The sequence below is a fragment of the Oryzias latipes genome, chromosome 18 (assembly GCF_053564925.1).
Source record: "Oryzias latipes strain Hd-rR chromosome 18, Olatipes_Hd-rR_3.1".
NCBI lineage: Eukaryota > Metazoa > Chordata > Actinopteri > Beloniformes > Adrianichthyidae > Oryzias > Oryzias latipes.
This window is the reverse complement of record NC_136254.1, coordinates 6114282-6186370: the sequence shown is the minus strand read 5'-3', so window position 1 is coordinate 6186370 and position 72089 is coordinate 6114282. Positions and strand designations below refer to the sequence as shown.

Sequence of the window (72089 nt, the reverse complement as noted above, 5' to 3'; positions counted from 1 at the left end):
AGCCCCCAAGGCAACGCCTCCTTCCGTCGCCGCCTTGCCTCCATGGCAACCGCAGTCACACAAAAGTCCGAAAGAGGTCCGTGGAATGCGGAAATGCTGCTATGTAGTCCTCAGAACGTCTACGTTTGATAGTTTCAGCATTGTATAGTGCAGGGGTCGGCAACCCATGGCTCCGGAGCCACATGTGGCTCTTTCATCCTTATATTGTGGCTCCCTGTGACTTTGTAAAATAATGAGTATTTTATAAAAATTCAATTTTATTTTAGTTTGTTCATTTTTCATGGCATTTCAAAGGTGCTGCTGGCTCCATACGAAGCGCGTGCGACGTAAAAAACAGCTTCCTTAATGAATGAGCTCGTATTTATCGCCGAGAACCGCAGAGCTGATAGCAGGAGGACACACGCGGGGCGACTTCAATAAACACTCCGGGTCCGGAGTGGTTTTCTGCCGGGAACTTGACGTGCTGCGGGGCAGAGAACAACTCTCTGATGACAGAGAGTTTGCGCTTAGTGTTTTTAACACACATGTGCATTGATGTACGTTTCAGAGCAGGGGTGCTCATTACGTCGATCGCGATCGACGGTCGAACTTCAAGGACATGAGGGTAGATCGAGGAAGAGGAAGAGCGCAAACTCTCTGTCATCAAAGTCTTTTTCTGCCCCGCGGCTCATCATGTCCCCGGTAGAAGACCAGCAACCGGAGTGTTTATTGAAGCCTCCCCGCGTTTCTCCTCCTGCTATCAGCTCTGCAGTTCTCGCCCGATAAATACGAGCTCATCAAGGAAGCTGTGAGGCACGCGCTTCGTACGGAGCCAGCAGCGCCAAATGCCTCATAATATGCCACGCTCCCCGCATTGCACCGTTTACAGCAGAGCCTGAAATACGATGGTCGCTGCTTTCTGACTTTGTAATAAAAGGCTTCATCTGTTAATACAAAAGTATCTTTGTGTAATCTCACTGTGTAGTTTTTAATCATCAGTACATAAAAAATAATGTTCAAATAAACATGTAACTAATAAACATGACAATGGAAAGAAAGAAGTACTTTTTTTTAAAATCTTTTCTGGACTGCTATCTACACTCATGTCCTTGAAGATCAACCGGTCGATCGCGATCGACGTAATGAGCAGCCTTGATATAATATAAACATGCATAATGTATATACTGTAATGATGTCAAAACGGGTTGTGGCTCCGGGTGCTTTTTTTTCATTAGGGGCGGTCCCAAATGGCTCTTTGAGTAAAAAAGGTTGCCGACCCCTGGTATAGTGTAAATGAAAAAATCAGATACGGGTCACTTTTAAAAGATGATGTAAGCGGGTCGTCAGAATATAAATTGAATATAAATAGTCAGAAAATCGGATATGAGCATCTAGACCTGCAGTGTATAGGCGGCCTAAGTTAATTATTGAGCTATCAGTAATGTGACTTGGTGTATCAGGAGAACGACTGGGGGAGCTCTTTGGGGTAAAATATAGGCTGTTGAAAACTTGAGCCATATTTTTTTTTTTTTGTAATATTTGATGAAAAAATGAAGAGTTTTACACAGGAAATGCTAGGGTCCACATATGTCTATCAAGCGCACATTCACATTCAAGTCTGTGCAGTGAAATCAAAATCAACATATGTCCTAGAATGCATCCTTGGGGAACTCCAAAATTCAGTACATTTCTTTCAGAGTAAAATCCATTTGGTGACACAAATTGAGTCCTACTAATTATGTAATTGCACGTCCATTTCAACAGTATACATACATAATAATATGCAGTTTAACACAGTTTTTTAATTTTTGGATTGAATTCATGTGCATTTTGAATAATTGTCTGTTTTCATTTCACCAATAAAGAAGCGTGTGGTTAAGCTGACACTCAAGGCAGATCCTGGAATACTGAACATCTCTGGTGTGAAAGAAAAGCTTCTGAAAGAGGTACTTTGAGATAGAGTTAAGATCTTAAGCCCGAGCCCGAGTCAGAACCCGACCCGGCCCTGAAATTCGGGGCGGGTCGAGAATAAAATGACAATCAAATACGGTCGGGTCGGGCTGGGCTTCTCTCTCGCTGACTTTTTTTAAATAAATATATGTTTATAAAAATGTATACCAAAATGATGTGTGGATACATTTGCATGTTATTTTAAGTTACTCAGAGGAACCACCAGAGAAATGCAAATCTAGACTGTGTTTTTCTAACATTTGTTTCCCGAAAGTTCTTTACTGAACATTTGAATGTCAAACATGTTTACAGCACAAACACAAATGTTTGACACAAACTTTTTATAGTAGCAAGGAAACCAAACCGCTGCTGACTTAAGGGAGCTCTGACCTTGTTTAGTGAACTCATTGGTTAACCTTCTATACAGACAATACATTTATTCATCTTTGGTGAATTTCAATCTGATGCTTAAATCTATGAAAGTAAAAGATCTGTCATGTCGCCTCTGTCAGACTCCTCCCCCTCCAGCTCTGCTCTGCTCCTGATTTCCACCAGCTGTCGTCACTCAGCTCATGACTCTCTCCTGCTCAAAAGGAGACCCAGCTCCAGTATTCAACGTCAGTTCATTGCTCCTTATGGTGACTATGCCTAGTCTAGTTATGCTCTGGTTTACGCTGGTGCCATTGCTCTCGAACTAATCATATCCTCCTGCCTCAGGAAACCACTTCACAAGTGACGCCAGTGTGGACTCTCTTCCAAGCTGTTTCAGTGAGCCTGAAGACTTCCCGGCCTACTCTAACCACGTTAGCACCTCCAGCCACGCCACGCCACAAGCCACTTTCAAGCCCGGACTACGTCAAACCAAAGCCACAGCCTTCCACGGAGAAACAAATAAATTCTTTCTTACCTGCCACTTACCTGTCTTTACTCTGCGTTCCAGCATCTGGGTTCGCCTCGCCTAGAAAATCATGACAAGATCCACAAATAAAAAATTAGCCCACAGTTGTGTCAGATTACCCAGCTTCTAGAATATTTGCTGCATTTTTATTACCCTAATAAAACCAAACATGGATGTTAAATATAAATGCGGAATGGATCTGTAAATAAAAATAAATGTGGAATCTAAATCTATTTTTTAATCTTTTTCATTTGTAACATGTTTTTATGTGCTTTTTATGAATGTCAGCAGATGGCCATTTTTAAATTTCCTCAGGGATTATTAAAGACTATTCTATTCTAATGTATTCTATTTCATTTTCAAATATCAACCTAAATGTTAAAAATGATAAATCTTGAAAATGTTGGCTCAGACAATCAAAAAGGTTTAACATGTCAGCTACACTCACACTGCTGTTCCATGACACTCAACAGTAGATCCTGGCTGGTTCTGTTCAGAACGATAAAAGATCCATAATGCTGCACTGCAAGGTGTCCATCCATCCATTCTCTGGGGTATGCTCTTTCTCTCTGGGCCACAGGGCTGCTGGGGTCTATCCAGGCCAAAGCAGTTGTCCTGTTCTATACCTGCTGATTAGACTTTTTCTTTTTCCTGCTCCCTGTAACCAAACCTCATCAGCCTCACTTGTTAACCACCTCATACTGCTGCTTTTTTTCCTCCAGCTCCAGTTCCTTTGCTCTGCTTCAGAGGTTGCTGCAGTGTGGAGGTTGCCACCATGTTGGATTACAGTGAGGTGATATTCTCCTTCTGAGTTTTTCCACGATCTGGATCATTGGATGATTTTGAGCGTTTTGAGTTGTTTTTGAGGAGTTTTGGAATGATCAAACTGCTCACATCAGGGCGGAGGGAACAGGATCCTGTCATGTGGATTATGTTGGATTTCTGTTTGATTTCATGTTAGATGGAGACCCAGGAGGAGGAAGGATTTAAAAAAACCTGCAGAATGATATGATTTAATAAACAAAACCAGAAGATAGAACAGAAGACGAGGAGAACAATGGAGACCATGCTTGAAATACTAAATGAAATGATTGCTGACAGTTATGACCATCATCAGGTGAACCCAGGTGGCATCCAGGAGAGGACACAGCAAACCTGCACAGATGTAGTCTCTAGTTTTACCTGGGTCTCTACCAGGGTTTCTCCAGGGGGGAGCTTTCCCGAAACACCTCCCCAGGAAGGCGCCCCTAAGTCCCTGTAGTTCACATCATGTCTGAGAGTAATTTTACTTATTTATTAAAGGTTTTTTTTAATGTACATGTTAAACATTTTCATTTTAAATACATTAGCATAATAGTTTCAGTTTCTATGTTGCTTGTAGGAACAAAAATACATCCGTATTTTCTAGAGCGAGCTATTTTGTCGGCCAGACGACGATGACAAGACGCATTTTACAAGCTGCCATTAGTCTAGTATCACCATTACATTCAACTCTCATAAACTTATTTATTACATCAGTGTGTGACTGTAGCACACTTTAGGACTTTGAGGAAGCAACTTATTGACTTATTACACGTATTACCGGTGCCTAAAACCGCCACCACTGCCCGGCCCCCCTGACATCACAGGGTATTTAATTCATGAACTCGCAGAGGCTATGGTGGTTTCAAAAGGTGCAGGTGATGAAATGTTATTTTTAAAGATACTTCTGGAAAATATGCAAATCAGCGCCATGTTTTTGCAATTCTATTTCCTTAAAGTTGTTTGGTTCCACTCAGGCATTGCTGTAGATGGTAAAATGCTGCTGATGTTACTGACCTGATATGGCTGTTAAAGTTCAGGTCAGAGTTCATGATTACCCATAGGTTTCTGACTTGATTTGAGGCTTTTAGAGACAGAGAGTGAAGGTAACTGCTGACACGTTCTCTCTGTTTCTGTGGACCAAAGATGACAACTTCAGTCTTGTCTGAATTTAGCTGGAGAAAGTTGTTTTGCATCCAAGCACTGATCTGTTGGATGCAACAACTGAGTGAATCCACTGGCCCATATTCACCTGCTGTCAGTGACACATAGATCTGAGTATCGTCTGCATAGTTGTGATAGGATATGTTATTACTGCGTATTAACTGACCTAGTGGCAGCATGTAGAGGTTGAACCAAAGGGGTCCCAGGATTTATCCCTGGGGCACACCACAGTTCAAGGCCATGTAGTCTGAGACACAACCCCCAATTTCAATAACATATTTCCTGTCTTCTAGTTAGGACTTCAACCAACCAACTAAGAGCAGAGCCAGAAAAACCAACACAGTCTTGGAGTCTGTGTAAAAGGATCCCATGATCAACTGTGTCAAAAGCAGTCCTCAGGTCTAGCAGGATTAAGACTGGCAGCGTCAGTGCTTAGGCGGATGTCGTTAGTTACCTCGATAAGAGCAGTTTCTGTCCAATGATGGGGTCTAAAGCCGGACTGGAAAACATCTAATTAATTATTTAGGATGATAAAGTCAGTGAGCTGTTGGTAAACAACTTTTTCAAGGACTTTTCCTAAAAATGGCAAGCTTGAGATGGGTCTGTAATTGTTCGATACTGTGACATCAAGATTGTTCTTCTTCAGGAGAGGTTTAATGACTGCAGTTTTTAAGGCTTCAGGAAATGTTCCAGTTTGAAACGATATGTTAACTATTTGAGTAATTGGTGCAGACAAAATGTTCAGTATAGACTTTAGAAATCCAGTGGGTAACACATCAAGGCGGCATGTAGACGAACTAAGACAGGTGATGATCTTTTGGACAATTTTGTCAGTTACAGGTACAAAGTGAGTCAGCTTAGAGTGACTAGGTGGCTGTTGGGTAGTTATTTGGTAGTTTATGGCGTTTTTAATGCCCTGAAACTAGTCATTGAAAATACAGCAAACTTATTACATTTAGATGTCCAAACCAGTTCCAATGGCAGCTGAGCTGGATGGTTTTTTTAATTTGTTTACTATTGCAAACAAGACACGGGAGTTGCTGCTGCAACTTCCAATGATGTCAGAAAAGTATCTTCCCTTGTTCTGCATAAGGTTTGGTTGTAGGTGTACAACTACCCCTTATACATTTCATGATGAACCTGGAATTTTGACTTGCGCCACTCCCGCTCAGCTCTGCGATACAGCCTTTTCTGTGCCCTCCCCAAATCATCGTTTATCCAGGGAGCTTTCTGTCTACTTTTTCTGATTTTCATCTCCATAGGGGCAATGGCATCCAGAACATTCAAAATGCCAGAAGTAACAGAGTTCACTAATTCATCAACATTAGCACCAGAGGCATTTTTAAAGTTGATCATTTCTGCAAACTGTGCCCTAGTGTTGTCATTTATGTTTCTCTTTCAGACAACTGCAGGACCAGGAGGTGGTCTGTGAGCAACAGACACGTTAAAGAACACACAGAAATGATCAGACATGGCGACATTAACCACACTGACATTGGAAATGATAACCCCCCCTTGTAATGAGCAGGTCCAGGGTGTGTGTCCTCTGCTATGGGTGGTACTACTCACATGTATAATAAGACCAAAGGTTTCAAGGACAGCCTTGAGCCTTTTTTACATTTCTGTCATTGACACTATCCATATCAACATTAAAATCACCTGTAATCATTAAACCCTCAAAGTCTGAGCTACGGTGGCCGACAGGGCTCACACTACATACAAATGGAAAAACGCAACGGCATTACCCGAAGCGCGACGAAATTACCCGAAGCACAACGGCATTAAGAGACAGCGCAACGGCATTACCCGAAGCGTGACGAAATTACCCGCAGCACGACGACATAACCGCAGCATTAGCATTAAGCTCAGCACAACGGAAATGAGGACTTTTTTTCCTACCAAAAAAAAAAAAAATCAGTTTCAAATTATTCAGCGCTCTTGGGAGCTACGTGATATTTGGACAAGATTAGGGTGTTTTCTTACTAGATTTCTTACAAATATACGTTTGTCTAAAAAATAAATTTACTCAGCTCTCCACAGTGACATCTGTATCTAACGCTCTTTGTCTTTTTTTTTAATTAAGACTTTTAAGTCGTAAATTTACTAGGAAAAAACTCGTAAATTTGCAACTTTTTATCTCGTGAATTTACGATTTAAAATCTCGTACAGTTACAAGAAAAAAGTAATCGATTATGTGGAGCCTTTTCTGAGGTTTTTTTTTCCAGATAGGTTTAAAAAAAACAATGAGATTCTGAACCTTTTGGCGACTCAGAATCAGATAATTTTCAGTGTAAACCGGTTTTCCGGGGTTCGGTGTCAGTAAAGCGGAGTTTCATATATAAAATAAGGAGCTCAGAGACACATTTGGGTGTAGAGGACTGCTGCAGCCTTTATTCTCCTTTTCATTCACATATCCTGAAGTTCATCTGTCACCTTACGACATGAACCTGTCATCCGAACACCAATGCAGAAGTAAACAGTGTTACATACGCCCCCTCCTCCAGATGAAACGTCCCGTTATAACATATAACAATAAAGATGAATGAAAATAGTCTGTTATATTAGCATTAGAACGTTGAAAATGCCAGAAAGTGCTCCTCCTCAGACAGAAGTGTCAGACAGACGTAGAGATCTGATCTTTAATGGAGGAAGAAAGGATTCAGGTGGACAGCTGCAGGGATACTCTTGAACCTTTGCTGCGCGATGACTTCTCTTTTTTTCTTTCTGACCGTGGTCGGAAACGCAGGGGAGATTTTCTCCAGGGCCGAAGGCGGATCCTCGTTTGGGGTTCACTTTCCCGTTCGGATCCTCAGCCTCCAGAGCGAGTTAATAAGACAAAATACTTCTTCTGGGGAGGGACACCATCTTTTTATTAAGGTTCTCAGTCCTCGATCACACAATATAGACGCAAACTCTCCCGCTCCGCGCTCTCACCCCCTCTCTTTCGCCCGTGCTCTCACACATGCACGCGGGGTCTCCAACACGCACACACACACATACACACACACAGCGCGCGCACACTCCATAACTGTCGCTGTCGGCTTCATCGCCTGCAGAGATCCTGCAAACCACCAATCAAAAAATAAACATTAATAAATCATAAATCAAGCAAATAAACTTCCAGACATTTGGAACGTTATCAATAAACATTCAGCTCACCTGTTCAACTAAGTTTAGTCGGTCTGCTCTGCTGCTTTGCAGCGTTCACTTGTTGCTGCTGCTGCCCTGTATGCTCACTTCCACTTTAATCTCGTAAAAATACATTTTTTTTCCTAGTAAATTTACGGTTTAAAATTTCATAATTTTACTTTTTTTGGTGGCCCTGAAATTCTGTCGTACCGAATAGTTTGAATCTAACAGGCTTTTATTTTTTTCCCGGAAAAAAAAAGTCCTCATTTCCGTTGTGCTGAGCTTAATGCTAATGCTGCGGTTATGTCGTCGTGCTGCGGGTAATTTCGTCACGCTTCGGGTAATGCCGTTGCGCTGTCTCTTAATGCCGTTGTGCTTCGGGTAATTTCGTCGCGCTTCGGGTAATGCCGTTGCGTTTTTCCATTTGTATGTAGTGTGAGCCCTGTCGGCCACCGTACTGAGCACACAACTGAGAGAATTTCAGTGAAATCATCAATGAAACTTTGGCTGTGCTGAGGAGGCTTGTACATAACTATGCAGAGTAAGAAAGGAGTTTGTTTTAACTCTACTTTAAGGGGAAACATACTAGATGAAAACGCACTCAATGATAATCTGTGGGTTTCATTATTATCTTTAAACAGCGCAGAAACGCCTCCACCCTTTTTACTTTCTCGTATTTCAGATTCAGATTTGTAGTTGGGGGGAGTTGATTCAAATAGAATAATGCTTCCTGTGTTTTTGTCAAGCCATGTTTCAGTTAACAACATAAAATCAAGATTAAAAGAAAAGATGAAATTACTGATTAAAAAGGATTTGTTACATAAAGATCTGGGGAGGGGATGAACACGATTTCTTTGATTGGACGGTCTAACTGCCCTTTTGCTTGGCTTTCTACGTGGTGTAACTGCAGGTATAGCATCAGAAGAAAGATGTCCATCACAGGTCCCCAGTTTAATGTAACCTTCACCATAACTGTAAGTCCTGGGAGACTGGGGGCCCGTTTCAGTCTAGCTCAGGGAGATAGCACCTCTAGAGGCATGCGTGGGTGGTCGAGTAGAGGGTAATTTGGGCGATGGGCCAGGAGGGCAGGAGCTGGATGGGATTTGGGTGAACGATCGGGGGGACGCGGCGGGGAGGGTTTGGATGAATGGCGGGAAAGACATGTTGGAGGGACTTTGGGAGAAGGACAAGGAGCGGGCGCAGAAGGGGTAGGAGAGCTCCTGTGTGGTGTGAGGCCCACAGGTGTTATTTGATGAGGCTATCAAGATGGCTGGGTAGAGCCATGGGTGAAAGTGGGGGCGGGGGGGGAAAGGAGATTGAGTCTTCACTGGGAGTAGATGTAGCAGGGGGCACCTACAGCTGGTCAGGTGAAGTATTTCCTGGTCCAAGCTCTCTGTTGGAGCGACAGATGGATCTAAAACCTGTAACGACAGCCCCAGAGAAAGGGGTGCTAGAAGAAGAAGCGAGAAGGTTCTTCACTAACTCTCTAGCTCTACCTCTGTTCAGGTGTGAGCCCTTACCTATGAACAGGTCCTTTTGCTTCCAGAATATATTAAATATATTAAACTCTCTGGACAGCCATGTTTTCAGCTGAAACAACCGGCTAAAATTGAGTGACATCCCATCAATGTAAGGAAGAGGTCCACTGATGAATGCCTCAATCTCTACTTTGTCAATCTCTTCAAATAGGGGGCGGCCGTGGTGCAGCGGTGGGGCGGTCGACCCATGATCATAAGATTGCAGGTTCGATTCCCGCCTTGCACGCCCATGAGTCGAAGTGTCCTTGGGCAAGACACTGAACCCCACCTTGCCTCTGGTGGGAGGCTGGCGCCAGTGTTTGGCAGCGGAGCCGCCATCAGTGTGTGAATGTGTGTGTGCATGGGTGAATGGGACTGTGACTGTAAAGCGCTTTGGGCCTTCGTAAGAAGGTAGAAAGCGCTATATAAGTATACGCCATTTTACCATTTTTACCAAATAACTTTCTGAAGCTTTTTTTTTAACTGTTCCGATTGTTCTTTTCTGATATCAACAGCACCAACATGAATAATTAATTGTTTAACTCTGTGGTGGGGTCCCGCCAGGATGCAGAGGAGCCAAGGTGAGGAGGTCCGTTCTTTATTCAGACAAAGGTGCTTCACGCACCAGCACGCGTCACCTCCGTCACTCCTCCTCACCTTGTCTCCTCTGCATCCTTTCTCGGCAGGACCCCGCCACATATGGTGTCAGAAGTGGGATTGCAGAGGGACCACAAAAAGGTGAGGACGCAGAGGCGGTGAGGAAGATCAGCAAACACAGCTCAGTTCCAGGGACTCCACCCTCTGAGGAAGAGGGGGTGGATCCAGGTGGCCTTGGCGGTGCTTCAGGCCAGGCCAGGGGCCCGGAGAGAACTGCGGCGTCCAGCTCAGCGCCCATGACGAGCGGCGGACCTCGCTGACAGCAAGGGCGGACACCGTGTTTTATTGTTTGTGCATTTGTGTATTTTATGTTTTAAAATTACTACCTGTGGTGCCACTTGGACAATAATTGAGTGGAACGCCCAACAGGCGTGGCTTAGCGTTCAAAAGGGAGCACCACAGGTTGTGAAAGGAGGAGGAGTGAGACTGAGGTGTCAGGTGCTGTGTGGCCCTGCGTAGAGCTATTGTTTCCTGAAATAAAGACCGAACTGCCTCACCTTGGCTCTTCTGCATCCTTTCTCGGCGGGACCCCGCCACAAACTCCTTGGTACAAGACTTGAGATAAGAGTCCTGTAATCACTGGAACAGTAGAACTCAGGCAGCAAAAATTTTGCATTCTTCTCTGGCTTACTCCACTGATAGCGCCATCTGCAAGCAGCAGCGTATCTCTGACCTTGACGTTTGGCACAGATTTTTTTTCTGCCTGTGCTTTGTTGTTGACATTATGGTGCCTATTCTGCGAAATTGATCCAATTTCTCTTTGTTCTTTAAAGTCACACTGTGATAGAGGTAAAAATCTGTTTGTTTGCTTTATTTCAGATGTTATGTCATCTTTCCGCTTTGCCTTAACACATAGTTCCTCCACACAAAGTTTTGGAAAGGACACAACATCACTCAAAGTCTATGTTATCGTTAGTTGTCCCATTTGTATTAATAGCAGGCTTCTTACCACCGGATGCTACTGGAAGGGTCTTGTGAAGTCCATTTTCAAATTATAAAGCAAATATTCGTGCTTGTAGTTCATTTATTTCTTGTTGATAGATCCGACAGTGTTCACAGTAGGAGTTTGTTTTTCTTTCTCTTCCAAACATGTTGCTGGCACGTCAAAAGAAACCTTTATCCTCCTGGGTGAATAAGTTTACCCCTTGGAATGCGTCTCGTTTTCCAGCAGAAATTCATTGTTTAAATCCAAACTCCACTTTTCGATATTGTTTCGTTCATGTTTTAATATTCTGCTTATCTGTGAGGAAAAGCCACAAGCTCTGCTCTCAAAGCAAAACTTACTTCTTCTTTTGTGGCACCATAAGTGTGGAGAGGGGAGAGGATGAAGAGATGGGTGCGATGTTCAGTGTCAGATGTACTAACATAAAAGCTCAAAGTACTATCTACTGCAGGTGTGTCAAAGTTAGAATTCAAAGAGCACCCTCTATCGCTGTGCGTCGCCTTGGGTGAAACACTACACTACAGGCATGCTATTGGAAGTGTGCTCCCTGGAAAATGCTACCTCCTGGAATGTGCTGTCCTGGGCAACCGCCCACCTTGCCCATATCAAAAACCGCTACTGCGCGTTTGAGATGTTTATGGTCTGTCTGGGTCTGTTTTAGATTGGTTTGTCTCATATCTCAGTGGAAGAACTTTTTATATTGCCATATAAGTTCCTTAACCTCTAAAATGAGAAAAATATCTTGTGCCGTTCGGAAGGGTTAAATTCTAGGCCCTCCTTTTTTATTTCAAATATGATTCCTCTTGGGAAACTAGTGAATTTAGCCAGATTTCTAATTATTTATATGCAGACGACATTCAGCTTTACTTTTACTACTAGTTTTTAGACGCTTGCATGGACAAACTCCTGCATACATTGCTAACCTTTTAACCCCCTACTCTTCGGCATGGTCCATGAGGTCTTGAAAACCAAAAACGTTTACAAATCCCAAAAGCCTGCATAAAACCTGCTTATAAACCTGGAGACCTGTCTTTCAATCGGTCACTCCTCGTCTTTCGAATGCTCTTCATTTGTCATTATGACAGACCGACTCTGTTCAGTATTTTAAAGGTCAGGTAAAGGCGTTTTTATTCAGAACTTCTTTTAGTTAATCTAATTTAGCTTTTTACTGTGACATCATCTTTGTTTAAGTCTGTGATATGTGTGTGCTGATTTGGTGTAATGTTGGATGTTTTTTATGATTGTGAAGCACTTTGGGATTATTATCTGAGAAAGTTGCCATAGAAATAAACATTTACCTGCTAACCTACTCACTAGATTAAGTTGTAATGGATTGGATTTATCTGAGCTTTTCCAGACGCTCAAAGCGCTTACATTGTGGCCATTATTCATTCACTCCTCATTCATACTTGGTGATGGTAAGCTACCAATATAGCCACAGCTGTCCTGGGGCAGACTGACAGAGGCGTGGCTGCCAGTTCGCGCCTACTGCCCCTCTGACCATCACCGGGACATTCATGCACATTCACACACCAGTGGAGCCACACTGGAGGCAAGGAGGGTGAAGTGTCTTGCCCAGGGACACAACTGCATTTTGGCTGGTGGGAGCGAGGATCGAACCGCCAACCTTTCGATCATTGGACGACCTGCTCAACCATCTGAGCCACTGTCGCCCCTTTAATTAAGTTACATGGTTCAATGTAAATCAAAGGATGAGTGGACACATGTGGAAAATGTCAAGATCAATTTCATATTTATTTATGGATGAAAAAAACATCAATGTAGGATAAAAAGGGAATTGTCTTAAATCTGCTTTTGTTGTTGTTTTATAGACAATTCAATTGGTTGCTTCATGAAATTTCAGAATGGAGTTTTTACAAGAAAATAACTTTAATGGAAGAACCCTACTAAAAACCATTTCTTAACCAGCCATGGTAGAGCCGTGAAAAAAAGAATTCTAACATCTGCAGTCAAAGAGTCAGGAAATGTAAACAGAAAAAAGCGTGTTATGTAAATCAGCTGTATTTGCAAACTAAGAGTCTCTTTGTATTCGGATATTTGAAACTTTCTTTGAAAACATTCATGGAACTATGTAAATCTCTACAGTATGTTCCTGCTATGTATGTTTTGATATAAAAATCCTCCCAGACCTTCACTGTGTTCAGACACAAACATCAGCCGTGGTGTTTCCATCCCAGAGTTTCCTTCTACAGTCCACAGAAGCATCATGATGGAGAAGATCCTGCTGCTCGTCTTGGTTTCCTCAGGTAAGTCGGAAAAATGTTAGGCTAATCAATTAAGATTGTTATCATTATATAACTGCACTTCAATAATCGCTTAAGTGGAGAAATGATTAAATGTACTTTAATCTCTACACTGAGAATTAATTTGGGAGACTGGAAACAAAAACTGCGTCCAACAAGAAAAATCTTCCAGCAGAAAGAAACGTAATTTCCCCCTCATCTGTTGTGATGGTTTAGTGTCAGAGAAGACAGGAAAAAAGCATCAATCTGTTTCTTTGCATGCTCTGAGACTGGGTGTTCTAGGTTTAAAAAAAATATTATAAAGACAGTTCCACAAACTTCATTCATTTAAGTTTTTTTCAAAAGGGACTCTGAAGTTTTTCTCACCAGGGGGGTATAGTGAGAGGGTGATAAGACCACGTATGGATGTTTAAAGGTAAACTTTTTTTCACATTAATCTATCTTAATTATTTGCTTCAGTTAAAATAAATAATTTTTTGGAGTTAAGTCAGCTTAAAAACAAGTTATCAGACAGTTATTTTACTTTCATTCAAATTAATTCAATTAAGTAGCTGTAAGGAATTGTGGGAAACCATTACCTTTGCCTGCCTGGACAGATTCGGGTACAAGTGTAGGTTTTTGTCTGTTTTAGCTGTTTTACTGGGTTTCGTCTAGTTATTTTATCCTGTTATGTTTAATTCTTTCTGCTCCATGAGTGAGAGGGAGGGAGAGCATGATAAGTTTATTTAGCACCCTTAGTGCAACAGTCTGGTGTTAGAATGGGGCGGCCGTGGTGCAGCGGTAGGGCGGTCGACCCATTATCATAAGATTGCAGGTTCAATTCCCGCCTTGCACACCCATGAGTCAAAGTGTCCTTGGGCAAGACACTGAACCACCTTGAAGACACCTTGCCTCTGGTGGTAGGCAGGCGCCTGTGTTTGGCAGCGGAGCCGCCACCAGTGTGTGAATGTGTGTGTGACTGGGTGAATGGGTCTGTGACTGTAAAGCGCTTTGTCCTTGTAGGAAGAAAGGCGCTATACAAGTATACGCCATTTACCATTTACCAGAACTAAAGTTACATTCAGAGTCATGATATTTAAATGCATGGCATATAATGTAAATCCACACTGTATCATTTAATTTAATTTTATAAAAATGAGAAAATCTGCAGCCTCTAACTCAAACAAATGAGAGTTCAAGAAGTAAATTAAAATCTCAGACTCCACATAGCTCTCTCTTTTTTTCTCCACGCGTTTCCATGGTGATTCTGGAAATCAGCGATCCATTGAGAATGTCTTTATGGACTTGACGTGCACGTGCATTAACCCAGGGTTACCAAGTCAAGCGTAATTACGCCAACTCATATCCGGTCTTTTAGAGCAAGTTCAGGCGGATTTCAGAGTTCAGGATTACAGTCAGGGTTAGTTTAAACATGCTTCCTGGGATACCCCGCTGGAATCAAGTCATAAATAATTTATTCCAGTGTGATTTTACTGTTACTGGGGAAATAACCGTTTCACTATTTACTAAAAACATCACCTTCTGTTTGATTCTATGAAGTAGGAAGAAAATTTTATTGTTTATCACTGAAACAAATGTGTTTTTTCTCACAGAGATCTTCCTCCTCTCCTCCTGCCTCCTCATCCGTCAGTACCACTTTGTTAATCAACCTTTGAACTGGACTGAAGCTCAGACTTACTGCAGACAGAAATACACAGATCTGGCCCCTATTGAAAACTCTAAAGAAATGGACAAACTGATAAACACCATTTCATCTGCTGGTTACAGTTATCACATTTGGATTGGTCTTTACAATGAAATGAACTGTAGATGGTCTGATGGGTTCATTGGTAGCTTCACAGGCAACAACTACAACTACAACTACTGGACTTCACAAGATACATCAAACGCTCGTAGTGATCAGCTCTGTATGGGTGTATACTGGAATCAACAGAATTACCAGTATCACTATTGGTTCGACTCAAGCTGCGGTTCATTATATCCTTTTGTGTGCAACAATGGTAAGACTTTCAGAAAAAAAAACATATGGTAGGTTTATTTTACTAGAACGTAAAAATGATCAAGTGAATCACAGCAGACGCTTGATGTCAGCAAAAACTGATCAGTCTATCATTCCTGTCCAATGTATGGAAACACTTTGAATAAAGTCATGTGACCATCCAGTGTGCTAGAATGTTCTAAAACGACGGTGAACTGATCTTTAGGAAACAAAAATGAGAATGGATATGACTTTCATTCATGTTTACTTGTTTGGACACATATTTCATTTACATTTGATTATCTTGAAGAAATACTATAACTCTGAAAAATCTTACCTGCACTGTTCAGTACCAGGTATTTATTTCTGAGTCACACTGATTGAAGTTTTGGCTAAAGATGTCCTGAATCTATTTAGTTTTGTGAATTGGATCATTCAAAAGGAACCAAAATCGACTATGAATCAGATCAGCAACTACAAATGATGATATAAATCAAATTGTTGTTAAAATGAACCGTTATACCCCTCCTGTTTTCTCTGTAATCCACAGGATCCCAGCAGAATCCTGAATATGTTTTTGTGAATGAAATAATGAACTGGTCCAGCGCTCAGAGATACTGCAGACAGAACTTCACAGACCTGGTCACAGTGAGGAACGACACAGACTGGCAGAAGATTTATAGTGTGGTGCCTATTAATCAGAACCTATGGATCGGTCTTTATAGAAATTCAAACATTTCCTGGTCTGATGGGAGCAACTTCTCTTTCTACCCAAAAACATTATATTTTTATATTCAGCCTTGCGTAATCAGTGCCACATGTGGTTTTCAATATGGGCAAGACAGAAATTTCTGGCATTTTCATCCTTGTGAAGCCAGATTCCCATTTATCTGCTATGGTTCTAAAGGTGAGTTCAGCATTAAATTATTCTAACTGAGATTCCCTTTACACTAATGTGTACATCTCTCATCTTCATGTACATTTTCAGTGTAATTTAGTATTTTTTACCTTCTGTTTTCATTCAGTACCCATACAAAAGCGTGTGGTGAAACTGAGACTGAAGACAGAAAACTCTGAAGATCTGAACGATGCTGCTGTTAAAGTAAAGTTGCTGGAAGAGGTGAGTCTGGAATTTCAACAGTTTCAACTCTGGTAGAAACAAATAAAGCTTCTGAAAAACATATTTATGTTCAGCTTCAGAAGAAACTGGAGGAGAACGGAGTGAATGGAGTAAAGGTGAAGTGGAAACAGCAGACTGATGGAAAAGTCTTCAACAAGGAGGAGAAAAAGAAGACCGAGCTCTGAAAAATAAACCCTTTCATTAGAAATTCATATTTCATATTTTGTAATTAACAGGTCCCAGTTTTCTTATTATTTGTGCTGGCCCTTCCCACTTAGGTGCTAGCTTTGCTGAAAATGTATCCGTTGCTTTGGATAATGGATGTGACCGGACCCAGACAAAGTCACCCGCCAGGAAGTGGGTATCTCTGCTATTGTAGTACTTAGCTTGTCTTGTCTGGTGTGAGCCCATTCTCCTACTCATCTCTTCCGCCATCGTCTGCTGTCGTTCTACCTGAGTGTATGCTGACCTCTGGTCTGGAGATGGTGTTTTGTGGATGAATCTCTCCAGTGGTCCATGGATAGTTCGTCCTGAGGCCATCTCCGCAGTGGTCTCTTGCCATGCGGTGTTGATAGCAAAGCGGAATTCCGTAATCCATTGGTCCCACGTGTTAAAAAACTGTCCAACAAATGAGGCAATCATGTTCTTTACTGTTCTATTAAAACCTTCTGTGAGATTGGTTTGAGAGCCATAACTAGTGGTCAACTTAGGAATGACGCCCCTGGTGGTACAAAGTTCTTTAATGAGACTGCTAGTGAACTGGGGGCCCCGCTCTGAGACCAGATATTTCAGGACCCCCCAGCAGGTAAAAATCTCCTCCCTCAGGATTTTGATTAGATGAGGCGTTTCAGTGTCTTTCAAGGGGAACATTTATACCCATTTTGTGTAATAATCCACCACGACCACCGACACAGTATTGGATTTCTTGCTTCTGGGAAACGGACCTATGATGTCGATTCCTAGCATCTCCCCGGGATTGTGCACCGATGTGGACTTCAATAATCCTGCTGGTTTGCTGTTATCCACTTTTAGTCTTTGACATATGTGACAGGTCTTGGTGTGCTCCCACATATCCTTCCTCACTGTAGGCCACCAAGCGACCTCCAAGACTCGCAACAGGGTTTTAAACTGTCCCAGATGGCCCCCTAGACGGTTGTTGTGTAAGTATCTGAGGAACTATGCTCTCACGGTTTTGGGACCCACCAACTTATACTTCATGCCTTGTTCTACACAATAAGAAACACAAAAGAAATTTGATTTGGTTTAATGTTGTCTATTCATAAAAGTCTTTCAGGTTTTGCAAGACAATAAGTAAATATGAAGACAAATAAATCAAGATTCTCTTTTCATAACTTCATAAGTCAAGTTAACTTTTAAAAAATGCATCAACATGTTTCTATGGTCTCTCTGAGAACTAAGTGTTCCAGGTTTTAGAAATATTACAGAGGCAGTTCTACAAACTTGATTCATTTGAGAGTTTTCTTCAAAAAAGGCACTGAATCAAGTCCAAAATAATGTATTTTTTATTCCTTACATGAGTTTCTGTCTGATTTTAACCAAAAAACAGAAACAGAAATACACAGATCTAGCTTTTGTATGGGTACTGGCTAGATTGAATCTAGCCACAGGGGTTGCAAGCCAGTTACTTCTGTGCCGGTCCCAAGCCCGGATAAATAGAGAGGGTTGCGTCAGGAAGGGCATCCGGCGTAAAAATTGCCAAAATAACCATGCGAATCATCCACAACACTTTAGACATACCGGATCGGTCGAGGCCCGGGTTAACAACGACCGCCACCGATGCTGTTAACCTACAGGGTGTCGGTGGAAATTTGACTACTGTTGGTCGAAGAAAGAGGGGAGGCAGAAGGGTCCGTGGCCAGAGAGAGAAGGGAAAAGGCAGGAACATAGGTTTGAGAATAGGGACTCTTAACGTTGGCACAATGACAGGGAAAGGCAGAGAGCTGGCAGACATGATGGAGAGAAGGAAGGTAGATGTACTGTGTGTGCAGGAGACAAGGTGGAAGGGCAGCAAGGCACGTAGTATTGGAGGAGGATACAAACTGTTCTATCATGGTGTTGATAGGAAGAGAAACGGGGTAGGTGTGATTCTGAAAGGGGAGTTTGTAAACAGCGTTCTAGAGGTGAAAAGAGTCTCGGACAGGATGATGAGCCTAAAGTTAGAAATTGAAGGGGTGATGGTGAATGTAGTCAGTGGGTATGCGCCACAGGTTGGCTGTGAGTTGGAAGTGAAGGAGAGATTCTGGAGTGAGTTGGATGAGGTCATACAGAGTTTCCCCAGAGGAGAGAGAGTTCTTATTGGAGCAGACTTTAATGGGCATGTTGGTGAGGGCAATAGAGGTGATGAGGAGGTGATGGGCAGGTTTGGTGTGAAGGAAAGGAATCTGGAGGGACAGATGGTGGTGGACTTTGCGAAGAGGATGGAAATGGCTGTAGTCAACACTTACTTCCAGAAGAGAGAGGAACATAGAGTGACATACAGAAGTGGAGGTAGGAGTACTCAGGTGGACTACATCCTATGTAGACGAGGTCATTTGAGAGAGGTTAATGACTGCAAAGTGGTGGTAGGAGAGAGTGTAGCCAGACAGCACCGCATGGTGGTGTGTAAAATGACTCTGGAGGTCAGGAAGAAGAAGAGAGGGAAAACAGAAAAGAAGACCAAGTGGTGGAAGCTACAGAATGAAGAAACTTGTGAGGAATTTAGGCAGAAGTTGAGGCAGGTCCTGGGTGGTCAGGATGAGCTTCCAGAGGACTGGGAAACTACAGCAGAGATTATCAGGGAAACAGGTAGGAAGGTGCTAGGTGTGTCATCTGGAAAGAGGAAAGACGGTAAAGAGACTTGGTGGTGGAATGAGGAAGTACAGGAATGCATCCAGAGGAAGAGGTTGGCTAAAAGGAAGTGGGATGTAGAAAGGACTGAGGAAGGTAGACAGGAGTACAAGGAAGCGCAGCGTAGAGTGAAGAGAGAGGTGGCAAAGGCCAAACAGAAAGCTTACGATGAGCTATATGACAGGTTAGACACAAAGGAAGGAGAGAAGGACTTGTACAGACTAGCCAGACAGAGAGACAGAGGTGGGAAGGACGTGCAACAGATAAAGGTGATTAAGGACAGAGATGGAAAGGTGCTAACAACCCAAGAGAGTGTACAGAAAAGATGGAAGGAGTATTTTGAGGAGCTGATGAACGAGGAAAATGACAGGGAAAGAAGGGAGGAAGATGTGGTTGTTGTGGAGCAGGAAGTAGCAGAGATTGGAAAGGATGAGGTTAGGAAGGCTCTGAAAAGGATGAAGAGCGGAAAGGCCGTTGGTCCTGATGACGTTCCTGTGGAGGTATGGAAGTGCTTAGGAGAGACAGCAGTGGAATTTCTAACAAGGTTGTTCAATAGGATTTTAGAGAGTGAGAAGATGCCTGAGGAATGGAGGAGAAGCGTTCTGGTTCAGATCTTTAAGAACAAGGGTGACACGCAGAACTGCAGCAACTATAGAGGAATAAAGTTGATGAGCCACACAATGAAGCTGTGGGAAAGAGTAGTGGAAGCCAGGCTTAGGAAGAAGGTGGAGATCTGTGAGCAGCAGTATGGTTTCATGCCCCGTAAGAGCACCACTGATGCCATTTTTGCTTTGAGAATGTTGATGGAAAAGTACAGAGAAGGTCAGAAGGAGCTGCATTGTGTGTTCGTAGATTTAGAGAAGGCGTATGACAGGGTGCCGAGGGAGGAGCTGTGGTACTGTATGAGGTCGTCTGGAGTGGCAGAGAAGTATGTCAGAGTAGTTCAGGACATGTATGAGAGAAGTATGACGGTGGTGAGATGTGCTGTAGGTCAGACAGAGGAGTTCAAGGTGGAGGTGGGACTACACCAAGGATCAGCTTTGAGTCCTTTTTTGTTTGCTATGCTGATGGACAGGCTGACAGACGAGGTAAGACAGGAATCTCCCTGGACAATGATGTTTGCGGATGACATCGTAATTTGCAGTGAGAGTAGAGAGCAGGTGGAGGAACAGCTAGAGAGGTGGAGGTTTGCTCTGGAAAGAAGAGGCATGAAGGTCAGTCGTAGTAAGACAGAATACATGTGTCTGAACGAGAGGGATCAAGGTAGAAGCGTTAGGTTACAGGGGGCTGAGGTGAAGAAGGTGCAGGAGTTTAAGTACTTGGGGTCAACAGTTCAGTGTGATGGGGAGTGTGGAAAAGAGGTGAAGAGGCGAGTGCAGGCAGGTTGGAGCGGTTGGAGTAAAGTGTCAGGAGTGTTGTGTGACAGAAGAGTGCCAGCAAGACTCAAAGGAAAGGTGTACAAGACAGTGGTGAGACCAGCTCTGCTCTATGGGTTAGAGACGGTAGCAGTGAGACAGAGACAAGAGGCTGAGATGGAGGTAGCGGAGATGAAGATGTTGAGGTTCTCCTTAGGAGTGACCAGGTTAGACAGGATAAGGAACGAGTACATCAGAGGGACGGCTCATGTTGCCTGTGTTAGCGACAAAGTCAGAGAAGCTAGACTGACATGGTTTGGACATGTTCAGAGGAGGGATAGTGGATATATTGGTAGAAGGATGTTGGAGATGGAGCTGCCTGGCAGGAGGGCAAGAGGACGGCCAAAGAGGAGATACATGGATGTCTTAACAGAGGACATGAAGTTGGCTAATGTTAGGGTAGAAGATGTTCTTGATAGAGTGAGGTGGAAAAGGATGATTCGCTGTGGCGACCCCTGATGGGAAAAGCCGAAAGAGAAAGAAAGAAGAAATACACAGATCTGGCCACCATTAAAAACTCTAAAGAAATGGACAAACCTATGAACACCGTTACTGGTTCCTATAGTAACTTTTGGATTGGTCTGTACAATCACATCAACTGGAGATGGTCTGATGGCTTCATAAGAGGTTTCACAAGAAATCCCTACTGGACGTCAGAAGATTTATTTCAGTCCCGTAGTGATCAGGGGCCTCATTTATAAACGCTGCGTACGCACAAAAGAAGGCGTACGCCACTCTCTACGCAATAATTGATATTTATAAAAAGCAAACTTGACGGGAAAATGTGCGGTCCTTCACGCTCTGACCCAGGCGTACACACAAAAACGGGTGAAATGAGAAACGGCGACACCGTCGGCAGATGGAAGAAACACATGAAAGTGAAAATGACAATACTGCCTCTCATAAAAAACATGAAAACTTCACAAAGCAAGTCTTACAATTAACAGCCTACATGAACACCCGTTTGATCGATCAGCAGTGAAACAAACAAAAAATCAAACGAAAATTACAACAGAAATAAAAATGAACACATGTTTGCAAAAAGAAAAGTGAAATAATATAGTTAACAGAACGAAATAATGTACAAAACTGATTTTCTCGTCAATGTGTCTGTCTGGCGGAGCTGATATAGGTGCAATTAGACAGACAGACAGACAGACAGACAGACAGAGACAGACAGACAGGCAGGCAGGCAGGCAGGCAGGCAGACAGACAGATAGATGTATTAATTGTCCACTGGGGAAAGTTGTTTTCATAGTAAAACATTTCTACGGAATTATGGTATTCATGCATATGCGTATGTCTCAACCATTCATAAAGCAACAAGAAATCACATTTGCGCTGAACAATTTCCCATTTCCATGTCGATTATTACCGACATCTGTAGCTTGTCAGACGCAATTAAATGGATGGAAATAAAATGCCCCATCACAATGCGTAATGACGCACAATGGCTGATCTTGCGCTCTTAGAAGATGTGGCAAATGGAAGAATTCGGAGTGAACGCATTTAGACAGCAAGAAGACGTGCTGGCAAACGAGGACGAGTGGCTTATGAGCCGGTTCCGACTTCCTCGAGCCGTCCTGTTGGACCTCTGCGGGCTTTAGGGGGGGTGTCACCCGGTGCATCTGGCGCGTCTGTGTTCCCCCTGTGCCTAAATCACCACTCCACTTAAAAGGGATTCCCCAATTATTGCCGCCAGTCTCTCATCAAGACGGGTCAGCTCCGGTGTTCCCCCCCCCCCGTGGCAGAGACACTCTGGCGATGCAGCGCCAGACGTTTTTTTGCCTCAACTATAACGTCCGACCGTTTCTTTTTTATTTCGGCCACGGTCCGGGGATGTGAGGCTACAGCATTTACGGCGCCTGCCACCGTCTGCCACTCACGTGCCTTTTTGGCATTAGTAATGCCCACACTGTGCCCTCCAAACAACACTTCTCTCTTCACATTGAGTGAAGTTCCGTTTTTTTGATTTCCTCTCTGTGTTTGCCATGGTTTCGCAATCAATGAATATTAACTTGTGGGCGTTTCACGGACTATTTATGGGCAACTATGGGCGTGTCATGAAGCCGCTAAAGCTGCGCTGCATTTAGAATTGATTGTGATTTATTAAGGGAATGATGCGTAGGATGTGCGTGCGCACAGTTTTATAAATCTGAATATTTCTGTGCGTACGCACGTCCTATGTTTCATCCTTGCGCCACTTCTGACGCAAATCCTACGCAAGGTTTTATAAATGAGGCCCCAGATCTGTATGGTCATAGACTGGTCTTCCTCCCCTACTAGCTTGTTCGAGTCAAGCTGCAGTTCATTGTTACCTTTTGTGTGCAACAATGGTAAGAACTTCACAAAAACATTTTCTTGGAAAATGTTAGAAATTTCGAATTTATGCTGTCTGTAATCCACAGGAACCCAGCAGAATCCTGAATATGTTTTTGTGAATGAAAGAATGAACTGGTCCAGCGCTCAGAGATACTGCAGACAGAACTTCACAGACCTGGCCACAGTGAGGAACGACACAGACTGGAGCAACATTCAGAATGTGGTGTCTCCTCAACAGAGGTCATGGACCGGTTTCTATAGAGATTCAAACATTTCCTGGTCTGACGGGACCAACTTCTTTTTCTATCAAAAGCCGTTTTATTTTTATCTTTCGCCTGACGTAACCCGTGCCAGATGTGCTTTTCAACATGGGGAAATCACAGCTCACTGGCATTTTGATAATTGTGAAATTAAATTCCCTTTTATCTGCCATGATCTTCTTAAAGGTGATTTCAGCATTACATCATTCAAAATGAGATAACCTTTATACCAATGTGTACGTCTCTCTTCTTGATGTATGTTTTCAGTGTTGTGACACTAACTTGTGTTTTCCTTCAGTAAGAAGAAATGTAAAGCTGAGACTGAAGCTGGAGAACTTGGACAATCTGAACGATCCTGCTGTTTTAGCAGAACTGCTGATGAAGGTATGTTTGGAATTTTGTAGTATCAACTCTCTAGTAAAAATAGTTAAGTTTCTTAAAAACATAATTATACTCAGCTTCAGGAGAAACTGGAGGAGAACGGAGTGAATGGAGTGGAGGTGAAGAGAAAACAGCAGACTGATGGAAAAGTCTGCAAAAAGGAGGAGAAAAAGAAAACAGAGCTCTGAAAAATACTTACTTTTTACTAAATGTGGAATAATTTGAAAAATTTCTGAATTTAATGTTTAAACTTGTAAAGAAATGTTTAAATGTGTTCTGAATGAGGTTTGTTGGATTATCTGCTGCATGTTTATATCATTTAAACTGCAGAGTAATATTTTCCTTGTGTGCAGAAAGTTATTTTCATTCAGATGTTTTCTTTATTTTTATGTTTTTATATACTGACCTTTATTCCCAGGATTAAAATCTAAAATTCTGAAAGTTCTGAATTTCTTTTTAAAAAGCTTCTCTGTTTAATTTTATTTAAAACGTTGATCTCAAAATGTGTTTATATCCTCTTTTTAATGTTGCAGAAAGCAATGGGTGCATTTTCTAGGACTTGCAGTCCTTCATGTTAGCAAATAAAAAGATACAGATGGAAGTAGAAGCCCCATGAGGCTTTCATGAGGTTTATGTATTTGTGCCAGAAAAATGAACGAACCACTCATGAAACCACACTGACAGCGCCATCTGGTGTTAGACTGGAGGTATATCATCTGCTTCAACTGAATTGCTTGTCCTTTCAACACTTTCAACACCACTAAAGAAAACGTTAAACAACACAATGTGTGAAGGTTTATGTGAATAGTGCTTTCTTAACACTACAAAATATACATTACTGAAGAAAATAAATGCAAGGCAAAATACTAAAATGCTGACTTCAAACTCATGACCTTTGGATGTAAATGCCACTAAGGCCGCCTTTACACTGCATGGTTCAAGTGACCCAATTCCGATTTTTTCCTCTCACGTGGCACAGATCGGATATGATCGGTGAACGTGTAAGCAGGACAAAAGCGCATGGATTCTGATTTTCTCGGATCGGATACAGGCCTCTCTCATATGTGTTCCCTTTCAGCCCCAGGCTTCAGACCGTAGTTGGAAACTGCTGTTATGTCCGGTCCGGTCCGGACGCAAACGGTAACTAATCATGCGGGACACCGTTGCTATGGACCAGGCTAGAAGCCGTTTATTTCTTTGGGGGGCGTGTATGATGGGGACCGTGTGTGTGTGTGAGCGCGCGCGCGTGCTTGCGTGTGTGTCTGTGTGTAAGGAGAGAGGGGGGGGGGGTGTGAGCGCGGAGCGGGGGAGTGTCAGAGAACCCTAAATTAAAAATAAGGTGTCTCCCCTAAAAGTTTTGGAGTCTTTCTTAACCCACTCTGGAGGCTGAGGGTTCAGAACGGAAAAGTGAACCCCGAGGAAATCTCCCGTGTGTTTCTGACTACGGTCGGAAAAGTGAAGTCATCGCGGAGGAAAGGTTCAACACTTGGATCAGACTGTTAGTACAGCACGTCTGCAAACACTTCCTCATTCAAAACTCAGAGAGAGCCGAGCAGCCCCCCTTCTTTACCTCTCCCGCGCATCCCCTCAGGAGCGCCCAAGGCAACGCCTCCTTCCGTCGCCGCCTTGCCTCCATGGCAACCGCAATCACACAAAAGTCCGAAAGAGGTCCGCGAAAGGCAGAAATGCTGCTACGTAGTCCTCAGAACATCTACGTTTGATAGTTTCAGCATTGTATAGTGTAAATGCAAAAATCAGATACGGGTCACTTTTAAAAGATGATGTAAGCGGGTCGTCAAAAAAATCGGATATAGTCAGAAAATCGGATATGAGCATCAAGACCTGCAGTGTAAAGGCGGCCTAAGTTAATCATTGAGCTATCAGTAATGTGACTTGGTGTATCAGGAGAACGACTGGGGGAGCTCTTTGGGGTAAAATATTCAAGACTGTTGAAAACTTGAGCCATATTGTTGGTTTTTTTTGTAATATTTTGATTTAAAAAAATGAAGAGTTTTACACAGGAAATGCTAGGGTTCACATATGTCTATCAAGCGCACATTAACATTCAAGTCTGTGCAGTGAAATCAAAATCAACGTATGTCCTAGAATGCATCCTTGGGGAACTCCAAAATTCAGTACATTTCTTTCAGAGTAAAATCCATTTGGTGACACAAATTGAGTCCTAATAATTATGTAATTGCACGTCCATTTCAACAGTATACATACATAATAATATGCAGTTTAACACAGTTTTTTAATTTTTGGATTGAATTCATGTGCATTTTGAATAATTGTCTGTTTTCATTTCACCAATAAAGAAGCGTGTGGTTAAGCTGACACTCAAGGCAGATCCTGGAATACTGAACATCTCTGGTGTGAAAGAAAAGCTTCTGAAAGAGGTACTTTGAGATAGAGGTAAGATCTTAAGCCCGAGCCCGAGTCAGAACCCGACCCGGCCCTGAAATTCGGGGCGGGTCGAGAATAAAATGACAATCAAATACGGTCGGGTCGGGCTGGGCTTCTCTCTCGCTGACTTTTTTTAAATAAATATATGTTTATAAAAATGTATACCAAAATGATGTGTGGATACATTTGCATGTTATTTTAAGTTACTCAGAGGAACCACCAGAGAAATGCAAATCTAGACTGTGTTTTTCTAACATTTGTTTCCCGAAAGTTCTTTACTGAACATTTGAATGTCAAACATGTTTACAGCACAAACACAAATGTTTGACACAAACTTTTTATAGTAGCAAGGAAACCAAACCGCTGCTGACTTAAGGGAGCTCTGACCTTGTTTAGTGAACTCATTGGTTAACCTTCTATACAGACAATACATTTATTCATCTTTGGTGAATTTCAATCTGATGCTTAAATCTATGAAAGTAAAAGATCTGTCATGTCGCCTCTGTCAGACTCCTCCCCCTCCAGCTCTGCTCTGCTCCTGATTTCCACCAGCTGTCGTCACTCAGCTCATGACTCTCTCCTGCTCAAAAGGAGACCCAGCTCCAGTATTCAACGTCAGTTCATTGCTCCTTATGGTGACTATGCCTAGTCTAGTTATGCTCTGGTTTACGCTGGTGCCATTGCTCTCGAACTAATCATATCCTCCTGCCTCAGGAAACCACTTCACAAGTGACGCCAGTGTGGACTCTCTTCCAAGCTGTTTCAGTGAGCCTGAAGACTTCCCGGCCTACTCTAACCACGTTAGCACCTCCAGCCACGCCACGCCACAAGCCACTTTCAAGCCCGGACTACGTCAAACCAAAGCCACAGCCTTCCACGGAGAAACAAATAAATTCTTTCTTACCTGCCACTTACCTGTCTTTACTCTGCGTTCCAGCATCTGGGTTCGCCTCGCCTAGAAAATCATGACAAGATCCACAAATAAAAAATTAGCCCACAGTTGTGTCAGATTACCCAGCTTCTAGAATATTTGCTGCATTTTTATTACCCTAATAAAACCAAACATGGATGTTAAATATAAATGCGGAATGGATCTGTAAATAAAAATAAATGTGGAATCTAAATCTATTTTTTAATCTTTTTCATTTGTAACATGTTTTTATGTGCTTTTTATGAATGTCAGCAGATGGCCATTTTTAAATTTCCTCAGGGATTATTAAAGACTATTCTATTCTAATGTATTCTATTTCATTTTCAAATATCAACCTAAATGTTAAAAATGATAAATCTTGAAAATGTTGGCTCAGACAATCAAAAAGGTTTAACATGTCAGCTACACTCACACTGCTGTTCCATGACACTCAACAGTAGATCCTGGCTGGTTCTGTTCAGAACGATAAAAGATCCATAATGCTGCACTGCAAGGTGTCCATCCATCCATTCTCTGGGGTATGCTCTTTCTCTCTGGGCCACAGGGCTGCTGGGGTCTATCCAGGCCAAAGCAGTTGTCCTGTTCTATACCTGCTGATTAGACTTTTTCTTTTTCCTGCTCCCTGTAACCAAACCTCATCAGCCTCACTTGTTAACCACCTCATACTGCTGCTTTTTTTCCTCCAGCTCCAGTTCCTTTGCTCTGCTTCAGAGGTTGCTGCAGTGTGGAGGTTGCCACCATGTTGGATTACAGTGAGGTGATATTCTCCTTCTGAGTTTTTCCACGATCTGGATCATTGGATGATTTTGAGCGTTTTGAGTTGTTTTTGAGGAGTTTTGGAATGATCAAACTGCTCACATCAGGGCGGAGGGAACAGGATCCTGTCATGTGGATTATGTTGGATTTCTGTTTGATTTCATGTTAGATGGAGACCCAGGAGGAGGAAGGATTTAAAAAAACCTGCAGAATGATATGATTTAATAAACAAAACCAGAAGATAGAACAGAAGACGAGGAGAACAATGGAGACCATGCTTGAAATACTAAATGAAATGATTGCTGACAGTTATGACCATCATCAGGTGAACCCAGGTGGCATCCAGGAGAGGACACAGCAAACCTGCACAGATGTAGTCTCTAGTTTTACCTGGGTCTCTACCAGGGTTTCTCCAGGGGGGAGCTTTCCCGAAACACCTCCCCAGGAAGGCGCCCCTAAGTCCCTGTAGTTCACATCATGTCTGAGAGTAATTTTACTTATTTATTAAAGGTTTTTTTTAATGTACATGTTAAACATTTTCATTTTAAATACATTAGCATAATAGTTTCAGTTTCTATGTTGCTTGTAGGAACAAAAATACATCCGTATTTTCTAGAGCGAGCTATTTTGTCGGCCAGACGACGATGACAAGACGCATTTTACAAGCTGCCATTAGTCTAGTATCACCATTACATTCAACTCTCATAAACTTATTTATTACATCAGTGTGTGACTGTAGCACACTTTAGGACTTTGAGGAAGCAACTTATTGACTTATTACACGTATTACCGGTGCCTAAAACCGCCACCACTGCCCGGCCCCCCTGACATCACAGGGTATTTAATTCATGAACTCGCAGAGGCTATGGTGGTTTCAAAAGGTGCAGGTGATGAAATGTTATTTTTAAAGATACTTCTGGAAAATATGCAAATCAGCGCCATGTTTTTGCAATTCTATTTCCTTAAAGTTGTTTGGTTCCACTCAGGCATTGCTGTAGATGGTAAAATGCTGCTGATGTTACTGACCTGATATGGCTGTTAAAGTTCAGGTCAGAGTTCATGATTACCCATAGGTTTCTGACTTGATTTGAGGCTTTTAGAGACAGAGAGTGAAGGTAACTGCTGACACGTTCTCTCTGTTTCTGTGGACCAAAGATGACAACTTCAGTCTTGTCTGAATTTAGCTGGAGAAAGTTGTTTTGCATCCAAGCACTGATCTGTTGGATGCAACAACTGAGTGAATCCACTGGCCCATATTCACCTGCTGTCAGTGACACATAGATCTGAGTATCGTCTGCATAGTTGTGATAGGATATGTTATTACTGCGTATTAACTGACCTAGTGGCAGCATGTAGAGGTTGAACCAAAGGGGTCCCAGGATTTATCCCTGGGGCACACCACAGTTCAAGGCCATGTAGTCTGAGACACAACCCCCAATTTCAATAACATATTTCCTGTCTTCTAGTTAGGACTTCAACCAACCAACTAAGAGCAGAGCCAGAAAAACCAACACAGTCTTGGAGTCTGTGTAAAAGGATCCCATGATCAACTGTGTCAAAAGCAGTCCTCAGGTCTAGCAGGATTAAGACTGGCAGCGTCAGTGCTTAGGCGGATGTCGTTAGTTACCTCGATAAGAGCAGTTTCTGTCCAATGATGGGGTCTAAAGCCGGACTGGAAAACATCTAATTAATTATTTAGGATGATAAAGTCAGTGAGCTGTTGGTAAACAACTTTTTCAAGGACTTTTCCTAAAAATGGCAAGCTTGAGATGGGTCTGTAATTGTTCGATACTGTGACATCAAGATTGTTCTTCTTCAGGAGAGGTTTAATGACTGCAGTTTTTAAGGCTTCAGGAAATGTTCCAGTTTGAAACGATATGTTAACTATTTGAGTAATTGGTGCAGACAAAATGTTCAGTATAGACTTTAGAAATCCAGTGGGTAACACATCAAGGCGGCATGTAGACGAACTAAGACAGGTGATGATCTTTTGGACAATTTTGTCAGTTACAGGTACAAAGTGAGTCAGCTTAGAGTGACTAGGTGGCTGTTGGGTAGTTATTTGGTAGTTTATGGCGTTTTTAATGCCCTGAAACTAGTCATTGAAAATACAGCAAACTTATTACATTTAGATGTCCAAACCAGTTCCAATGGCAGCTGAGCTGGATGGTTTTTTTAATTTGTTTACTATTGCAAACAAGACACGGGAGTTGCTGCTGCAACTTCCAATGATGTCAGAAAAGTATCTTCCCTTGTTCTGCATAAGGTTTGGTTGTAGGTGTACAACTACCCCTTATACATTTCATGATGAACCTGGAATTTTGACTTGCGCCACTCCCGCTCAGCTCTGCGATACAGCCTTTTCTGTGCCCTCCCCAAATCATCGTTTATCCAGGGAGCTTTCTGTCTACTTTTTCTGATTTTCATCTCCATAGGGGCAATGGCATCCAGAACATTCAAAATGCCAGAAGTAACAGAGTTCACTAATTCATCAACATTAGCACCAGAGGCATTTTTAAAGTTGATCATTTCTGCAAACTGTGCCCTAGTGTTGTCATTTATGTTTCTCTTTCAGACAACTGCAGGACCAGGAGGTGGTCTGTGAGCAACAGACACGTTAAAGAACACACAGAAATGATCAGACATGGCGACATTAACCACACTGACATTGGAAATGATAACCCCCCCTTGTAATGAGCAGGTCCAGGGTGTGTGTCCTCTGCTATGGGTGGTACTACTCACATGTATAATAAGACCAAAGGTTTCAAGGACAGCCTTGAGCCTTTTTTACATTTCTGTCATTGACACTATCCATATCAACATTAAAATCACCTGTAATCATTAAACCCTCAAAGTCTGAGCTACGGTGGCCGACAGGGCTCACACTACATACAAATGGAAAAACGCAACGGCATTACCCGAAGCGCGACGAAATTACCCGAAGCACAACGGCATTAAGAGACAGCGCAACGGCATTACCCGAAGCGTGACGAAATTACCCGCAGCACGACGACATAACCGCAGCATTAGCATTAAGCTCAGCACAACGGAAATGAGGACTTTTTTTCCTACCAAAAAAAAAAAAATCAGTTTCAAATTATTCAGCGCCCTTGGGAGCTACGTGATATTTGGACAAGATTAGGGTGTTTTCTTACTAGATTTCTTACAAATATACGTTTGTCTAAAAAATAAATTTACTCAGCTCTCCACAGTGACATCTGTATCTAACGCTCTTTGTCTTTTTTTTTAATTAAGACTTTTAAGTCGTAAATTTACTAGGAAAAAACTCGTAAATTTGCAACTTTTTATCTCGTGAATTTACGATTTAAAATCTCGTACAGTTACAAGAAAAAAGTAATCGATTATGTGGAGCCTTTTCTGAGGTTTTTTTTTCCAGATAGGTTTAAAAAAAACAATGAGATTCTGAACCTTTTGGCGACTCAGAATCAGATAATTTTCAGTGTAAACCGGTTTTCCGGGGTTCGGTGTCAGTAAAGCGGAGTTTCATATATAAAATAAGGAGCTCAGAGACACATTTGGGTGTAGAGGACTGCTGCAGCCTTTATTCTCCTTTTCATTCACATATCCTGAAGTTCATCTGTCACCTTACGACATGAACCTGTCATCCGAACACCAATGCAGAAGTAAACAGTGTTACATACGCCCCCTCCTCCAGATGAAACGTCCCGTTATAACATATAACAATAAAGATGAATGAAAATAGTCTGTTATATTAGCATTAGAACGTTGAAAATGCCAGAAAGTGCTCCTCCTCAGACAGAAGTGTCAGACAGACGTAGAGATCTGGTCTTTAATGGAGGAAGAAAGGATTCAGGTGGACAGCTGCAGGGATACTCTTGAACCTTTGCTGCGCGATGACTTCTCTTTTTTTCTTTCTGACCGTGGTCGAAAACGCAGGGGAGATTTTCTCCAGGGCCGAAGGCGGATCCTCGTTTGGGGTTCACTTTCCCGTTCGGATCCTCAGCCTCCAGAGCGAGTTAATAAGACAAAATACTTCTTCTGGGGAGGGACACCATCTTTTTATTAAGGTTCTCAGTCCTCGATCACACAATATAGACGCAAACTCTCCCGCTCCGCGCTCTCACCCCCTCTCTTTCGCCCGTGCTCTCACACATGCACGCGGGGTCTCCAACACGCACACACACACATACACACACACAGCGCGCGCACACTCCATAACTGTCGCTGTCGGCTTCATCGCCTGCAGAGATCCTGCAAACCACCAATCAAAAAATAAACATTAATAAATCATAAATCAAGCAAATAAACTTCCAGACATTTGGAACGTTATCAATAAACATTCAGCTCACCTGTTCAACTAAGTTTAGTCGGTCTGCTCTGCTGCTTTGCAGCGTTCACTTGTTGCTGCTGCTGCCCTGTATGCTCACTTCCACTTTAATCTCGTAAAAATACAATTTTTTTCCTAGTAAATTTACGGTTTAAAATTTCATAATTTTACTTTTTTTGGTGGCCCTGAAATTCTGTCGTACCGAATAGTTTGAATCTAACAGGCTTTTATTTTTTTCCCGGAAAAAAAAAGTCCTCATTTCCGTTGTGCTGAGCTTAATGCTAATGCTGCGGTTATGTCGTCGTGCTGCGGGTAATTTCGTCACGCTTCGGGTAATGCCGTTGCGCTGTCTCTTAATGCCGTTGTGCTTCGGGTAATTTCGTCGCGCTTCGGGTAATGCCGTTGCGTTTTTCCATTTGTATGTAGTGTGAGCCCTGTCGGCCACCGTACTGAGCACACAACTGAGAGAATTTCAGTGAAATCATCAATGAAACTTTGGCTGTGCTGAGGAGGCTTGTACATAACTATGCAGAGTAAGAAAGGAGTTTGTTTTAACTCTACTTTAAGGGGAAACATACTAGATGAAAACGCACTCAATGATAATCTGTGGGTTTCATTATTATCTTTAAACAGCGCAGAAACGCCTCCACCCTTTTTACTTTCTCGTATTTCAGATTCAGATTTGTAGTTGGGGGGAGTTGATTCAAATAGAATAATGCTTCCTGTGTTTTTGTCAAGCCATGTTTCAGTTAACAACATAAAATCAAGATTAAAAGAAAAGATGAAATTACTGATTAAAAAGGATTTGTTACATAAAGATCTGGGGAGGGGATGAACACGATTTCTTTGATTGGACGGTCTAACTGCCCTTTTGCTTGGCTTTCTACGTGGTGTAACTGCAGGTATAGCATCAGAAGAAAGATGTCCATCACAGGTCCCCAGTTTAATGTAACCTTCACCATAACTGTAAGTCCTGGGAGACTGGGGGCCCGTTTCAGTCTAGCTCAGGGAGATAGCACCTCTAGAGGCATGCGTGGGTGGTCGAGTAGAGGGTAATTTGGGCGATGGGCCAGGAGGGCAGGAGCTGGATGGGATTTGGGTGAACGATCGGGGGGACGCGGCGGGGAGGGTTTGGATGAATGGCGGGAAAGACATGTTGGAGGGACTTTGGGAGAAGGACAAGGAGCGGGCGCAGAAGGGGTAGGAGAGCTCCTGTGTGGTGTGAGGCCCACAGGTGTTATTTGATGAGGCTATCAAGATGGCTGGGTAGAGCCATGGGTGAAAGTGGGGGCGGGGGGGGAAAGGAGATTGAGTCTTCACTGGGAGTAGATGTAGGGGGCACCTACAGCTGGTCAGGTGAAGTATTTCCTGGTCCAAGCTCTCTGTTGGAGCGACAGATGGATCTAAAACCTGTAACGACAGCCCCAGAGAAAGGGGTGCTAGAAGAAGAAGCGAGAAGGTTCTTCACTAACTCTCTAGCTCTACCTCTGTTCAGGTGTGAGCCCTTACCTATGAACAGGTCCTTTTGCTTCCAGAATATATTAAATATATTAAACTCTCTGGACAGCCATGTTTTCAGCTGAAACAACCGGCTAAAATTGAGTGACATCCCATCAATGTAAGGAAGAGGTCCACTGATGAATGCCTCAATCTCTACTTTGTCAATCTCTTCAAATAACTTTGTGAAGCTTTTTTTTTAACTGTTCCGATTGTTCTTTTCTGATATCAACAGCACCAACATGAATAATTAATTGTTTAACTCTGTGGTGGGGTCCCGCCAGGATGCAGAGGAGCCAAGGTGAGGAGGTCCGTTCTTTATTCAGACAAAGGTGCTTCACGCACCAGCACGCGTCACCTCCGTCACTCCTCCTCACCTTGTCTCCTCTGCATCCTTTCTCGGCAGGACCCCGCCACATATGGTGTCAGAAGTGGGATTGCAGAGGGACCACAAAAAGGTGAGGACGCAGAGGCGGTGAGGAAGATCAGCAAACACAGCTCAGTTCCAGGGACTCCACCCTCTGAGGAAGAGGGGGTGGATCCAGGTGGCCTTGGCGGTGCTTCAGGCCAGGCCAGGGGCCCGGAGAGAACTGCGGCGTCCAGCTCAGCGCCCATGACGAGCGGCGGACCTCGCTGACAGCAAGGGCGGACACCGTGTTTTATTGTTTGTGCATTTGTGTATTTTATGTTTTAAAATTACTACCTGTGGTGCCACTTGGACAATAATTGAGTGGAACGCCCAACAGGCGTGGCTTAGCGTTCAAAAGGGAGCACCACAGGTTGTGAAAGGAGGAGGAGTGAGACTGAGGTGTCAGGTGCTGTGTGGCCCTGCGTAGAGCTATTGTTTCCTGAAATAAAGACCGAACTGCCTCACCTTGGCTCTTCTGCATCCTTTCTCGGCGGGACCCCGCCACAAACTCCTTGGTACAAGACTTGAGATAAGAGTCCTGTAATCACTGGAACAGTAGAACTCAGGCAGCAAAAATTTTGCATTCTTCTCTGGCTTACTCCACTGATAGCGCCATCTGCAAGCAGCAGCGTATCTCTGACCTTGACGTTTGGCACAGATTTTTTTTCTGCCTGTGCTTTGTTGTTGACATTATGGTGCCTATTCTGCGAAATTGATCCAATTTCTCTTTGTTCTTTAAAGTCACACTGTGATAGAGGTAAAAATCTGTTTGTTTGCTTTATTTCAGATGTTATGTCATCTTTCCGCTTTGCCTTAACACATAGTTCCTCCACACAAAGTTTTGGAAAGGACACAACATCACTCAAAGTCTATGTTATCGTTAGTTGTCCCATTTGTATTAATAGCAGGCTTCTTACCACCGGATGCTACTGGAAGGGTCTTGTGAAGTCCATTTTCAAATTATAAAGCAAATATTCGTGCTTGTAGTTCATTTATTTCTTGTTGATAGATCCGACAGTGTTCACAGTAGGAGTTTGTTTTTCTTTCTCTTCCAAACATGTTGCTGGCACGTCAAAAGAAACCTTTATCCTCCTGGGTGAATAAGTTTACCCCTTGGAATGCGTCTCGTTTTCCAGCAGAAATTCATTGTTTAAATCCAAACTCCACTTTTCGATATCGTTTCGTTCATGTTTTAATATTCTGCTTATCTGTGAGGAAAAGCCACAAGCTCTGCTCTCAAAGCAAAACTTACTTCTTCTTTTGTGGCACCATAAGTGTGGAGAGGGGAGAGGATGAAGAGATGGGTGCGATGTTCAGTGTCAGATGTACTAACATAATTCACATTCCACCATCCATTTTAGAAGAACATAAACACTCACCTGAGCACAGGTGTTAGCTCACCTTTGCACTAATAGTTTGCATGATTGAATGAATGAAAGATTTCACACTAGTTGGTTTAAAGGCATAGGTATGCGTTCGTGAACACTATCTGTTTTGTGTGCATGTTGACATGTGGACATTTTTGCGGCTAGCAGGTGTGTTGATAATATTTGAGTGTGTGTGAACAGGCCCCGCCCTTTTTGTACTACATTTGAACCGTACCGTAACGATAAACAACCAGTAAACCTGCCTGCTCTATGCTGCTTCATGGTCTTACCCCCCTTCCCCTCCTATTATCACCCTCCTACCCCCCCCTCTCTCTAACGTCCCTCTCTCTTCTTCCCCTCTTTCCTTTTCCGTCCGGTCCAACACCAAAGATTTTCAAACATGATTGAAATTAATAAAGTTTGGCCTCAATTACAAAAGGGGTTTATTCAGACATACCTTTGGTTTGTCTGAAGATGAATAACCCCTCTTGTTAAAATAAAATATGTCCAACACAAGAGGCCCTCAGCTCTCATCTGTTTGCCTAGCTGTTGGACAGGACAAGTTAAAAAAAAAAAAAAGATGTACTAACATAAAAGCTCAAAGTACTATCTACTGCAGGTGTGTCAAAGTTAGAATTCAAAGAGCACCCTCTATCGCTGTGCGTCGCCTTGGGTGAAACACTACACTACAGGCATGCTATTGGAAGTGTGCTCCCTGGAAAATGCTACCTCCTGGAATGTGCTGTCCTGGGCAACCGCCCACCTTGCCCATATCAAAAACCGCTACTGCGCGTTTGAGATGTTTATGGTCTGTCTGGGTCTGTTTTAGATTGGTTTGTCTCATATCTCAGTGGAAGAACTTTTTATATTGCCATATAAGTTCCTTAACCTCTAAAATGAGAAAAATATCTTGTGCCGTTCCAAGGGGTTAAATTCTAGGCCCTCCTTTTTTATTTCAAATATGATTCCTCTTGGGAAACTAACTAGTGAATTTAGCCACATATCTAATTATTTATATGCAGACGTCATTCAGCTTTACTTTTACTTCTAGTTTTTAGACGCTTGCATGCACAAACTCCTGCATACATTGCTAACCTTTTAACCCCCTACTCTTCGGCACGGTCCATGAGGTCTTGAAAACCAAAAATGTTTACTAATCCCAAAAGCCTGCATAAAACCTGCCTATAAACCTGGAGACCTGTCTTTCAATCGGTCACTCCTCGTCTTTCGAATGCTCTTCATTTGTCATTATGACAGACGACTCTGTTCAGTATTTTAAAGGTCAGGTAAAGGCGTTTTTATTCAGAACTTCTTTTAGTTAATCTAATTTAGCTTTTTACTGTGACATCATCTTTGTTTAAGTCTCTGATATGTGTGTGCTGATTTGGTGTAATGTTGGATGTTTTTTATGATTGTGAAGCACTTTGGGATTATTATCTGAGAAAGTTGCCACAGAAATAAACATTTACCTGCTAACCTACTCACTAGATTAAGTTATAATGGATTGGATTTATCTGCGCTTTTCAAGACACTCAAAGCGCTTACATTGTGTCCATTATTCAGTCACTCCTCATTCATACTTGGTGATGGTAAGCTACTGATGTAGCCACAGCCGCCCTGGGGCAGACTGACAGAGGCGTGGCTGCCAGGTCACGCCTACGGCCCCTCTGACCATCACCGGGATCATTCATGCACACCAGTGCCCAAGGACACAATGACATTTTGGCTGGTGGGAGCGGGGATTGAACCGCCAACCCTTTGATCATTGGACGACCTGCTCAACCATCTGAGCCACTGTCGCCCCCTTAATTATGTTACATAGTTCAAATTAAATCAAAGGATGAGTGGACACTTGTGGAAAATGTCAAGATTAATTTCATATTTATTTATGGATGAAAAAAACATCAATGTAGGATAAAAATGGAATTGTCTTAAATCTGCTTTTGTTGTTGTTTTATAGACAATTCAATTGGTTGCTTCATGAAATTTCAGAATGAAGTTTTTACAAGAAAATAACTTTAATGGAAGAACCCTACTAAAAACCATTTCTTAACCAGCCACGGTAGAGCAGTGAAAAAAAGAATTCTAACATCTGCAGTCAAAGAGTCAGGAAATGTAAACAGAAAAAAGCGTGTTATGTAAATCAGCTGTATTTGCAAACTAAGAGTCTCTTTGTATTCGGATATTTGAAACTGTGTTTGAAAACATTCATGGAACTATGCAAATCTCTACAGTATGTTCCTGCTATGTATGTTTTGATATAAAAATCCTCCCAGACCTTCACTGTGTTCAGACACAAACATCAGCCGTGGTGTTTCCATCCCAGAGTTTCCTTCTACAGTCCACAGAAGCATCATGATGGAGAAGATCCTGCTGCTCGTCTTGGTTTCCTCAGGTAAGTCAGAAAAATGTAAAGCTAATCAATTAAGATTGTTATCATTATATAACTGCACTTCAATAATCGCTTAGGTGGAGAAATGATTAAATGTACTTTAATCTCTACACTGAGAATGAATTTGGGAGACTGGAAACAAAAACTGCATCCAACAGCAAAAATCTTCCAGCAGAAAGAAGCGTAATTTCTCCATCGTCTGTTGTGATGGTTTAATGTCAGAGAAGACAGGAAACAAGCATCAATCTCTGTCTTTGGTCTCTCTGAGACTGGATGTTCTAGATTTTAAAAATATTATGAAGACAGTTCAACAATCTTCATTCATTTGAGAGTTTTCTTCAAAAATGACACTTAAGTTTGTCTCACCAGGAATCAAGTCCACAATAATATAATCCAGTGTGATTTTACTGTTACTGAGGAAAGAACCGTTTCACTCTTTACTAAAAACATCAACTTCTGTCTGATTCTAATGAAGTAGGAAGAAAATTCTACTGTTGATATTTAAACAAATGTGTTTTTTTCACAGAGATCTTCCTCCTCTCCTCCTGCCTCCTCATCCGTCAGTACCACGTTGTCAATCAACCTTTGAACTGGACTGAAGCTCAGACCTACTGCAGACAGAAACACACAGATCTGGCCACCATTGAAAACTCCAAAGAAATGGACCAACTGATGAACACTATTTCATCTTTTGGTTACAGTTATAACTTTTGGATCGGTCTGTACAATGAAATCAGCTGGAGATGGTCTGATGGATTCATTGGAAGCTTCACAGGCAACAACTACAACTACTACTACTGGACTTCACAAGATACATCACATTCCCGCAGTGATCAGCTCTGTATGGTTCCATACTGGCATTACGACCATTACCATTGGTCCGACTCAAGCTGCAGTTCATTATTACATTTTGTGTGCAACAATGGTAAGACTTTCACAAAAAACATTTGTAAGGTTTATTTTACTAGAACGTAAAAATGACCAAGTGCATCACAGTGGACAACACGCATGTGATGTCAGCAAAAACTGATCAGTCCATCATTCCAGTCCAATGTGTGGAAACACTTTGAATTTAGCAAAGATGTGTGACCAGACAGTTTTCTAGAATTTTCTAATAATCTTCCCTTTGGATGTGGAAAAACAACTGAGAACTGAACTTTAGGAAACAAAAATGAGAATGGATTTTACATTTATTCATGTTTACTTATTTGTACACATATTTAATCTACACTTGATTATCTTGAAGACATAAAATAAATGTAAAAAAATTTCCCCTGCACTGTTCAGTACCAGGTATTTCTATCTGAGTCCCTGGTTGAATTTTTGGCTATAGATGTCCTGGATCGATTTAGTTTTGTGAATTGGATCGGTCAAAATGAACGAAAATGGACCATGAATCGGATCAGCGACCACAATTGATGGTATGAATCAAATTGTTGTTAAAAGAAACCGTTACACCTCTACTATTATCGTTCTAATCCACAGGAACCCAGCAGAATCCTGAATATGTTTTTGTGAATGAAATGATGAACTGGTCCAGCGCTCAGAGACACTGCAGACAGAACTTCACAGACCTGGCCACTGCAAGGAACAACACAGACTGGCAGGCACTTTCCAGTGTGATGCCTGTTAATCAGAACCTATGGATTGGTGTTTATAGAGATTTAAACATTTCCTGGTCTGATGGGACCCTTCCGTCTTTCTACCCAACAACATTAAATTTTTATAATCAGCCTAACGTAATCAGCGCCACGTGTGGTTATCAATATTGGCTAAACAGAGAGTACTGGCATTTTTATCCTTGTGAAAACAGATTACCATTTATCTGCCATGGTCCTAAAGGTGAGTTCAGAATTACATTATTCTAACTGAGATTCCTTTTACACTAATGTGTACATCTCTCATCCTCATGTATATTTACATTCTAATTTATGATTCTTTACCTTCTGTTTTCATTCAGTAATCATACACAAGCGTGTGGTGAAGCTGAGACTGAAGACGGAAAACTCTGAAGATCTGAATGATGCTGCTGTTAAAGCAAAGTTGCTGGAAGAGGTGAGTCTGGAATTTCAACAGTTTCAACTCTGGTAAAAACAAATAAAGTTTCTGAAAAATACATTTATGCTCAGCTTCAGAAGAAACTGGAGGAGAACGGAGTGAATGGAGTGGAGGTGAAGTGGAAACAGCAGACTGATGGAAAAGTCTTCAACAAAGAGAAAAAGAAGACTGAGCTCTGAAAAATAAACCCTTCATTAAAATAAACACTTAATTTTCCTTAAACCTAATGCAATATTTGTGAATTTGATAATATTTTTGAATTAGTGATAAGTTTTGAGTCAAAAGTTTCATTTTCTTTTTTTGTTTGTTGCAGGTTTCAACAAACTGAATATTAATGTTATACAGCTGTGTAGCTTTTCTTCTTACAAGTTAAAGTTACAGTTATTTGAGATGTTTACGTTTACGTTTTCAGATAGCTAAAAAAGATAAGACAAAGATTAGGAACTACATTTTCAATCATTTTTGTTTAGATTTTACCTTTCTGGACTCTGGGTTAAACGTTCTACATAAGATATCCTGCAGGTTTTTGTCACAAGCTATAAATGCAAAATATAGTAAAGCAAATAAAGAAAATTGTATGGTTATTTGTTTTATTTATCAAAATTCACTTCAGCACCAGTAGGAGGTGCTAGAATGCTCAGCGTAAAATGAGAGTACTTACTAAAAATTTACCAGGGATCTCCTTCTTTCTTATATGTGTTTGTTTCTTTTCCTCTATTCTCACTAAACAACTCCAACACAACACAATGATGTTTCCCAATTAAATTGTTATTTTTGAATATATACTTATAAATACAACATCACCATTAGTAGAAACCACCGCTAAAATACACCCATTTTGCACAGTACTTTGAAATATGTCCATGAAGACTCTCATTCGTTCAGGTTGACTCCATCATAGTAGTAAGTTTAACCCTTGTGCTATCTTGGATGACCCCATCCTTACATTGATGTGTTCTCCCTACCATGACAAAGGTGGATAAAGGTGGAAAGATTTCATGTAATCCATGGACACCAGTGATGATCACAAATGATTGAAGAAAAAAGGTTCAGAGCTCTGTCTAGTGGGTCTAGATGACCCAACTCCCAATGTTAAAGTGCCTAGCACAAGGGTTACGGGCTGTCATTGGACTTGGTTTTAAAGTTAGAAGACATTTCACCGCCAGTGTTCAGTGACAGGGTGGAGGAAAAGCTGAAGAAGAAGCCTTTCAAAGCACTTCATCACCACAGATGTCAGTGTCACTGTTCTATAGTCATTACGATCCTTAATAATTATGTTCTTTGGGACTGGGATGGTGATGGCTCATATTAAGGAGGATGGGACAGCAGCCCATGCAAAGGAGGTGTTGATCTTGTCAGTACCTCAGTCAGCTGATCTGCACCGTCTGGCCCAGCAGCCTTCCAAGCGTTCACAGCCTTCACTTCTCTCCTCACCTGCTGTTCTTGGAGAGTGAGGGGTTGAGGGCTGGAGAGGAAACCAAAGCGTGTTTTTGGCCTTGAAGTGTTGAAGCAGGTGAAGAAGTGATTATGGTCGTCCACTGAAAATCTTTTGAAAACATTTCTATTTAGAAAAGATTTGAGAGGATTTTACAGCTACCTACCCTTTGTTTATTTTTAACATTTTATTGTATTTTACTGAATATTGTTGGGACTGCTTTCGAAAACAAGAAGACGTACCGATGGCGTTAACAGTTAATCTTCAATTGCCTTCTGCGTTGAACAATGGAACGGTATTTTGCTCTAAACTCTATTGTTTTGAATCGAGGGTCTATGCCATTTGCTGAGTTTTTTCTAATGAACTCTTTTCTGCTCCTGAGGCTCCGCCCTTTTTGGCTTGCGTGTCATAAACTTTTAAAGTCAAAGGTTGAGGGAAACAAACCCTGTCATGTAAATCCACTCTATTAACAAACTCAGAAGTTTCTCTGTAACCTGATGAAACATATGTGGGTCTATGCAAATCCGAACAATGGTTTACTGCAAACTCTTTCCCATGAAAAAAATCCTCCCAGACCTTCACTGTGTTCAGACGCAGACATCAGTCGTGGTTTTTCCATCCAGAGTCTCCTTCTACAGTCCACAGAAGCATCATGATGGAGAAGATCCTGCTGCTCGTCTTGGTTTCCTCAGGTCAGTGCTTCTTTGTTGAAGTCAGAATATGCATGTAAAGAATGAAGGCGTATTGTCTTCAATAGAACAACAGGGTTCATTGTGCTAATTTTTTTTTTTTTATTTAATTCAAAAGCAAACAACTGCTAACAGGCTGGGCACTAACCTGTTTTGTTCTTCCTACTTTACCCACAAACATTACAGAGCAAAACGTTGGTGGAGCATTAAATATTGACCAATGTGAAATGTTTGGGTTTTTGTGGTGACGTAGATTTTTTTCCTGATTTTTGAACATAATTTCTTCTGTTTTTCTAGATATTTCTTTAAGACTAAAACAGTTGTAGTTTCTAAAGTGAGGAGATAAGGGTGCATCTACAACTGTGTTACTCCAGTTTGTTTTTAAATATATTTAGGACTTGAGATGTTTTAGTGTTTATTTTTTCATGATATACTGAGAAATTGATAGTGTTTGTCTGGGACGTTCTTGTGTACTTTATTGACGGTCCCCACTTTCATCTGTGGACAGACATGGATATCAAGACGGATCCTATTTATGGAAAATCTCCAGCAGTAACTTGTTTTCTGCATCACTGTGAAGGAAAAATAACATAATAATCATACTGATCAATATTTAATACTTCCCCAATGTTTTTCTCTGTAATACTTGTGGATAAAGTAAGCAGCTTTACAATGAAAACAAACAAACGGCAAATTGTAAATAAGAGGAAAAGTGAAAACTATTCACTCTATTCACACACACACTCCACAAGCCCACTCAATGCATACGGACACGAAAACAACGACTGTATGGATGATATGACACCATTAGGTGTCAGTGTCAGTTTTACAGTTGTTGTTTTTGTCCTACAAAGAGTTAATAAATGAACGAGGTGACTCGTGTATGAAACTCAACAGGTTATGGGCCCAGAGAACACTGAAAAGCTTTTTCACTATATTTTGTGGATTAAACAGAGTTGTGAGTTTTTTGCTTTTCTCACAATGGAGGATAAGCTGTTTATGGACAAGCTGAGCGGACCGGAAAATTGGGCAACATGGAAGTTTCAAATGGAGCACTTGCTAAAGGCTAAAGGACTGTGGGGCATGCTAACGGAGACGGACGTGTTAGCCGCAGATGCTAATGCTCATGCACAAGCGGAGTTTACCAGACGGAGAGAGAAAGCATTCTCCACGTTAGTGCTGAACGTGAGTACATCCCAGCTTTACCTGGTAACAAGCTGCCAGACTCCCAAGGAAGCATGGACTACGCTTAAAGGGCATTTTGAGAGAGACACTTTGGCAAACAAACTGTTCCTTAAGAAAAAATATTTTCGATGTGAAATGAAGGAAGGATGTCAATTAAGTGAGCATCTGAAGCAAATGAAGGAACTGACTGATCAGCTAACAGCTATAGGAGCTGATATTAAAGAAGAAGATCAAATTGTGACACTTTTGGGTAGTCTGCCACCTAGTTATGCCACCATTGTCACTACATTAGAGACAAAGATGGACAATTTGACGCTGCAATTTGTTCAACAAGCCTTAATAAATGAATAGCAAAAGCATGTAAATGCAAATGAAAGTTACAGCGGTGCTAGCTCAGGTGGTGGTGCATCAGCTATGTCATCTCAGTGTCGGGGAAGTGTACAGGAAAACTTCAGGACAGTCGGAGCGGAAAGACCAACCACATGGCGGTGTTATAAATGTGGAAAGGAAGGCCACATTAAACGTGACTGTCCGAGTTGGAAGTACAAGGCCAAAAAGAAGACTCATAAGGCTAAAAGCATGACATATGATGATGCAGAAGGTGAAAGTGCTTTTGTCACCAAAGAAGCAAATCCAACTGACACACTACAACCGTTTTGAATGGTTGATAGATTCTGGTGCATCAAAGCACATGACATGTGATAACAACATTCTTCAAGATTCCCAGCAGTTCACTGAAGCACAGTCTGTGAAGCTCGGTGACGGCAGGGTGGTTGATGCCCTGGGAATGGGAAACGTCAACTTGAAAATGACAAAATAAGTGATGTAAAAGACGTCACAATCTATGATGTGCTGTATGTTCCAAAGCTGTTGGGGAATTTATTTTCAGTGGGAGCAGCCACCAAGAAAGGCAACACAGTGCAGTTCCAGAAGTCTCACTGTTACATATGTGGAAAAAATGGAGCTCTTCAAGGAATGGGAACACGACGAGCTGATGGACTTTATCAGCTGGATGTTAAAAAGGACTTACAAGTTTGTCATAATGCATCAGTAGCAGCCAGCTTATGGCACCAGCGGCTGGGCCACACTACCAAGCTAAAGGAGCTAAAAGATCTGGTGAATGGAGTGGACTTCTCCACAGAAACAGAGGTTTCTTTCTGTGAGGGATGTGTGGAAGGCAAACTGTTTAAGCAGCCATACAAGTCAATTGGAGGAATTCGTTCCAAACACAGAATGCAGCTGATTCATAGTGATGTCTGTGGTCCCATGCAGACTGAATCCATTGGTGGAGCAAAATATTTTGTGACTTTTATTGACGATTACTCCAGATGCTGCAAAGTGTACTTCCTGAAACACAAGAATGAGGTGTTCACCAAATTCAAAGAATTTGAACGAACATTCACAAATGAATGTGGACAAGCTGTTAAAAGACTCAGAACAGACAATGGGGGTGAATACACATCAAAAGAGTTTCAAGAATATTTGAAAGCTCAAGGCATCCAACATGAAGTGACTGTACCTCACTCACCACAGCAAAATGGTGTTGCAGAGAGAAAAAACAGGACTTTAGTTGAAGCAGCTAGAAGTATGCTGTCACATGCTAAGTTGCCAAAAATGTACTGGGCAGAAGCTGTAGCCACAGCAGCTTACATTCAGAACAGGCTGCCTACATCTGTACTGAAGCAGGAGACACCCTATGAGAGATGGTGTGGAAGAAAACCTGACATGAGTCACATGAGGGTGTTTGGATGCATTGCTTATGCACATATTCCAGATGAAAAAAGACAAAAACTGGACAAAAAGGCTCAGAAGCTTCGTTTTGTAGGCTATGCAAACAACGCTAAGGGTTATCGCCTATATGATGAAGAGAAAAGAAGGATTTTAATCCGCCGGGACGTCATTTTCAATGAAACAAACTTTTACTGGAAACAGGGAGCAGAAGAGCCCCACCCAGAGAATGAAGTAACTGTGGACACAAATGACATTGAAACAGAGAATGAAGCCACTGCTGATGATGCTGTCAGAAAAAGTGACAGAATCAAAAAGGCTCCAAAGAGATATGGATACGACGAGTTTGCTGATGCAGTTGTTGTTGATCATCATGCAAATATGTGTTGTGTGACAGAGCCACTCACAATGAAAGAAGCTCTGAGTCCAAATGCAAAAGAATGGCAGGATGCAGCTGATTTGGAATATGAGTCGCTGCTCGAGAATGAGACGTGGGCTCTAGTGGACTTACCAAAAGACAGAAAAGCTGTAGGTTCAAGATGGGTGTTCAAAGTCAAGCATCATAGTGATGGAAGAGTGGAGAGATACAAGTGCAGACTTGTCGCCAAAGGCTACTCACAGTTGTATGGTGCTGACTATGATGAGACATTTTCACCAGTGGTACGTTTCAGCTCTATTCGTACATTGCTGTCTTTTGCAAATCAAAACAATCTGCATGTTCATCAGATGGACGTTGTAACTGCATTTCTAAATGGACACTTGGAAGAAGAAATCTATATGGAGCAACCAGAAGGATACATCAAACCAGGACAGGAACATCTGATGTGCAAATTAAAAAAATCAATCTATGGACTGAAGCAATCTCCTCGTTGCTGGAGCAAAGCCTTCACAGAGTTCATGACAGAACTTGGTTTTAAACAGAGCACATCAGATCCCTGTGTGTTTGTGAGATCAAGACAGGAGCTTGAGATCCTTGCAGTTTATGTGGATGATCTCATTCTGATAACAGAGTCAACTGAGAGCATGAACGAGTTGAAAGCAGCTCTCAAGAAGCGCTGCAAGATGAAGGACATGGGTGAGCTGTCCTACATCCTGGGCATCTCTGTGGTTCAAGACAAAGAGAAGTGTGTTTTTCTACATCAGAAGAATTCTATTGAAGCCATACTTAAGAAATATTGGATTGAAAATGCTAATCCTGTAGCAACTCCTGCTGATACCAACGTGAAACTGAAAAAGAGTGATGGTGTTAGGAAACCAGTACACCAACAAAACTATCAGTCAATGGTGGGAAGTTTGCTGTATGCTTCAATAGCCACACGACCAGACATAGCTCAAGCTGTGAATGCTGTCTCAAAGTTCAATGCAGATCCCAATACTGCTCATCTGACTGCCGTGAAAAGGATTCTTCGATATTTGAAAGGGACAGTGAATCTTGCCCTTAAATATGAACAGTCAGACTCTGGATCTTTAATTGGATTTTCAGATGCGGATTGGGCTGGTGACCAAGATGACCGACGTTCGACAACAGGCAACATGTTTCTACTGAGTGGAGGAGCGGTGAGCTGGCTCAGCAAGAAACAGGCAACAGTTGCACTCTCAACAGCAGAAGCTGAATATGTTGCACTTAGTCAAGCTGGTCAAGAAGGGGTTTGGCTGAGACGTTTACTGGCTGATCTTGGAGTGGAGAACACACCCACAGTGATCATGGAAGACAACCAAAGTGCCATCGCAATTGCAAAAAATCCAGTGGATCACTTCAGAACTAAGCATATAGACATTCGATATCACTACATCCGTGAATGTGTGCAAAATGGACGAATAAATCTACAATATTGTCCAACAGAAGATATGAAATCTTGACCCCCGCAGACTCTTAGCTCCTTGTTTTAAGCCACAGTTTCATTCTAAGTTTTACACATAAAGTTGTCTTTGAAGTAAAAAATAAAATAAAACCTATACTAAAAAAATAAACTGCATCCACTACTGTCTGGTGAAAGTATACGGGCTGCACGGTGGCGTCCTCACAGCAGGAAGGCTACTGGTTCAGGTCCCAGCTGGGGGACCTGAAACAGAACATCAGTGGAGGACCTTTCTTTGTGGAGTTTGCATGTTCTCCCCGTGCATGCATGTGTTCTCTCCAGGATCTCCAGCTTCCTCCCACCGTCCAAAAACATGTTTCATACGTTACTTGGTTAATCTAAATTGTCCATAGGTGTGAGTGTGAATGAGTGTGTGATTGTGGCCCTGCGACAGACTGGCGAACTGTCCAGGATGGAGACATCATAGGCTCCAGCAGCCCCGTGACCCCGAAAGAGATAAGACGGCAGAAGATGAATGAATGAACAAGCAAAATATATTTTATTCTATTCATAATTTACATTTACTATTCTATCAGTGTCTTAACAATAAATTAATTAAATTTAACCTTCTGCCAGTTTTCCTAAAACAGCGGAGATACATATTTCTGGATTGACTAAATGAAGCACAATATGAAGGTACTTACATAACTAATTCATTAGACAACAACAGTATGAAACATAAGTGATATTTATTCAAACAGCTGAAATATTTGCATATAAAGCTTCAAATGGATTTAATACATTTAAAAATATTGAAGAATTCATGTTTTATGTGCTTCCAAAATCCAAATACAGTTACGATTTGATCAGGAAAAAATGTTGATTGTTCAGACTTGGAGAATCAGTTTAAATGAAAACAGCAGCTAAAGTAGCATCACATGTTCACCATTCCAAAAGAAAGACACACAAAAACAACACAAATTTAATGTCTGCATTGATATAGCGAAAAAGTTATTTAAAAAAAGACATTCAATAAAATAAGCTAAATCACTCATCCTGGACAGAAGATTAACGTTCTCAGTGCTAGATTTATTTAAAGATGCTGCCTGAATGTTTTTTGGGATGAGACCCATCTGTATATCAGGCAGGTTCAAAGTCTAGTTTTTGAACAGGACTTTCCTCTAAACTCCTACAACTAAGGGTCTTTCTGCCGCCTTTTATGAAGTAAATGTCTTACGTCTGTGCACAGTGGACAAGTGTTCCTGGTACAGTTCTTGTGCTTATTTGAACAAACTTTTTAAACTACCGTACTAGCAGAAAGAGAATTATAGTTCTCAATGCCTTCTCATCTGGTATTCCACAGGGTGCTGTTCTTGGCCCCTTTCTGTCTCCAGTATGCCTCATCTCTCAGCTCTGTCATTCCCTCACATGGTTTTTTATCATCATTTTTGTACTGACAATAACTCGTCCCGTTTTTTTCCACCAGATGACAAGAAAAGTCATCTTTATCTCTTCTTGAATATGACAAATTCTGAATTCTCAACAACTGAAACCCAAACATTTCCTGCCTCTCCTTTTCCTTCATCCATCTTCACCAACAACCTGAAACTTTTGGGGATCGCTCCACAGAAGGTTGGGAGTCTGTTTTTATGTTAAAGAAAACATCTCCGGATCCCAGCATGGAGTCTTCTCCAACATCAGAATATCGGACCTTTATGTTCTCATTGAGGCTAAAATCATCTCAGTGATTCCTGCAATGATCTAACAAGACATCTAACTTTTCATTACATGTCATACCACAGTGCTATCCTGTGGCTAACTCCCCCACCAACACTCGCTTACAGACCAGAGACCTCCACAGCCCCTTCTCCCTTGAACTCCTTTATTCAACCCCTTGCTATCTAAATGCGACCCATAGAGAAATCTTAACCAAATATAAGTTGCTGTTTTTAAAGAATTTCTCAAAAAATTGGTTATTACAAGCCTTTATGCTGACATTTTTTAACACAAGTACAGTGTTATTAAGTAAAAATGGCCTTTTGTTTTATCTTTTGGTTTTATTCACAAAATCTGTGTTTCCAAAAGAAATGTAGTGAGAATCTAAAATTCCTCGCACAAGGAAGCAAAAACAGAAAAAGTCAGGTTGTATTTTATGTCCCAGTAATCATCTCATTAATATGTGAGCGTTCCCGTTTTGTATCACAAACTAGTAATGAAAGCGAGAAGATATTAAGTTAGTTTTACACTAGATTATTACAGAAATTCCAGACAAAGTTCTATTAGAGGAGATTTTCATTTTCTTATTTCTGAGAAAAAAAAGGCTTTTTTCTCAGGAACTAAGGCTGCACGATATGAGGAAAACTGGCTATAAGCAATCTTAGTGATTAATATTGTGATGACGACCTAACTTGCGATATATGAACAAATAGCAAAACAACCAAAAACAGAATTTCCATTTCACTGCAACAGTTTAAAAGTTAAACTCCAAATGACCCTCATCAACATAGGAGAACATCTAGCATAAAAGGGCGCCATCTGATTGGTCAAATGCATGAAAGGATTTATTTAAGTCATTAAATACTTCAAGGTGTCATAAGATTGTTTTAGCACATTTAAGGTAAGCATTTATTGCAATTTTCGGCAACTTTTGCGATATACGTATTGCACAGCTTGATATTGTGATAACGATAAATTTGCGATATATTGTGAAAGGCCTATCAGGAAGCATGTTGGGCTTATGTGATTGCCGGGCATCTCAGCTTTTGATCAAAGAGTCGGAGCGCCTATAGTCCTTCTAAGGTGGAAATGTCCAAGTGGCTTGGACATTTTCATGATTCAGAAAAAGTTCTTAACTTTTTAACCAAAAGAAGGTGGTAAAACTTTGAAAATGTGACCTAACTGTTCAAAACCTTTAGTTCTGGTCATACAGTTCTTGAGTCTCTGGTTGTTCTTGGGACGTCAGTTTTATTCTGGTCACGTTTTCCTTCAGAATGGAGTTCTCCTCTGGGTTTACTGGCAGTATAAAGTCATGACGTTCTTCTGGTTTCCTCGTATAAGCACGGCGGGGCAGTGAAGGCCGTAGGTCAGAGTGTCCAGCCAGGCCATGTACAGAGCGCTGGGGCAGTCTCTGTTCGGCACAGGAAGGCTCCTGAAAACACATTTCCATCAACAACAAGGACTCTCTGTTGACATGTAAACCAAGCTTTGACTCCTTAACTTGTTACTTGTCTGAGTTTGTGAACGTCATTTTGTTTTTAGTAAACGTTAAACTTACACGAGCACCAGAGCAGTGTGTTGTGAGTTCTTGCGGATAATTTCGTTCAGCCTGATCATCCTCTCTGACTGCGGAAGGAGAGCAGTGAAGGAAGTAACTCAAAAAAGAAAGAACACGCATGAGATTAACGTCATTAATGCGCTAACTTTGGACACAGACAAACTGACCTTTTGCCTGAACACTTCAAACTCTTTGTCAGATATTTTCCACGGGGCGCTTTGTCTCAGATCCTGCACTGAAACGCCTTCCTGCTGTTCATCAAACAGCCTGAAGGGGGCAACGCTGTCCACAAACCGGGTCAAGCTGGAGAACAAAAGCACCAGAGAGAAAGAAGACAATTTCCTGTAAACTGGAGAAAAAGCATCAACTGCTGTTTTATTTGAACTCATTTGAATGCATTTCTAAATGTTTAAACACTCTAGGACTAATAAATGTTCAGTTTTTGTGGCTTCTGGTGAAAAATGTTCTTTGGAAAATGGATTTTGTGTGTTTGTGCTCAGTGTTTGTGCTCAGTGTGAACAACACCATTTAGCTTGAGGACGCTTCTCACTGTCCGTCATGATGATGATTTCCTTAACATTCAGACGGAAACGATTCAACAGAAGGGTCATCCTGAGAAAAACATCACAGATCATGTCAGGTCCACTTCACAGCTAATGGACAAAGTACACGGAACGCAGTACTGGAAATGATGGTTCGATAGAACATACCTCAATAACAAAGATCTTTTTATTTTTAAATCCTAAAGTAGTACAAAATGAACGGTCTTAGATTCACATTTAAGGGAACTTTGTTATCTGTCTCCTGAAAATTCTATTATCTGTGTTCTGATGCAGAAATTTATGTTACATGTTCAGTCACAATTGTGGGAAAAAACACTTTTCTTTTGGTTTTCCTGTGCAAGGCACCAAGACAAATGAAACTCAGGCACCTTCCCCAAATTTTTTTCTCATTCAGTGACTGAGAACAGGAGAGCTTACTCCTTGCGCTGCTCCTCCTCGTTTTGTTCGTCTCCCACAAGGAAGACTCTGACCTTGCAGCGGCGCCAGTGTTTCCTCCTGGTCAGCAGGTAGGGCACCAATAAAGTCAGACCTTAAAATGAGAAGAAACATCTTTAAAGTGAAATCAAACTTGAATGGCCGTTTGTTTCTGTGTGGGGAAAGTGTGAAAGCATGACAGCTCTTAACTCGGGCTGGATCCCTGTCAGACTAACCTCCATCATCAGCTATCCAGTAGACATCAATGGTCTTTTTGCCCTGATCGTTCTGGAACACAGTGTTGATCTGATCGCTTTTGCCTTCATCAGACATGTCAGCATCTGCAAGAAGACAACAATCCTGACACTGTTGGGTCCAACCGAGCTTTTACAAATTCTCACTCTTCAGAGTTCAACCCATCATTTATCAGTAATGTTTCCAACCTCTGAAATCTTGTTATTCCTTTAAATCCATCCCAAATCCACAGATATAACCTGAGTCAGTTTGATGTGTAACCTGGATAAATGGGAGGAGTCAGCTCTCACCTGTGTCTTCTTGATTACTCTGCGGGTCTTGGTCTTCCACGGGTTCTTCGGGTTCGTCAGCTTCAAAGCCATCGTTCACTGAAGGATTGACATCATCAGATTCTGTTTTCTTTGTTTTTAGATCAAAGTGTCCTGTGTTCTGAACAAATGTAATCAGTTCTGAGCATCACCTTGATAATCCAAGTCGGCAGTGACGTCCAGGCCGTCCATCATCCTCAAGATGCACAAACAGTAATTGAAGTCAAAGGTGTCACTGGAGAACAGGAAGAGAAAAACAAAGTCAGATTCTAGTTGTTCAGTCTGGAATAATGAATTGTCAATTGTTTTAAAGTCAGATATTTTAAGGTCAAAGTAGCCTCATGATCATTGTCAGTTTCTGCTTTCAAATGATTCATTTCTAGCTTTGACAGACTCACTAAATGGAGTTAATGTAGTCATCAATGCTCTCTGGAGTGCTGTTCCTCCAGTTTGCCTTAAAGCCCAGAATCAGAGTGTCGGGTTTTAACTTGCCAAGTCCAGAAGCCTTTAACACACAAAAAAAGATGACAAAGAAACTTCCAGAACTCCTGGATTAATGTAAAGCCTGATCATAAAACCCTGAAACAAACGGCATAACATCATTACTGTGTTCTCTTTATTGTCAGTCTTTAACATTATTACAGGGTCAGTCTAAACATAAACCTTCATTTTCAGTTCTTCAGTTTACATGTGAAAAACAACAAGAAATGGTTGATGATGATGATGATGATGTCAGTAAAAAAAGTGTGGAACTACTGCAAACACTTTCTGTGTGTACCTGTAACAGATAGTGAGCTCCAGTTCTCAGGTTGTCGCCGGTGAACGGAGTATAGAAGGCTCGAACCTTCCTCTTGTTCAGCCACTTCACCATCACGTCTGTGGTGTTGTCTGGTCGAGTTTTTCTGTCCTTCTCCTGATGGAATCAGAAAAATCGTTTTTATTGAGGAACCAAAATTGCTTCCAAAGACAAACTATAGAAGCATAAAACCTCTCAGGGTTTTTGACATCAGAAAACACCCTTTGGCTCAGTCTGAAGATGCAGGAATGTTGATAAGTTTATTGTCTTCATTTGGTTTTCTTTTCTCTAAGCACATCAGTGTCAGGAGGGAAGCATAGACTGGAATGGACCAAAACTCCTCACTGCTACTCATTTAATTATGAGACATTTGTTTCACCATTACATGACTAAATACACTCTGTGGACAGTTTTATTTTATTTTTTATTTTAGTCTTTAAACATTTTTTTGTCTGTATTCAAAGCTCGATCACCTACTCCTCAGAACCAGGATTCTCTGGACCGCTTTAGAGTTTAGTACAGCTTTTACATTTGTCAAAAGAAAACCAGCTCTGGTGTGGATCAACCCTTTCACAGCGAATAAACACTAAACAATTATTTAAAAAAGTGCAAGGACAACAGCAAAAACAGGAAAAGCAAACAAACCATGATGATGTCTCCACAGATCATGAGGCTGATGTTTTTCGTGAAACAACCAACAAAGTCAACCAGAGCAGGTCGCTGGTTTGGCGGTCCAGTCAAGACCAGACACTGAGGCCTAAGAAGAAAAATTAACTTAAAAGTAAACATTGTAAACGATAGATAGATAGATAGATAGATAGATAGATAGATAGATAGATAGATAGATAGATAGATAGATAGATAGATAGATAGATAGATAGATAGATAGATAGATAGATAGATAGATAGATAGATAGATAGATAGATAGATAGATAGATAGATAGATAGATAGATAGATAGATAGATAGATAGATAGATAGATAGATAGATAGATAGATAGATAGATAGATAGATAGATAGATAGATAGATAGATAGATAGATAGATAGATAGATAGATAGATAGATAGATAGATAGATAGATAGATAGATAGATAGATAGATAGATAGATAGATAGATAGATAGATAGATAGATAGATAGATAGATAGATAGATTCTATGATGAGCTTTTACTTGAAGTCATTTGTGCAGAGACTCACCTATAGTTCTTCACATGATCCTCCACAGTAGTCAGAGAGACAGAGTACGACAATGCCAAGTTGTATGTTCCTGCTTGAACTGATGAACCCCAGTTTAACTCTGGGAGACAAATATAAAAATTAAATGACACACAAATTAATGGACACTCTTAGTTATAAATATTATAACGGCAATTGTAATATTTTTTGTACATGATCAAAATGAAATATTTCATTAGTGAAATTTTTTATCGTCCAAGGTGTTATGTAGATATTTATAAATTCAGCCATTCCTATCTCAATCTCAAACCTGGAAAATCTCTGATTATGTAAGAAGAGACATGACTGAGGCGCTTTGATGGTCACTGCTGATAGCAGCTCACAGTGGATCAGGGTGCTTCACCTTCATGCACTGTATCATGTATTTAATGTTTCATATGCATAAATGTTTGTGGTTGGATGGTCTTGCAGAATCCATCCATTCATTCATTCATTTTCCCTCAGAACCCGCTGAACCCTTTTCAGGGTCACGTAAAACTGCAATGACAAACCCCAGATACTGTAGACCAGACAACATGCCACCTGACGTTGAGTTGGTCAGGTGTCGTCCTTTCTGCAGATGCTTTTGCTAGCACAGGTCCGATCATTCTGATGGTTCTCAAATCACAGGCAGTCATCACACCTAACTGACAACAGAGCTCCACATTTTATTCCGATTGTGACTCACATTGTCAGAAAGATGGGCTCTCGAGAGCATCTCTACTGAGATCTGAGGTTCAAACACAGATGTCCTCGCCTACACCTTTACCAGAGATCACATATTTATCTTGATGGTCACTGCATGTACCCCCCTTAGATGGAGACCTTTACCCAAGAGAAAATCCGTCTAAAAACAGAACCTGCTTTGTTTTTGAAACAAAGCAGTGGACCATATTCTGTCCTGCCCGGATGAGATTGATAAACGCACAAGGGCAGGTGAGTAATCAGCTGCTCTTTTGAAATTATCCAGAACCTTTTAGCTAATCTGACGGTTTATGCATAGTTGCCACTACTTCCAGAAGCAGATGCCCTAACCAAATCAAAGCCGGCCTGTCTCCTAGTTTGGTCACACAACAGTTCAACAAGGACAAGCTTTGTTAAAACGCTTTCTTTTGAAAGATCATGAACCGATAACTTGTTGACGTTCTGAGACAGATTGAAACACTGTTAATTTTCTGAGCTGTCTTCACTTTTCACTGTTTCTCAATCTTTGGCTTCCTCTCCCTACTCCATCAGAGCCATGATGATAATCAATGACATTATACTTCCCAGCTACAATTTCTTTGACTTGATACCTTTTGTTTTTTTAATATTTTACTTTGGGGGCTTCACAGAAACTCCACTTTTGACTCACTTGGTTTCGTGTAATTGACATATCCATACAGGAAGATGATGACGCTTAAGGTAACCAGAGCGGCCCACCATGTGAACAAAAACATCAGAACCACAGAGAGCACAGCTACGAACAGAGACGCCCACTTGTTGTAGTAGCGAAATGTTGGCCTCCACCCTGCAGGATTCAGAACACACTGGATTAAACTTTTGGGGTAAGGTGAAGAGGTTTGAAGAAAAGCCAAAGACAGAGTGTAAAAAATAAACTCCAGGATGAATCTACTTTAAATCATCAAATGGTAAATGGCGTATACTTATATAGCACTTTTCTACCTTCTTCGAAGGCCCAAAGCGCTTCACAGTCACAGTCCCATTCACCCTGTCACACACACATTCACACACTGGTGGCGGCTCCACTGCTGAACACTGGCGCCAACCTTCCACCAGAGGCAAGGTGGGGCTCAGTGTCTTGCCCAAGGACACTTCAACACACATGGGCGGGCGAGGCGGGAACTGAACCCGCAATCTTACCTTTGGAGGTCAACCGCCCTACGTTCAAAAGCCGCCTCCGTAAACCCCATGCTGAGTACATTTTTAAAAAGTGACTACTTCACATAATGAGTGATCAAAAGAAGAATATTGAAATATTGAAGGGGAGGCAAACGATGAATTATTGACAGTAAGAAGTGAAAAATGTGGCTGTACAAAGATACAACATTCATTTGGCAAAAGGAATCATGGCGAAAAATGAATGTGGATTAAAAACGTACCAGGTGCGTTCATCAAGGAGGCGTGAAAGCAGCTGAAGTTTATCAGAGCATAGGAGCACAGGAAGAAGTTTGAGATCAAGGCTGCAATGTTGTTCAGCTCAGCTGTTGAGGTAAACAGGATTAGAAAAACAATCGTCTTTGAAAAAAAGGAATCCCAAAGCTCTAAAAGAATGGCAAAAACTAAACCGTCTAAAAAAAATGACCATAGACGCACCAATGATGATGAAGCCCACAGCAATCAGGTAGCAGAGCACATAGGCCCGAAGTGGCTCATGGTTTTTCCCATAACCCTTTGCAAAAAATATGATGAACGGATAGATCTGGTCCTTGCACAGACACTGAAAGAAAGAGAGAAAGAAAGTGTTTCTGAAATATGCTTGGAAACTTTACTGTTTGAGTTCATACCAGATTATGTTTGGGAGGCTGTTGCTCAGCTTACTTACCTGAAACACTTTGGGAGCAGAGACGAGAAATCCAAGAGCAGAAGACAAGGTGGCAGCAAAAATTCCAGCAAAGATGATGTAGTAGTAAGCAGAAAGCTGTCCCATAATCTGGTTGGAGATATATTTTTATTAGGAATAGGTTGGTGAGGTTTGCTATCGGCTTTCTATCATTAGAAACAGACCTGAACATTTATTTTAACGTTGACTGAGCTTTTACTGGCAAATTCAGACTTCAGCTTCGCTTATGACATTAAAATACAGCTAAGAAAAACATATTTACAAAGGAAAGTGTTTTTTTTCCTGAAAAAATTCAACATTTATATATATATTTTTACTGTTTCAGTAGATTACAAGAATCAACTTTTGCTGTTTTCTCCGCGAGCTCAGATCTTTTACAGTGAACTTTTCAGTGATAAATGAACTCCTGATCAGCCCAAGTCCATAAAACAACAACTCTGATTTCTTAAGAAGTTTGTAGATAACGATGTAGCAAGATGCAGGAGTAGGCAGACTAGGAGGATTGAAGGCAGACTTTAAGAAATGGTTTATTTACAGTTTTCTTTATTCTGTATCCTGTCATAAACGATACAGTTGCTGCGGTTCCATGCGCAAAATATCTTTGATCGGATCAAAAATCTGATTAGAATTGAACCGTGTACATGGACCCAGAAAAACTTTTCCGATTATAACAAACGTTTCTATACGCCACACTTTCGGTTGGAATAAATTTGGACATGCGCAGAACTCTCTAAAATACCGGAAACAGCCATAGAGGAAGAACCAGTGAGTTCCATTGTAGACAAACAAAGCTGCAGCATTGAGCGGGACGATGTTCTAAATGTGATTTTATTATTGTTATGATTATTATTCATTGCTTGTTTTCTCATAATTTTTTAGTCTGTGCTTTTTTTTCTAGGTGGAACCGAGCCGGAAGAACGGTTAGAATTAGACCAATATGTGCCAACAACAACATTTAGCCGTGGATGTCGTTAAAATCCATGCGCACAATGACGCAATGTGCATCTTGACTGAAAGTAAATATGTAGAACTAGCATTAGTCTTTACTTTTTTCTGGACACGCCTGGAAACATGAATTCACAGGATTTTTTTACACGGTTTCTCAGGCCTGCGCAGCACCTCTCCATTCAAAAGCCGCCTCCGTTAGCTCACAAACTGTCCCAGAGCCGCTCCACTGCTCGGACACACGGTTGTCCTGTGTCCAGCAACCCACTCACGTAGAGCAGCCAGATGGACTGCGGTCAAAAGCCTCCTCTGGAGCTTACACCCTAGCAAATACCCTCCCCTGCCCACAAACACAAAGCTGCTTTAGTCCAGCTGCTTTACTCAGAGATATCCTAGCTCGCGTGGAGCAGGCGACCATTCCTGTTCGCGCTCCAAAGCCTTCTCTGGAACGAAACACCGTCTATGCACAACGCAAAGCCAAAGCAGTCATGACCCACGATTGGAATGGACTGTTTACATCAGATCAACAATCGGCATAACCCACTTATCTCTGGAAAGAAATTTTGGCATGCGACATATTTAATCTAATCAGGTGTTCATACTGATTACTTTTGTCGATGTAACCACAGCTATTGTTCAGATTATGTGATTATTATTGTGAACATTCTGGTTAGAATAAGATTCAAATAAAAATGTAAAAGAATCAGCTGTACTTAAAGCCTTTTTCGGGAAGGAAGAAGTTTTAGTTAACAGCCTGCTGAACCAAATGGTAGAGTACATTCTGAAACACATTTTACTGAATCCAAAGACAATATATCGTACTCCCCCTGGCAATAAGCAGCAGAAAAAACATGTTTCTAATTGATTTGTCTTGGTTGGGTAGTCAAAGAGTTTAAAATGTCCTGAAATTGTTTTGCTCCTTCAATGTCAAATGGAAAAAGTAAAATAAGTAAAACACAGCCGGACTCAGAGGTAAAATTCATCATCATTGATCTGAATGTTTGAGTGACTCCGAACAACATGGCCGCAGCAACAGCTCATGTAACGTACACATCATGAATCCCACCTGCACATTGTTGGACAGTCCGTATTTACAGGTCTGGGATTGGATGCAGTTGGTGAAGTTCCAGCCGTGTTGGCACGCCGGTCCCACGCAGAAGTCAGAGCGGTTGCCAGTGATGATGTCGCTCACGTTTCCAGAGGCGTCTCGCACCACACATGCACCTGGAGGATGGGAAAGATTTCTGTATCTCCCTCATCAAACTTCTGGGGACAAAAATGAAAAGCCTGTTGTAGAAGGAACTTACCGGCAGTTATAGAGATGACCAGGTAGCTAAGTGTCGTCCCAAAAATAGCCCAGAGCGTTCCTTTAGGGATGGCGCTGGCTGGGTCCTGCAGGGCGAGACGAAACAGAGATCTGAGGAACACGAAAAAGTAAAAAAAAATCATTTTCCTTCCTAATCCTCTCTTCATACTCTAAGATCTCCACAGATGTTAACTCCAGCCAAGATTCCAGTGGCGCCTGGGAAGAAAACAGCAAACATCCGGAAGAAGTTTCCTTGAGGCCCTCTCCAGCTTGGCACCAGGTTTTCTACAAAGATATCGGCTGTAAACAAAACCAGAAAGATTCAGCAATCAGTTCAGTTTGGCTTTTGGGTCTTTGTTGTGTTTTTCATCTCCTCCTGAATCACGATTTGAATAAAGAATACTTAGAAATTAAATATTTTCTGATATATATTTTATTTTCTTATATATATCTGCCATCATCAGAAAAACGCCACAAGAACATGTTAAAAACACCATTTATAGTATTATTATTTTTTTCTAATAAGGTTTTTTATTTTTGTTTTACAAAAAAACAAAACATATGGCTTCTGTGTGTTCTGGTGGTGACTTGATGTTCATCAGAATCAGTATCAGAAATACTTTATTGATCCCACATGTGGGAAATTTGTTCGTTGCCATAACAACTGACAGGGGAAAAAAGACTAAGAATAATATAAATAAAAAACAAGAACAAGGAAAATGTGGTATAATTTAAAGAGCTATTTACAAAACAGTGCAGGTAAAGAGATGTGCAAAAGAAATGTGCAAATTCAAATATTCAGCTTTAAGTGTCTTTTAAACTGCAGGATGTTTTTAAAATACAGATTTTACATTGGTGTCTGGATAAGTGTTGGATGAATGATAATTTTCTCCAACTAAATGAAGCTAAAACTGAGGTTGCTCCTGACACTTGCCTCCCCCAGATAGTCCAGTGGCTTAGCCCTCTTGCTTCCTCTATCAAGCCGTCTGTCAGGAACCTTGGGGTGACTCTAAACCCGGTTTTATCCCTTGACTCACATGTCAGGTCACTTGTACGTTCTTGTCTTTATCATTTAAAAAACAATGCAAAGCTGAGTCCAATTGTGTAACACTCTGAGATGGAGATGCTGATTCACGCTTTTATTCATCTCGTCTTGATTATTGCAACTCCATCTTCACATGCTTGAGCAAAAAATCTTTAGAACGGCTTCAGGTTGTCCAGAATGCTGCTGCAAGGCTTTTAACTAATTCATCCAAGTTTTCACACGTCACCCCGCTGTTAATCCAGCTGCACTGGCTCCCCATCCGTTACCGAGTGCATTTTAAAATCCTGGTTTTAACATACACAGCACTCAATAGCCAAGCACCGGTCTACATAAAAGACCTTTTGCAGCCGTACACTCCCAGCAGGTCCCTGAGGTCATGCAACCAGGGCTTGCTGGTTGTTAAGAGAACTCGATTAAAACTAAAGGTGACAGAGCCTTTGCAGCAGTGGGCCCATCCCTTTGGAACTCCCTTCCTCTCAGCCTCAGATCTGCTGACTCAGTGTTTTCTTTTAAAAAGCCGCTTAAATCTTTTGATAATAGCATTTTCTTAATTTTCTCTGTATTCTTTGTTTTACTGTGTTTTATTGTGTTTTCCTTGTTTTACTGTGTAGCACTTTGTGATTTTTATCTGGAAAGGTGCTATACAAATAAAGTTTATTATTATTATTATTATTATTATTGATATCGACTAAAAGATGAGTGGGTTCAGTTTTAACTCCAGTCCAGATTAATCGGTTTCAAAAGTGGCCCAAGTCCAAAAGGTTTGTTTTTCCAGGAAATTATTTTAATTGCATAGCTTAAAGGGAGGCTACACCAAATGATTAATACTTTACCCAGATTTAGAACCAGTTCATAGCTTGCAAATGCTATAATATGAAGCACCTCACTTTTATCATTTCAGAGGACTAGCAAACTAAAGTCTCTGGACTTGGGCCCTTCTTGAATTAAACATGGGATCTTCCATATTGGATAACTAGTGCTGCCATCTATGGGATAAAGCAAAACCCATGCAAGAGAGGCCCAAGTCCAGGAATGTTGCACTTAATGCATTTTAGATGTCAAGCTAGAGCCCTGCGCAGGACTATTTTCTTCATCCCGCCCGCGCCCGCTGAATTTCTGACCAATCCCGCCGCTCCCGCAACGTATGCGTTACACTCCCGCCCGCACCGGCGAAACTCAGAGAATTTAGTCCCGCACAGTAATAGAGATGCATTGATTTTGTATCGTCTCCCGTCCCGCAGGAAAAAAACACGTATTTGTATTGATATATTATTAAAAAGAGATTCATGTCCGTCCTCCAGCCTCATCTTTTCATGCATTCCTCTTTTGTGTAATCTGCAACTTAATTATTAAATATATTTTTACAAATCCTGTTCGGTTAAAAGTGTGTGTGTCCGCGCGCAGACAGACGGCCTGAAGCGCTGAACCAGCTGGTAAAGACGCAGGTCAAAGTCATTTGAATTTATGGAGGGAAAAAAACATTGTAATGGTTCAACAGAGCGGAAAATCTATGAATTAATTTTTCCTGACAGAAAAATACTTTTTTTTTTTTAGCTTCAGCCTTTTCCAGTTTTGCTGATTCGCAGATCTGAACACCATGCGTGTCTCACGATGAACCTCGTTTGAGGTTCTTTTCTGCTTCATCAATTGACATCATGCCTCTGCCAGGAAACCTGCTCCATCCGTATCCTGCGCAGTGTTGCCGGATAGATTGACAGCTCTTTCATCCGTGTGCTGCGCTATCATGTCAACCTACAATGACCGTATTTTGCGCTATCTCTGTAGAATACACTGGGAGCGCGGGGAAAAACAACTCTCAGCTACAGAGGATGTGAACAGGTGAACAGGTAGAGAGGAAAAGCAGGTAAAGAGGCGGGGGAGGGGCTTTGGCTTCAAACTCTGTCAGAGATGGAAACATAACACGGGCGTCAGATTCAGACGCAGCTTTCCCTGCGGGAGTTGAAGCAGAGACTTTCTCTGGGATCATTTTATAATCTCAAACATGGAAACATGATTACCATGCAGAAACTCTTCAAAATAATAAACCTGATCTCTCCACATTCTTTGTGTCTACCATGCATTGATGCACACATTGCTCCATGCAGCGATCAGACCATAACTTCAGCTGGTAGCTCCGCCCACACGCAAACGTGGTATCAGGCTTTAAATAACACAATTTCTAAGAGGCGGGGTGGGGCGTTGCACACCCCCAACAACAGGTTAGATGACAGTGGCCATTGGGCGTCTCTACCTGGTGCTTTCACTGAGCTTCAGTAGCTTCAGTACATAAGAATCCAACAGCCGCTCAGCCTAACGTAGTCTGCTAATATATATTCATGAGATATTCATGGCAGCACTGATCCCGCGGGGTTTTTTTTTGCCGCCCGCAGCACAATTCAAACCGCCCAATCCCGCGAGATTTGGGTTGGGTCCCGCGGGACCCAATCCCAATGCAGCCCTCTATGTCAAGCATAGTCAATACATTACAACAGACTTGGGACGTTTTTGCACATAATCAGAAAGCTTTTCCCTTGAAGACCACAGAATATATAATATCTCTAGTTTGAAAAATTGTGGACTTGGGCCCCTTTTGAACTATCCGATTCAAATGAGAGCTCTAAGATGGTGTTGAGATGAAGAGCTTTACCTTTGTAACCAAAGAGTCCCCTCGCTTGTTTTTCAATGCCTTGAGGAAGGATTGTGCCCACTAAGTAATTTGTAAAGGCAACCATCATAACCAGGAAGAAAAAAATCTGAGTCTGTGGGAGAAAGAAATGAAGGCAAACAAATGAGAAAAATGTTATTACATAATTCTTAAAAGAAAAATATCCACCAGTTGTGTTATGTTTTGATGCCTTTACCTTGGACTCCCACTTCATTCCAGACACAGCGATCAACATGAGGACGGTCACAGTGACCACGCCGACGATGCGCACGTCATTGATGTCATCGACAATGGTAACACCTAATTCCTGGCACACAAAGATGCAAAACCTCCCTTTTAACAGACATTGTCAAAATGCACAAAAACGTGGTGTGTGCCCCCTTGTGGATGAAATGTTTAAATACATAAAAATAAAATTTTGAAATTTTTTAAAACACTGTATGGTGTCTGAACCGCTTTTTTGTCCTGAATAAAATAAAAGATTTTTAGTTTAAACCACAGTAAAATTAATTAAACTAGACTCTTTTTCCCATTTTTTTAACCAGGAATCCAGCATCTCTTCTGTTCACAGAACAAGTGAAAGATTTCAACCTAAACCCTTAAAATGTCTTGTTATATTTACACTGTTTATATTTTGTAGTTATTCTGATTAGAAAATCAGTAAAACTTTTCAATCTAGTGAGATATTAAAAACCTGGCAAGTTGTCATGTTCGACACCAAAGCTGATTTTCCTGAAAACAAAGCACAGACATGATATGTTGCTCTTTCAGTAAGAAATGCGTACCCTCATCATATTGCGAACCACTTCTGCATAGCCAACAGTGTTGAGAGCAACAGAGAGGGTGTTGGCGAAGGCGTACATGATCCCAATCGGTCCTCCGATCTCCGGACCCAAAGTTCGGGAGATCAAAAAATATGTCCCACCTTTAATGATGACACATTTTTATTTTATATCTGAAGGCTTTATTTAGATTATTTTTTTATTTTGACTTCATTTTAATTCGAGGCTGACCTGCAACGACCCTGCCGTTGGTGGCGATGGCAGAGATGGAGAGCGCCGTCAGTGAGGTCACCAACACAGAAATGAGGATGATCACGTACGTCAGCACTGGAAGCACAACATGAATCCAGCAGTCAATCCAGAGTCTCTGGATCCAAACACAAAACTGCTTCTGCTCTCAAATGCTTGGGCAGGTGGACGCATTTACCTGTGAACCTCACCGCTGCAGAGGCGGAAACAAAGCGAGTAAAGGTTGAATGGAGAAAGACTTACCAATACCCGCCTGGGAGGTGATCCACGTCAGGCGGAGGAACAGGATGACCCCCCAAATATTCACCATGACTCGCATCTGAGAATTGAAAGAGAATCACTGTGAAAATGAGCTAAAGCCTGTTTATCTACAGCTTTCAAGCTGTCAGCAGAGCAGTTCCCCCTGGTCGATCCAGTAGTACAAACATTTGGAAGGATGCTGAGTACATTGGTAAGCTAATACACCAACTAAATCACAACTAAACAGAGCCCCGTTGACTTTATTATTGCGATCAAAGACAGCCTAAATGAAACCGTCACAGCTACTGGATGTGCTTTTAATTTGAAATGAATAAAATGAAGAGGAAGTGATGCTTCAGAAATGTTTGCAAGTTTCATTATCTATAAGTTGTGATCGCAGCTCCATAACATTTTTTGATTTACAACAAGAGATTAGGTACAATCGTCCAATAAGGGTGTCATCAGTGATGGTGAAAACTGAACGAGGTCAATGGAGGTCAAAGCTCACCGCCACTCCAATGATCCAGCCAAAGCGAATGGGAGTTTTCCCCTTGGGGGTTGGAGGCTGTTCACCTTCAATCTGTGGCTCTGAAGTATTATCTCCACCCACTCCGACCTCCACCTCCTGACAGCAAAACAAAATCAAAGGTCACAAACAGATCAGAACATCTGTAGTTCTGTAACTCATTCCAAGGTATCTTTTTTAAAAGTGAATTTAGTCTGTCTAGAATTTTGAAGTAAACATCCTTCAAACTGAAGTAGCTTTTTTTTTGTTTTTGCATGATTCACCTCAATGGTCTTCCTCAGCACCTCCAGGGAGGGTCTGCTCCTCGCTTGCTGGTGTTTTATGGTCCTGGCATAATATTCCAGCTGAGGAACCAGGTCGATGTTGCTGTAGAGCGAGGTGCGTCGATGCTCCACCCCCGAGCCCTGCCGCTCTGGAGAGCCGCTGCAGACAACAAGACCTCTCCAAATCACAAACTAAAGTTTACATAATTTGTTTAAAAGTATTTTTTTTTGAAAATATAGTTAAAAAGTGAAGACTGTACAAATAAAATTTCAATATATGGTGTCCAATACATAAAACTACCACTCGTTCAGCTGGCATGTGTGCTGGTCGCTCTAGAGGCGACCGCCATGACCTAAGAGTTAAGAAAATGTTAAAGACGTTATTTAATTGGGCAATCTGTTTTTGTTCCTCTGAGATGCCAAAGATTGTGGTGAAGAAGTTCCTTCAGAATTGTTTCAGGAGCTACTCTCTTATATTCCCATACTACAAACTATGTGATGCTTGCAAAGATTCAAAATCTGTTTTTTTAGAAATACTAGATATTTTACCAGAATTTAGAGTTTTATCTTTGCACCAAACCTTTTCAAGCTTTTCTCAAAATCCTCAGTCCAGACTATTTTGTCTCATTTAGGGCCAGAATCTAGAATTAAGGAAATAATAATGAAAATGAATCAAAATTATTTTTCTCTTTACTATAGACAATAGAAAAACTTGATTTAAGTTTAAAAAAAAACTTAAAGTTTTAAAGTTTTATTGGTTATCATTGTTTTGGAAAGAAAAGTTTAGATTTATGTTATGTTATGTAAGAATAAGGGCTAGTTTAAATTTTAAGATCATATATTCTCATTTAGTTCTAAAAGGAGTCATTTCCACGTATTACACTAGTTTTTATCACTGTAATCAAAATAAATTACAATTAGATACGTAAAAACTCAAAAAATACAAGCTATTTGCTTAGAACTATAATAAAATACGTATCATCGGGCTTTACCAAATTCAGTTTGAAGTCATTTTCTGCAACAGTTAGCTTTTGTAGCTCATGTATCTCTTGCTGAATGCTTGTTTGGAACTGTGTTTTTTGATTTTGATAACCTTCTCGTGTTTGACAGTTTCCTGTCCCTTTGTCTCCCTCTCCTGGCCACTGCTGCTGTTTTCCAGTTTTATTCTAACACGTGGTCAGGATGATTGCAGGACAGTCTGACAAACCTGCAACTCATTAACCCTGCAGTTCAGTAAGACCACGGCTCTTACATCACCGCCCTGCCAGTCTGTCGGCACGTCTCACGGGGTACTGAGCCCACCTCTGAGCTTTGCCGAACTCTGGCCTGTACTTAGGTTTCAGTACTGCTTTTTTTTTCTGCTCTACAGTCAGAGGTTACAACCTGAAACAGCCACTTTTTGTAAATTGCGGTAAAGTTCAGATATCTCCATTTCCATCACAATGTGCATAAATCCTTCCTTACTTTTCAGGAAATAAATGCAAGTCATTTAAAAAAAGGTGAAACGTTTGCAGACAAACCTGGAATCCCCAATGATAGTTGCAGGGACCTGGAGGTTTGGGTTTCTGCCATCAAAGTTGTGAGGAGAATATCTGGGAGGTTCTTCATCTTGCGTGGAGGAGACGTTGACGGTTGGAGAATGCGAGTTGCGTTTGGGTATGACCTGCCCCATCTGAGCGTCTCGTTGACCCTTTGAAAACACAAAAACATCGTCGAAGTCTTTAGACTCTGTGCAAGTTCCTTTTCATTTGGCCAACTTTTTGTTTCATTCTAATTGGCAGATACAGAAGCTTCTTCTTTTTCATTTGACTGGTCTTTGTGGGGAGGAACAGCAGCTGCAGGCTACTCCGAACTCCTCTAGGGGGACTGAGCTGCTACCTTTCCTCCCAGCCACCATTAGGAGGAAACTATTGTCAGCCAGAGAACGTCCAAATTTTCATTTTTATGGACTACACAGAGTAAATCTGTAGAGTTTGTCTTCCAACTGCACTTTACTCAGCAGAAAATATGTAATTAGTGATCCTTGTTCAACCACATCCCACTTCATATACATTTAAATTGCTCTGTGGTATATTTTTCACTTCAGCTTTTTGTATATTAGTTTGGCAGGTTTTACATGACTGAAGCTTTAAGTTAAATGGGAAAAACATAAAACCTTTAGAGGGAGAAATATTGCAGGGTAAAGGATTACTTCTAAATAACATACATAAGTAAACTATAAGGTGTTTCTGGTTGGAATCAGCATACACAATACTGACTATGAGAGAGCTAAATGTTGATTTAACGTTAAGTTAACTCTAAAATTGGTTTATAAAATAGAGAAATAGCATGAAGAAAAGTTTGGTGTTCTTCTGTATTTACCAGACGCTTAAGGTAAGAGTCAATGTATCCTGCAGTGTAAAAAAAAAAAAAAAAAAGAATTAAACCTCAGAGTGGTTACTCTAACCAGACTGAGGTCTTTATATCTTCTTAACCCTTGTGCTATCTTGGATGACCCCCCCCCCCCCCCCTTCCATTGACGTGTTCTCCCTACCATGACAAAGGTGCATAAAGGTGGAAAGATTTCATGTAATCCATGGACACCAGTGAAGATCACAAATCATTGAAGAAAACAGGTTCAGCGCACTGTCTAGTGGGTCTAGATGACCCAACTCCCAATGTTAATGTGACTAGAATAGCACAAGGGTTAAGCTACTCCATAAATTCCTGTAAGTTGAAAGGAATGCCCTGCTGCACCGCATTAAGCACACACTGCAAAGAAAATATGAATTTAGACTAAAACAATTCCAAAAAGAAGAAAGCAAGCAAAAAAGAAATGAAAATATAGTTTTCAAAAAGATAGGTCTTTCAATGTTTTAGCACTAATACAAAGCATTTTTATCTGAAAGGGCCAAAAACAACAAGTGAAGTTAGAATAAAAGCTGGAAAGATACCAACACGATTGTGTTACAAAAAGCAAAGCAAACAGATGTTGAGATGTGTGCTTTAGGTAGAGGGAAAAACTGAAACTGAAAGCCTTCATCAGAGATGTCATTTAAATTTGGAAGAAGAGTGAGGTCTCATTATTTACAGACGGATGAAATTCCAGGACTTGGTTCACAAAAAACATGAACTAGAGAAACTAGTCATGACAAACAGGAGCAGCTGAGTCTCTCACAGGAAATAAACTGATTCGTCAAGACAGGAAAGAAGCACAAAAAAGGGTTAAATTTAAATTCGTCAAAAGTTAAAAAGTTCACACAAAACATTTAGAAGAAAACCCAAATTAACGTCCAGAAAAAACTATTGCTTCACTTTCTTAAATGTAGATTTTTCCTGTTCCACGATCCTTTTCCTCATTTGACCATCTGAGGAGAATAGGTGTTCTTTAAGAAAGAAAAACTCTGGTCTGCTTCCTTTTAAATGTATTTGTTTTAATGGCCATTAAAATTTCCCCCATTCAACTGTTTAAAGATACCATTGAAATGGAGCGGCGTTAGCCAGCAATCTTGTTTTCAGCAGCTCAAAAAGAATCAAAAAAATAAACTTCAGGAAATTACGAAATATCCAAAATATTCCAACAAAAGTGGAAAATCAGAATTTTTTTCCCCTGATTGCTCCAAAGTTTGGATGGAACATCTACGAGATTCCAGGAGGAGCCCGACATTTTAAAGTCAGAATTACACTTTTGAAACAATTTTAAACATTGTACATGCCAAGTTACTCATGGAATCATACTAAAATAAAATTTTGACCATAAACACCAATAAAAGGCTTTTCTTTTGTCCCATCTGAAAACAATTGTTTAAAAATAAAACAAACTGAAATACCTTCAGGTCACTGTGACGGTGCTGCAGATGAATAAATGGATTTCATTATCGGGAATCATCATCTTTGTCATTTATACCCTAGGCGATGAAGGTGTCACCTTTGTCCCTCCTCCTGGCATCATCATAAATCTGTGCTCACTGTATCTGAGCCCTCACCTCTCTAAGTGGTGCATGACTGATTTTTGGAAAGGTGGATCTGAGCGTTCTGTTTGCTCTTCCTCATAACAGGGCAGGTGTACACGGCAGGCACGGAGTAAACAGAAGAAAAGGCTCAAGTGTTTACCATCCAGACTGTTCTGTAATGCTCAGATAAACATGTTTGTCCTTAAAACCCAAAACAAAACACAGTTTTCCTCAAACTTGAAGGTTGCTCTCAGTTGGATCATCAGCTATGCTCAAGGATTGTAACTACGTCATAGAGCAGAGCTTATTATGAAAGATGCTGTCCAGATTATTTGATTTCATTGAAAGGACCAGGAACCTTTAACATGTCAGTAGGATGAATCTTTAAGATGAAGGTGTGTTTTTATTGTGATACATGATAAAGTAGGAACTAGTGTTATGCAGACGACTCTGTCTTTGTAGAATTGTTGACAACACAGAAGACCGCAGTGTTTCCCCCAACACTACCAAACAGGAAAAAGCTCCATGTTGTTCTCACGCCGCTCCAGCTCTGACTAAAATATCTTTTCACAGAAATCAAACATAGTTGATGAATTTCTCTTCTGAAAAGAAAAAAAAAACACAATCATAATATTGGATTTTACATTTCATAGGTAATTTGGGATTTTCATTAGATCTTCAGGATTTTGTCAAACCCAGAATCATCTTTTTTTTAATATTTGTTTCGACAATGGAAACGTTCTTCTGTGAAGTTTTTGTGACTCGCTGCAAACTTCTTTTTATAGAAAATAAGGCAGCTCTGACGAATCTCACGTAGAAAAAGGGACAAAGCACACAATGAAGCCAAAGGAAACATGACAGATTATAAGTAAATATTTGGGAATTAAGTAAGTAAAACTCCTACATTTAGCTTTTAAGATGTTTCAACAAAGAAAATGAATATGAATTTAATTTATGTTGCAATACATTGCCCTTCTCAAGAATCTCGCTGAATTTGCTTAACTCTTTTGTAAATGTAACTTTATCTTCATAAAAGTATATCTTTTTTTCTCTCAAAACTCTCCCCCTCTAAAATGACAACTTTTTAAACCATAGATTCACGGTGTTACTTTTGTAAAATGTTTACATTTTCTCATAATTTTACGTCTTTATTCTTGTTAAATTGAAACACTTTTTTCATAATTTTATGGCGCTTTTCTAATAATTTTACAAAGTGTATTTATTTTTAGGATGGTCCTGATGCTCCATCATACAAATGAGGCGTGGAAGCTTGGCTGATATTGGAAGTGAGTATTTGAAAGCAACAGTTCGGTTTAATGCAGAGAAAGAAAAGCACAGATGCCACATTTGCTTTGAGGAGGCTTCAGGAGAAGAACATACAGTAGATGGTCTGAAGGCGCTCCATTGAGTCTTTGTAGATCAAGATAAAGTCTATATAAGGTAATCTATAGAATACAGGGGAGCTGTGGTTTAAATGAGGAAGTCTGGACTGACAGAGAAGTATATTGGAGTTGTTCAGGACATTTATTAGAGCTGGACGACAGCTTAATGACCTCAGTTTTACAGTGGATGACTTTCCTGACCCAACCCTACATATATTTGTACAGGTGTGGAGAAACACAGGAGAGCACCTCTTTGTGGTTGCATCAACTCAAAATAAGATATCGCCCCAGGAAGACTAACCAAGCCCAACCCTGATTAGATCCTGAGATCAGACAAGACCAGATTGTGTCCACAAATGGTTTATGTACACTGAAATTTATAATGTCTTCAAGCTCCGACATTCACCGCAGAAGCACAGCACCCACCTGACAAATCTGCCAGCAGGTGGATATCAAAATATTTTGATGGAAATAAAACCAACAAGAACAAAACTTTTGCTGGAAGATGCCGTTGACTTGTGTAGGAAAATAAAAAATATTTGGGCAGCAAGAAAATAAAACCAGAGATGTGAAGGATCTTTATTTACACGTGATTTCAAAAATGTTCATTCAGTAAAGTGCGTTTGTCACAAAATCTTTTTGAAAAACGTAACAGTTTTAAATCAATTGTGAATTTTAAGAAAACACTGTTCTTGATTAAACTGGATTAGATGACTTTATTTATCCCAGGAAAAACATGTCGATACAAGGGTGGGGTCATCTAAGATAGCACAAGGGTTAAATAAATACAGCTACGAAAGTGGCATGTGATCCACTGCAAACACGTGATGCCCTTTTCTTTTATTTTTTATCCCAAAATAAACAAGTAAAAAGGTACACACCAATCAAACAACCGTTCAGGAACAAGAACATAAAAAAAAAAACTGCAACCAAAGTAAATAAATAACTGAATCAATGACAGACAGACACCTGTGGGACCGTAGTGTGTCACTTTAACACGGGATTGTACAGTCTAATGGCTGTGGGGATGTTTTTGTTCTAAAAATCAATAGTTAGTGGGGTTTTACACTGATGGGGAACTTTAAACCTTTCTGCCTGTTTTTTTTTTTATTATTGTAGTTCCATTAAGGCACTCTTAGGAGCTTCATAAAGTCACATTATTTAAAAAATGTCCCAGGCATCTGCAGATCCAAGGTCAAAAAATATTTCTGTTCTACGAGGAACACTGAATACTGTGTGTGTCATCCACGTCTATGTGGATGAAATTCATTATGTTGTTACCCAAACAGAAATGAAGAGGAAAAAAGTTCCATCACAAGTTCAATTCAATTTATACATTAATATGTTTGTTCTGAAAAAAAAAATAACTATTTTAACATTGAAGAATCCAAAAATGGATGAATAAAAAATAAAAGGTTTAGGAAAATCTTGAGCATTACTTTTTTAGTAATTGAGAAAGTGAAATCATGGAAGATAAACGAAACTGAATTTCTGTTAAATGAGAGTCACCCAATTGGTAAAGGTTCAGATACAGCAAAGATGACGATGAAATTGTTGTACATAGGGCTAAATTAAAGGTCTAAATGTTTGTGATTGTGTGTTTTTTAAAGACCCTCTCTGATGAAAATGCTCTTTTTGGAGCATTTTTCTCAAGATGGAGGACACAAAGAAAACTAGTAATGAAATTGCATTTCTGTGTATTCTTTAATTCAAATCGTTGTAAATCAGCAGACTAAAAATGTCTTAGCAGTGATGTAGAAGCTACTACGGCAAGCCACAAGCTCCCTGCTTCGCACTATTCTGATTCATCCACTTGCAGACAAATATATCCATGTTTGTCTTTATTTTCCTCCTCTGAGCTGGCATCTGGCTTGAAACTGTACATCTCATAGCTCCAATGTTGCTCGCCATTTAGTAATGTTGGGCTGGGGTTGTGAAGGACTGTAAGCTAGCAGGCGAGCACATTAGCACATAGGCTAGATGATGGTAAGGGGGCGGGCTCACGCCATGCCAACATTCCCCGCCTGTAGCTCAGAGGTTAATATCTAATAAAGTCAGACACTGTGTCCTAAAAAAAAAAAAAGTTTCTCGATTTACTCTAAAGATGGCACCATTTTAATTCTTATACCACTGATTTTTTTTTAACCATAGATCAAGATGTGGGGAGGGACTTTAATGTGTGTGTGTCTATTTGAGTGTATATATAGTGTGTACATATACTGTATATATAGAATATAGTGTTTGTATATGTGTGCTATTGTGTGCTTTACTGGTTGTGTGTGTGAATGTAACTGTGGCAATACATTCTTTGGGCTTTAAAGGAGGTAGAAGTTTTATCATTGACTCGAGAACTGGACTGAGTGACTCCTGCCCTGTTGTGTTCCAAAGGGAAAGTATTTAATGGCTTCAAGTTACTTTTTTCTGTAGTGCAAGTTATTCAAGCTATAAACTGACCAATCAGATTCTTCAATAAAAGTGTGTGGTGCTCCTGCCCCATGATCAACAGTGTCAAAAGCAGCGCTCAGGTCTAGCAAGATAAAGACCGAGACTTTGCCAGCGGCAGTGTTGAGGCGGATGTCGCTATTGACCTTGATTAGAGCAGTTTCTGTGCTATGATGGGCTCTAAAACCTGACTGGAGAACATCAAATGAATTGTTTATTAAGAGAAAGTCAGTGAGCTGTTGGTAAACTAATTTTTCAGGGACTTTTCCTACAAATGGCCAATTTGCGATTGGTCTGTAATTGTTCAATACTCTGACATCAAGATTCCTCTTCAGG

General features: G+C 41.0%; 2 protein-coding genes and 2 long non-coding RNA genes across 4 annotated transcripts; 3 read left to right on the top strand and 1 right to left on the bottom strand.

The window, feature by feature from the left end:
* The first annotated feature begins 5806 nt into the window (after positions 1-5806).
* On the top strand, positions 5807-10588 carry LOC111949262 (uncharacterized). Its single transcript, XR_002875280.2, has 3 exons — positions 5807-8462; positions 9954-10019; positions 10125-10588. It is a non-coding gene; the product is annotated as an uncharacterized LOC111949262 (long non-coding RNA).
* Positions 10589-13053: 2465 nt separating this feature from the next.
* On the top strand, positions 13054-40310 carry LOC105358670 (macrophage mannose receptor 1-like). Its single transcript, XM_023966030.2, has 11 exons — positions 13054-13305; positions 14895-15302; positions 15831-16187; positions 16306-16400; positions 16475-16582; positions 23064-23459; positions 37563-37695; positions 38219-38617; positions 39178-39534; positions 39653-39747; positions 39822-40310. The coding sequence occupies exons 1-11, from the start codon at positions 13266-13268 to the stop codon at positions 39927-39929; spliced, it is 2496 nt and encodes an 831-aa protein (XP_023821798.2). The 5' UTR covers positions 13054-13265; the 3' UTR covers positions 39930-40310.
* On the top strand, positions 32241-34394 carry LOC111949263 (uncharacterized). The gene is made up of 3 exons (XR_002875281.2): positions 32241-32560; positions 33760-33825; positions 33931-34394. It is a non-coding gene; the product is annotated as an uncharacterized LOC111949263 (long non-coding RNA).
* Positions 40311-47122: 6812 nt separating the features above from the next.
* On the bottom strand, positions 47123-67945 carry LOC101161366 (solute carrier family 12 member 3). Its single transcript, XM_004084987.5, has 28 exons — positions 67807-67945; positions 65518-65687; positions 63998-64157; positions 63717-63833; positions 63212-63287; positions 62951-63046; positions 62723-62862; positions 62134-62244; positions 61920-62031; positions 58397-58527; positions 58229-58313; positions 57988-58145; positions 55959-56066; positions 55730-55853; positions 55516-55617; positions 54768-54923; positions 53396-53495; positions 52842-52953; positions 52179-52313; positions 51799-51905; positions 51553-51635; positions 51383-51460; positions 51074-51178; positions 50841-50952; positions 50386-50472; positions 50028-50163; positions 49861-49928; positions 47123-49734 (listed from the first exon to the last, which is right to left on the bottom strand). The coding sequence occupies exons 2-28, from the start codon at positions 65667-65669 to the stop codon at positions 49596-49598; spliced, it is 3090 nt and encodes a 1029-aa protein (XP_004085035.1). The 5' UTR covers positions 65670-65687; positions 67807-67945; the 3' UTR covers positions 47123-49595.
* Positions 67946-72089: the final 4144 nt, after the last annotated feature.

Bases quoted from the DNA above. Each gene is read 5' to 3' on its own strand.
- LOC105358670 (XM_023966030.2), top strand. From the start codon at position 13,266: ATGATGGAGAAGATCCTGCTGCTCGTCTTGGTTTCCTCAG. The intron at 16,401-16,474 runs GTGAGTCTGGAA...ATTTATGTTCAG, and splicing joins AAGTAAAGTTGCTGGAAGAG to CTTCAGAAGAAACTGGAGGA. The intron at 37,696-38,218 runs GTAAGTCAGAAA...TTTTTTTCACAG, and splicing joins GCTCGTCTTGGTTTCCTCAG to AGATCTTCCTCCTCTCCTCC.
- LOC101161366 (XM_004084987.5), bottom strand. From the start codon at position 65,669: ATGGGGCAGGTCATACCCAAACGCAACTCGCATTCTCCAACCGTCAAC. The intron at 50,164-50,385 runs GTGTTGTTCACA...TTTGTTCTCCAG, and splicing joins AAGCGTCCTCAAGCTAAATG to CTTGACCCGGTTTGTGGACA. The intron at 49,735-49,860 runs GTAAGTTTAACG...ATGTGTTTTCAG, and splicing joins CACACTGCTCTGGTGCTCGT to GAGCCTTCCTGTGCCGAACA.